Here is a 72,089-nt window from a genome sequence, read left to right on the forward strand (position 1 = left end):
ACTGACTGAATTTGAAGGTTAATTGAGCGTGCGTGTCTCTGGCCGTCAAGCGATTCAATGAGAGCATCCTCTGTCAGACTATTCCCTACTTTATCGACCTGACACCTAAAACATCTTCTCTCGGTTAAATGGACCATATGTCGTTTTGGCTGGTGTTTTTATTATAAAATTGTTGCCACGCCGATAAAAAGGGGCGTTAGTTACGTTTTCCCCAAGAGTTAGCTGGGAATCTTCAAAATGCCCTACATGAAGATAATTTTCGGTCAACATGGCGTCAACACATTGTAACAATCCCCAATATGGTCATGGTGCACTGAATATACGTCATCCGCAGTCAATAGGTATGTTGCAATATACTTAAGGCCGGCACACACTAGCTATAGGGGACATGTTGCGGGGACAAGCAAGCTCCTTCAGGTCAGGGTCTTCTTTTGGGTAATTTTCTTTCCACAATCTTTGTGCCAGTGATCCTCATCACATAGCAGACGGTTATCGTTGTAGGCTTAAATCAGCTTTTTTTGTGGAAGTATCCTCAATAACTTCGTCCCTCGAGGCCACCATCTTGATTGACTACCACCGAAGAGTCATGGGATAGGCAATGACGTGTTTTCATTGGTTCATTTCTATTTTGAAGCGGAGACATTCTTCAGTGCAGTCCACACGATGCAGCATTGAAATTGGGGGGTTATTTTGTCTCCGGTTTTTTAAAGGCCGGCACACAGGGGACATGTTTTGAGGACATGCTCCCTCGTGCTTCCTGACTCGTGCAAAATGATCCCGGAGCATGCTCCTGGAGCAAAACCCCTCGTATGCATAGGCCTGTACACACGTGAGTTTCGCAAATGTGCAGATGTTCCTGAAAGTGACTTTTAGATTTGCTTTTTTCATTCAAAGACTTGTATCTTACTTAGAAAAAATCTCTGCATTTATATTTAAGCATAAAGAACTAGTGAAAGCTGGGTAAAATCTATCTTTCCGGGACGACAGACTAGAGAAAATAATCAAGTCGCATCTTTGGGACGCGTAAACATCGGGAAGCGCTTCCCATTTGACTCAACTTTGTTCACACCGCTTTCCCTTGTAAAGCAAGAGAAAAGCTCAGGAGACGAGGTTGGACTTGACTCCTCATCGTTGTATCTACTTTTGAACGGTTCTGTTTCTTTATAAAGAAAGATCTGTTCCGCGTATTTTGTTTTGCGTACCTTTTAGAGTTTGCAGTAGTTGTATCCGCTCACGGTTTAGGGCTGATTTTATGCAAATGGGAGGCATTGGACTATAATTGATCCATTGGACGTATCGATGTTTTGTACAAATGAGATGACGTCACAACCGGAAAGAGAGTCACGAAAGAGGGTCACGCAATACCGGAAGTGGGTGGAATTGAGCCCAGTCCGGCTCCCGAGCGAAAGATACCAGAATTAAGACTGCCAACAAACGTTTAATGGAAAAAAAAACATATACTTTACAAGCGGGAACTTGGGCGTGTCCTTAGTGGTCACGTGTCCCTTTCTAAAATTCACACAACAGCTCTGCCATTTGCTCATCTTTGCGGGTGTATCTAACATAACCGTACGGGTACGTTTGGAAGGTAGTAGGATCAACCATGCATGCGCTTATTTTACACCAACTGATATTTCTTGACTTGGTGGGTTGTATCGATGACGTACTGTTTGGCGTCACGGACGATGTGATGGGTCTTGGCGACGTTGGTCTGGCGCGTCCCCTCTTCCAAGGGATTGTGGATGTCGTCTAAGACGTTTTGGTGCAGAACCTGATAATTCATTTGACGGGACCCTTCACTGTTGATGGACACTGCGCATTTTACACTCTTCTTTACCTTTGGCGGTGAGATAGCCGTAGTTTTTGGGACGCCCCAAAGCAAATTCAACGATGTAGTCACCATTGCTCAACTCATCTTTGAAGTTCCCGAGGTAATCGCCAAGAAGAGGGTCAGGCAAACCCGGACGATGGATGTAGACAATACTGTCCGTGTCACCATACACTACACGTTCTTTTGACAGATCGAGGGCTTCGTAGACGGGGAGACGCGCCCAGCAGGTCGTAACGCATGCCACGAGGATGTTTAAGTTTGGGAAACAGGATCGTCTTCAACTTGATGGTTGTAATCGATTTCCACCCGTTCCTCTGTCAAAGCACTCACGAACCTAATGTCATGGTGGTTACTTTTGTGAAACTCATGGAAATTGACTGGGTCGACGACTTGGATCTTGTTGGATCTTTGTCCGAACTTGCCCAAGGTGGAGTTGAGCATCATCTTGGCCAGTTGTCGGAGACCAGGGCCTTTGGCAATCTTAGCAGGGCCCAAAGAATCCCTTTCGGGCCTCATAGGCTGCTAGATGTTGTCTAGATCTGCGTTTGGTTTCATCGGTTCCCACATGGGCAGGCCACCCACTGACCTCTTCCTTGATTTTTAACCATGTGTCCACGTAATCTCGGAAGAGGCGGGAGATCTCAGGGAAATGCCAGACCTCGTGGATCTTTCTGCAACTCGGGCGTACACCACGTACCAGTGATCTGGCGCTGTTGCCCAATCAGAAGGCCAGATTTTCAGATCCCATTTCGGCGCCATCTTAGATACCGCTAAGGACTTGGGCCGAGTTAGGGTTAATGTCGCATCGATGTCACGTCAAAGGGGCCTCATCTCTATGTCTTATCGTCCTCTTAGTTGCTGTTTTCTTCTTCCTCTTCCTCTTCCTCTTCCTCTTCTTCTTCCTCTTCTTCTTCTTCTTCTTCTTCTTCTTCTTCTTCTTCTTCTTCTTCTTCTTCTTCTTCTTCTTCTTCTTCATAATCAGGGACCTGAGGCTTCTCGAAAATTCTCTTCAACAAAAATTTCCGTCTATCCACGGCTGCTTCCGCAGCTTCTTTATAATCCATGCATTCCTCATCCATGAAGCGACGTAGGGTGTTCATGACTTCTTGATGTACAGGATCACGCCTGAGATGACGAAACCACTTTAGATAGTATAAAGCCTTCGCAACTTTTGTCTGTGAGCCGACAATAGAATATTCAACGCTTTTGCCTTAGCAACTGCTTTAGATGCACCCAAGCCCAAAACCCGTTCCACTTGTTTCATATAACTTGGATTTAGAGCATCTTTCACTTCTGCCAGCAGATTTTCCCAAGGATCACGGCTGTCAGACTCGGAATCATTGTCCACGGTTTCTTCACCACCTTCGTCATCACTATTCATGCTTTGATCTTTGTCTTCGTCATCTCCATTTTCTTTTTCTTCCTCTTCATCTGTTTCTTCTTCCGGAGAGGCTGCGTTCATTGTTAAACTCTTCTCTTGCTCTTTCTGTAAGTGATTAAAGCAACTTGATGCCCCATACGCTAGGCCATGTGTACTTGACGTTCTCTCAACTCTAAATGAGCATGACCAAGTAAGCCAATTGTTATATGGATGAGTCACTCATCAAAATGCTCCCTGCATTCAACATGAGTGGCGCATAAGCATGATCAATAGTTACTCAGTAGTAACTCATGATCATGAGCGGTTATTACTCTAGAGTAACTCATGAACATGATCAGTAGTTAGTCATGAGCTGGTTCATGGGCATGCGCAGTTACTACTGTTGAGTAACTCATGAGCACGAGCATTAGTTAGTCTTGAGCAAGAGTAACTCATGATCCTGCTCGTGAGTTGCTCATGGTTATGAGCACACATAAAGGTACCTTTTGAGCATGTGCATGCGTTAGTTACTCATGAGCAACAGTAAGTAACTCATAAGCCTGCTCATGCAAAAACAAATGTTATGGCATAAAATATATGTAATCATACTGACAGTTATGCTACTGAGCATATTACAGAAGGAAAACTGGCAAGATTCAACACCTGATGAGATCAACAGGTTGATTGTATTTTAATTGTAGATTTATTTTTTGCCTTGTTAAGGTTGGTACTAACACTGACAGGGGTTGGACTGTGAAGACCCTCTACCATGGTCTTTGGTCATGGGTCATCATGTCCAGCACTAGATTTAGAGCCCTTATGGCCTTGTTACATGTTCTTGATCTAGTGACCGAAACTCCTGATGATAATTTACGTAACGTAGAGTCATTTTTTTAATTATTTCAAATCTAAGGGTCTTAGTTTGTATCAGCCTAAACAACATCTCTCCTTTTATACATACACGGCTGTTTCGACAAAGGCGTACTGAGCGTATGCGACAATGCCTAAAGGTAGTCTGGGAAGTACCCAATAAATTTCAATAAAAGCTCAGAGTCCATATTGCCCGCCATCTCAAGTCTTCACTGTACGGTCGAGGCATTATGGATTCTGAGCTTTTATTGAAATTTATTAGGTATTTTCCAGACTACCTTTCGTCATTGTCGCGTATGCTTTCACGTTTTTTTTTTTTTTGACAACCTTTGACGAAATAGCTGTATGGTTAAATCTAGACACGGGTCTGTTGTACGTCGGTACTTTAAGGATAAACTCACTAAATGGTATATAAAGCAATTATCAACTACAAAAAACTCCTAGAAATCTGATGAACAACAACAACAATTTATTTGAGAAAAAAAAGAAAAAAAAAGCAGAGTGAATGGTTTGTCCCGGAAATTGTTACAAAACTAATCGAGGCGAGACAAGACGAATACAGAAATACTTTAGAAAAACTAAGAAAACTAACAAGAACTTACAAAAATAGACATGCAATAACTTTACGTAGTAACAGATTTAAAGCATTTTAGTCATTCAAGAAACTGTTATTATTTCATTATGGAGCTGATCAAGTTCGTTGCTCCTTGCCTTGATTTGCGAGACAAATTATTATTATAATAATTTGGACGGGCATTGCGGCGTATTTTAGCCCGCTGCTCTGAGCCAGTGACAAATAAGAAACGTAATTTAGGAAATTAAATTGTATGTTGTAGTAAATGATTTACGGTCGTGCAAATAAAGCAACCTGCCGGTTGATATTGTCGCTGTTGTTGTTGAGTCCTGGGGTATTAGATGAGCCATCCAGCTTTGACAATGCATTTATGACCTTATTTGAACTGGCTATCAGAGATGTTATATTAGTTAGTCTGCCTGTTTTAGAATGGCATCACTTGGGGAGTGAAATAAAGTTAACTTGAAATTTCTCTAAGTTCACCGCTTCTCTTTTCCGGTCTAGGATTCTACTGTGTACCAGCTCCATATTTCAATTATGTACACATTTTATGACACTTGCGGTATTTTGAAGACGGTTAGTATGATAGTGGTGCAACGATCTATATGAATCACTTTAGTCAGCATACAAACACCCGTAGCACTGAGACAGATTTTCTGAAAGTACAGAACGATATCCTTTGTGCAATCGATGATAACAAACTTGTGTGCTGCGCTCCTTCTGCTGGATATGTCCAGTGCATTTGACACTGTTGATCACAGACTTCTCCTTAATCGCTTTGGTTTTAAAGGCAGGCAGGCAGGTTTGAATCCTACCCGTCACAACAGAATGCAGTTCGTCAGATGGTTGATGGTGTAAAATCTGATGTCAAAGATCTTCAATTTGGTGTTCCACAGGGGTCGGTCCTTGGACCGATCCTGTACTCACTGTATACTTGATCTCCCCTCCGGGCGACATTATAAGACACCATGGACTCGCGTTTCACCTATACGCCGACGACACCCAACTTTAGCTCGCCTTTAGGCCCTTTACAGCCGAGTAACAGTCATGTTTAGCGTGTATAGAAGCATGTGTGAGTCCTGTCGATTCCTGGTTGGTGGGTAACAAACTGAAGCTAAACAAGGGAAAAACCTAGCTACTTGTTCTAAATGCCAGCCATCGCCCCCGCATGCCCGCCTATTGAGGCCATCCAAGTATCCAGTGAACGAATAATGCCTGTGAGTTCCGCTAGGAACCTCGGAGTCGTCTTTGATCAAAAAATGACTCTTGTCGAACACTACCATATGTAAAACTTGTTTTCTTCATCTTAGGAATATAGCTAAAATAAGAGAAATCTCTCACAAAAAGACACTGAAATCTTATTTCATGCTTTTATTTCCTCGTGCGGGAGGTCGTGGGTTCAAACCCCGGCCGGACCAACACTCAGCGTCTTTAAATAACTGAGGAGAAAGTGCTGCCTTTGTAATGACATCTGCAAATGGTTAGACTTTCTAGTCTTCTCGGATAAGGACGATAAACCGTAGGCCCCGTCTCACAACACTTCAATGTTCATCACCCTGTGGGACGTTAAAGACCCCAGACACTAATCGCAAAGAGTAGGGCATGGAGTTCCCGGTGTGCTGGTCTGGTCTTTGTGCTGTTTCATGATGTCATGGGTTGGGTTGGTAGGATGAGGTCGCTAATGGACATATGCTGATGTAAACCGCATTTGAATATGTGTAAATAGAAAATGCGGCATATAAATGCATTACCATTACCATTAGATAGTTGTAATTCATTACTCATGGCCTTCCTCAAACTCTGATTGATCGTCTGCAAGCTGCGCTGTACAAACTGTGCTGCGCGACTTGTAACTCGTCCTAGGAAACATAACCACATCACGCCTATTCTCAAACAGAAAAATTCGTGCGGAAAATTCTTCCCTGGCTCCTCCACAGCGAGAACACACTGTTTTATTTATCTGGCTCCTTGACAAAGAAACAAATAAACAAATTCTGTATTAACAAGACGCATATGTGCGTGAACTTGGGCTTCTTTCCTGGCATATCCAGCTGTAAACGCCAGAAAGTTGACGTGATAAAATCTCAGTTGTCATTTGTCGATTGTCTTACAGCATAGTACGTATACTATGCATACAGCATAGTAAGTATATTGTAAGCAATGTATATTCCTGGTCTAAATTTGCATCTATCTGGCCAACAGGATTTAGCAAAGCGGGCAGGGATATCTTGTGTAGGCTTCATCCCCCCCCCCCCCCCCCCCGCCCCTCGCAAGAGTTTTTGTTTTTTGAATAAAAGGGAATTCTGATTGAAATTGGTGTTTCGTGGGAATTTCTCTTTGTCAGTATCTTTAACCCATTAATCGATGAAATTTGTCCCGCGTCACATAGGCAAAATTTGATCCGTCTCGAGTGCATGTGTTTGTTTACGCAAGATTACGCAGTTGTCACGTTTTGTCAATTAAACTTGAAAGAAAAACAGACAGAATGCTTTCCTAAAGGAAAAATTTATTCAGAAAAGTCTTTGTTTACGCCTAAGAAAGAAACGCTTATAATTCTAAACGCCAAACGAGAGACGCGAAAGCGATTTGAAGAACTACCAGTCCATTTCGAAGCGAATTTATCAACCCGTGCGTGGCACGTTTTTCAAATTTTCGCAAAAACTGTTCAGAATATAAAGAATCGGTCAATTGGAATAGTATTTCAGTACAAATTCACAATCAAACCTGTAATTTTTCGTTGAATTCCCAGAAGTACTCAAAAATCTCGTAGAAAGTCCGTGGCCCAAATATAGTTAATAAGGATTTGAGATGTCCGCGCTCCGCTAACTCGTCGCCTGGATAAAACAACAATTTGTACTCGAAGCACAGTTTAATTCTTCGCCGTTATTTCTCGGATTGCCGCTATAGAAACTGTTGAGTATTCCTTATTAGTTCTTTTTTCGATGTACCACTTCGAAAAGTTGTGTTTTCCTTCGGAGAACGCGAAAATCGGCGACTAAATAAATGTCCGACCCTTGCAAACCCATGCAGCGGTCATGCAGCGACAAGATTACCTGCGCATGCGTTTTAAGGCCCAGACGGCGATTTGTGACTGAATGTGGAAAAAAAAAAAACGAATAGTCCATGGGCCAGAAAGTGAAACCCTCCCCCCATCTCGGGATTTTTGCAGACATGTATCATTTTAAACCTCTACCCAAGAATATTCCAAAAATCGATGTTTGCACTCGATCGATTGGTGGGTGTGGCCTTACGGCGCCATTCTTTATATTAATCAAAGTGTCACAGGGTACCCATCCCGGAATTTTACCAACAATCTTCTTAAAAGCTATTATCCATGGAATTAACACACAAAACTACGCATACTTACTCTTCTCCATCCCCTCTGTTAGACGATACCCGAACTTTCACTTTTAAGCTTCAAAGTTGACTACTGCGCATGTCACAAAGTTCATTCAGCTTAAACCTATACTGTATAAGATTATGTATACGATCGTGTCGCACAGAAACTCTGCATGATCACTCAAATTTATTAGATGTGGGAATTCGTAAACAACGCGGTATTATTAAGCACCGGAACTGCTTTCCACGATAGTTCGTGGCTATTGGTGTCGAGAATATGCACCCGAGATGATTACTACGCTTTCTAGGGAATGCCAATAAATTTAAACAAAACTACAGTTGTTCAAGGCTTGCGAGGGATTTGGGGGAGATCTGGTATAAAAAAACACCTCGCCCGACAATTTAGTGCCTCAAGTACTTTCCATGCGGCTTCCCAAGATGCATTGTCCCGTTTTTGGCCATCCAATAATTCTTTTAACACTCGGATTTCTAATCAGCCATTTTGGAAAAGCGGACAGGTAAGTTCTTGTTCTCTGATGCTTCTTTCTCTCGTTTGCTAAGATATTTTATGATTGATTAAATATATTACATCTATATAACAATTATATATTATAGCAAATAATCTCACTTCGGTCGATAAATCAGTCCTTTTCAACGTCTTGAAATGCATATGATTTTTTTTTTGGAAAATGTGTTTCTCGAGATCATTTGAATGTCCGAAAAAACTGTCGAGTACGTACAACCGACATGACGTATGAAGTTTCTAACACACTTCAAGGCGTTATTTCCATTATATAATTTTTTATTACCAAACAGAACAATCTAATGCTTCATCTTGCAAGCCTCCAGAAGATGTGCAGCTTGTTCTTCAGTTTCGATCATCCCAACTATGCAAGGTACTCCACGCTCTACCTGGTAATTATGTTAAACCTGGGAAATTCACATCCCGAAGCGGAGGAATTGTTGAAACGCAATGGTTTGACAGCCAGGCCCCAGTTGTTCAAAGAGCGGATAACTTTATCCACTGGATAGTTCGCTATCCGGCAGATGAAATGTGTGCAAAATTTTCCCGATAGCCCTATAATTTGTGAATAGAGTAGAAGCATATGTCAAATTTGAGTATGGGATTGTGTGGAAAACTTGCCAAAAGCGTTAGTAGGAGTACATTTGCTCCGCTGGATAGAGACTTACTCAGTGGATAAAGTTATCCACTCTTTGAACAACTGGCGCCAGGAGGCTACGTCGCACAAGGAGGTGAGAGGATCGCAAATTGTGAAGAGCGAGCAAGACACATGCAGTGTTTTACAGGCCATTAGTAATTTAACCAATCCATTCACCATCGAAGACAAAGATGCGCTATACTGTCTTTCATTCGGCGCTCCTGTGCCCCAAGATGTCGAAAGTGACATACTGATGGCTGATGACATCGGAAAGAAGGCCCATCGGGAGTTTGTCCGGAAAAGACTAGTAGAGAAGAAGATCACCTTTCACTCTCCAGTAAAGAAACAGAATCTCAAAACGTTTGCTACCCAAGCCAAATCATCAATGGTTTGCGGAAAGGAAAGAAGAAGCATAAATAACAGCAGGGAGAAACGTCTTTGGGCAACTGGTGATACTGGCGCTAGAGCATCAAGCTAGCTTGGAAAACGTGCTGCGTTATCCGTTGGGCCAGGTCCCTTGGGCACTGGCTACTGCAGATGGTGCTCTGATAAAGACGGACAAGTCGAAGTTGATGCATTCCTCAGAAGAGAAATCGCTCTTGGTACAGAGACCCACCGTGGCATTTGTTTGCTACATCATAGACGGGAATGCGGTTCAGCAGGCAATGGTTTCTCTTTCAAGCACCTTTGGAGAGCTAGCTAAATATGTTTTTGATCAGCTCCCACGGGCACAGCATGTTGACTTTGTGACGGACTCCTATCATCCCTGTTCAATTAAAGGAGTAGAACGATCTCGAAGAGGTTCTGCTAAGGCACACAAAGTGAAAGGACCGTCTACCAAAGTTCCTCGTGACTGGAAGAGGTTTTTGTGCAACGAAGTAAACAAGCAACGGGTGACAGGCGACGTCTCTTGAATATCCATGCAGTTGCAAGAGATCTCGGAGTTGATGTCAATCTTGGCCTCACAGCCCTGCACGCATTTACTGGTTGCGATACTGCCAGCGCATTCGTACGAAATGGGAAAGTGACGCCCCTGAAACTCCTTAAAAAGCATCCCGAGTTTCTTCCCACATTCAATGCTTTGGGAACATCTGTTGACCTAGCAAACATGCAGCGTATTTGAAGATCTGGAGAAGTTTACGTGCCTAATGTATGGCAACAAGTCGGCTGAAATCAGCTACCTAAGACATGAGAAGTTTATTGAGAGGTTCAGTACGAAGCCATGAATGGTGCTGACAAGCTACGACGGAGTGAATATAAGTCTTCTTCCTCCTTGTCGCGAGAGCCTACGAATGCATATCCAAAGAGCTACCTATCAAACTCTTATATGGAAGAAAAGCAGACGACCCAACACCAAGTGTCCCCCCGGCCGGACCTGATGGGCATGGATGAACCATTTATATTAACGGACAGCTTGAAATCTTCTGGACTGCCGGCAATCTGATGCCTCAAGAACTGGCAGATATAATAGCCAGCCCCTTGGTCACGCCCGAAAGTGAACATGACAGCAGTCTCGATTACGGCAACATGTCTTATGCTGTATTTGAAAGCGCGGATCTGTTCTTAAATTTATCATGGAGAAACTGGGTGACAAACATTAATCACTTTTACTACTTGTAGTACAATGGTCTGCTGACGATCGTGACGCGTAACCAGTCGACCCCATCACCTGATGAAGACTAACAGTAAGAAGTCAATACGTTGCGGACCACAGCCAGTGACTTCATTGTGAGACAAGCAAATCATACTGATTGTTTCCAGTGAATCTGAAGAGGTTGCAGTCTACTAAATCTCGTAAAGATGCGTAACTGCTCTATTTTATTTACAGCAAAGAAATATGAGTAATTCGTATGCATCGCTTCACATATACCCCTTGCACAGGCTAAATGAACTTTGTGACATGCGCAGTAGTCAACTTTGAAGCTTAAAAGTGAAAGTTCGGGTATCATCTAACAGAGGGGATGGAGAAGAGTAAGTATGCGCAGTTTTGTGTGTTAATTCCATGGATAATAGCTTTTAAAAAGATTGTTGGTAAAAATCCGGGATGGGTACCCTGTGACACTTTGATTAAAATAAAGAATGGCGCCGTAAGGCCACACCCACCAATCGATCAAGTGCAAACATCAATTTTTGGAATACCCTTGGGTAGAGGTTTAAAATGATACGTGTCTGCAAAAATCCCGAGATGGGGGGAGGGTTTCACTTTCTGGCCCATGGACTAGAAGGGCAATTTTCAACTTGGTCTCCCTGTGGGAAGCCCAAGTAATTATAACTGGACTTGTCGGCAAGTCTAAAAAGAAGCCGAGAGTATCAATGAGCGCGAACGCCAGAAAGAACCCATTGCGTCAGTTTTACTGTTTAAAAACTATAAAAAGATCGTGACTAAAACACCACATGAGTACCACGAGTGGCATATGACCTTGCATATGTGTAACACGGGCACATGACAGTACATACTGATACTTAATAACAGCTTTACTTTATTGAAACCTCCTCTAGTAATCGATAATAATAATAAATTAAAATCAGCGATTTTACAAAAATGTAAAGGATATATGAATAAAAGGTTTAAAAATAGTTATGACGATTAATACATAGCCGAGGTGAACCTTGCTGCCGGCTTTTTGTACTGTATGGGGGACGAGTACAGTTTACCACGGAAACATGTAGACCCTATTAGAAAACGTATGTTACGCGTTGAATTTGATGTTCTATTCTCTTCGAATGCCTCACCCAGTACACCTCAAAGCCACTCGATTGAACGTCGCCGTCTTAGGCGTTTTTCCTTGCCCATATCGAGGGCCCAAATACTGTCTCAGCAAAGCCTCGTTCCCATTCGTCCTTGGTGTGCGGCCGAAAGTCACGGCCCCAAACCCGGCTATTTGGCCTTGGTAGCTAGTGTTTTGTGGAGAAGAGGTGATATCGGACTGCGTGGGAGTCTACTGCCATACAGAGCCGGCTCTGTACAGAGTAAAATGGGAAAATGATGTAACGTATGACTCTGCATTTTTCTTCAGTATAAAAATGGAGGAAAACTGGACACGAGTTAAAAATCTCTTTCCCAAGGGGTGAGGGGAGCGTGGATGAAAATGATGCTCATAGAAAGCTCATGGAATGCTCTTCCTCCCTGTGCCTACCCTAGAGCAAAGCAGAGTACGTAGCAGAGTGTTGACAGCCCATAACTCGTGAGTTCGCTCATCCCGGGCTAGATTACACCATTTGCATTGAGCGCTGGTGTCCGCGGTGCATAAGAGAAATCTTGCAGAGAATCTGCTATGTCTACGTTAATTGTTCTATCGATTTTTCTCCTTTTTAATGCCGATTCAACGTTATCGCTACCTAAAAGCGGGATTCGCGAGTTGATCGGTTTAGATTCAAAGGTGAATCGTTTCCCTTGGCCGGGAGTCGGCAATGGTACAATTCCGAATGTTTTCCCAAACATTTCCAAAGCCTGTAAGATGGCCTTCTCTGAACTTCTGAATTCGTCTTTAGCACTAGCAGCGTGTAAGTACGATTTTGTTTATTTATGCATGTCATGATATTCCAATAGTTATAATTTTGTACATCTTCTGTAGCAATCACGAATATTATCATTGCGTAAAGCGAAGAACTTTGTAGCTGGTTGTCTCACGTATGGCCACGCTTGTATTCAGTTTTATTTTACTTTATCTCAATATCTTGAGATGTAGTTCAATTTCACGCCAGATTTTGTCATATTGTTTAGAAAGTGTAACTTTTTTCTGATTAAAGTAATAAGTGATTTACATGTAAAAAGTTCACTCTCTTCCGGCCGTGCGGAGAGTCTGATTTAGGATATGACGTCAAACGTAAATGTAGTTAAGTTCCAGTTTCACTCGATAAAAATCTGTATCCATCAATTGATTTTTACCGGTTGATAACGGAAGTCGGTGACAATCGATAAACTAATTTGGTGTGTCAAATCGATATTGTCGATTTTCCATGATTTTATCGATTTATTTTGGAAATCCAACATTGCTGCTATTTCGCATGAATAAATGGGAATTCAGGGAAAAATCAACAAATGAAGTATTTTAATTTACCGATGAGAGAAACTGAAACAAAATCCGACATTCAAAAGAAAAACTGATCTATAAATAAGAAAAATGAGAAATGTGAGAACTTTTTCACACAAACACTCTACAACCCTTTATTTTAGCAGTAACAACACTGGCTCTGTTCAACTCCATTCAGTTCCAGTAAAAAACATCATGAAAATATAACTCTACTGCTAGATTGGGAGAAAATAAATGAGAAAGTGTGAACATATCGTGAATACGGAACTTTGGTATTAGTGGTTTAAGATTTTGTAAGCTTATGTTATTTTGCCCAGCTAATGTCCCCTTCGTAAAAATATAGTCAAGGGCTGAATTGCCAGCCCCCTCCGCCCCCCTTACCGTGCTCCCCTAAGACACCCAGTCCTGACAAGGTGATGGCCTATAGTCCAATTCTGCCTGTTATTCGTGGCATTTCTGCCCAAACATAACGTAATAGGTATTATCATGCAGTTTCAAAAATTTGTCTTGTTTTCTCTAAATGAAAACAAACAAGTTGGAAACAAAAAACAGAAAAACAGGACTAGTAAAACATAGTAACTTTATAGCCATAAGAGTTGAAAACCTAGGAAGCAATAACTCGCTAAGCTGGTTTCAAATCAACAAAAGAAGCAAACAGACAAACAGTACACCGTAGAAACAAAGTTTGTCATTTTATTAAGAAATTTCCAGTATTTTTACTCCTAAAGCTGGTCGTAAATATTTCCATACAAAGTCTTCAGTATAATTATTTGCGCAAGATGATCATCACTCACAGATTGTAAAAATCAAGTTATTATAATGACAAACGAAATGAGTGTGTCATCAATAATTGATCGATACAATCGATATAAATCAAATCAAATTTACCAAATTTTATTGATTTATTGATAGATAAATCAATAGAGATTTGTATCGATTGACTACGCCAGGTTTTCAAGGGCCGTTTCAAATGAAAACAAATGGTTTCGACATTTGCTTCAACATGCGTTCAACACTTTGTTGAACCAAATGTCAGAGGTGAGTTTGAAGAGGTCGTTAAACATTGTTGAAAGCGTAAAAAATAAAATCTCGTACCCAAACCTGCTTGTTGGTCAGTGGTTGGGCACCGGGAGAGACTTTAGAGTACTGGAATTTTATTACCACAGGATTTCTGCGGTAAAACAATGCAATCTGTTATGAGGCAGCCAATCAAAAAATTTAAATTTTTTTGAATTACCCAGAGTCTCTCCTGGCGACCAACCGCTGGCCAAAGAGCCTGAGGACTCTTAGTACGAGATTGTAAAAAAAATGTTGAAAGCTGGTTGAATCAAATTTAAAATGGTTTAAACTTTCATTCAACATTCATAATATTATTACATGGGGCTCTTGAAAGACAATTTCTAGAATAAACAAGGCCAACTGATGAAATTACTTTTGTAATTAATATTTCTAGATGCTGATGCTTCAGGAAAACCAGAAAGTGGAATTTTGTCTGGAAATCTTGTTTGGCTTGGGTCCTATGCTCAGTGTCAGAATATTCCTTCTGCACATTATTGTGTTGCTCCTAGTGTCAACATACACTTCCCTGGTCAGGTAAATTATCTTATTATTGGAGTTTAACACTTACGTTGATGGGATTCAGGGTATACTTAAAATTAAGTCAACTTAAATTGGTCTATTAATTTAAATCTTAGTGTGTGAAAGGAAACTTATTTGTGATACAGGTAATGCAAGTTTCCAAATGAAGGAGGAGTACAGAGATATTGTATAATGTGTTGGAGAACGTATAAGTTAATTTAGTTTCCAGAAATTACTGATTAATTTCATACATGTACAGAACAGAATGTTTAGAAAGACATAAATTCTCTTAAATGGTACAGCATTTATGGTTAGAAATCTGATTGATGTAATAACATGTAAGGCGTCTCATTATGGTTTCTATCACTTCTCCTCCCTTATAATTTGATTGATGATTAAGTACTAGCTACCACTCTTCTTTTTAGTGGATACTACAATGATAGTATCAAACAATGCAAATGCCAAAACGTTGGTTAACCAGGTATGGTCATTTTTTTTTTTAACTTTATAGGTTACCATAGCAGCAACAGGGGCTTACTTCAGATTGATTCAGCAATGCCAGTGGGGCATGCAAACTCAAAAATGAGCTTGATGATCCCAATTTGTATTTGATTTGTTAATATCGCTTATTTTTGAGTTCTAAAATTAGGGATCTTACTAACAAGTTATATTGTTGCTACAATAACCTATAAGTCAAGACAACTACCATAATTTGCTCACCAATGATTAGGCATTTGTCTGAGGCCACCATTGTTGTGTCAACTGATGAAGATTGCTAGCAAAGATCCAGCATTTGAAGTGTATTAAGTGCTGGAACTCAATGCACCAGCCACCATCAACAAAGTGCTATTGATCAATGAAATGTAAAAGCCCTTTATAAAGTATATAAATTTAATTATCATTACCCTTGAAAAAGGAGGCCACAGAGCAAAAGTTGTAATATTATGATTATGACAAGGGCAATTAAAAAGTTGTGTGTACACTCCAGTTGGATTACTGTTTTTATACTGATGGGCAAGTGTATTGAGCAAGTGGCATGTAATTTTCTAAACAGATGACAGAGTACTGACTGAGTGTAGCAGTATTCAAGAACATCTCAGGTTGTTAGGAATTAGCCCTCACATTTTTTTTTATGTTATTTGCTGTATTCAGGCTCAACCAGTTCCCTTAGAGTGGGGTGTATGTGTACCGGCCGTCTGTTCTGAAAGGGATGTGGCATTTGCATTCACGGACATTATTCAACATTATGATCGTATGTATACCTCCTTTTTTAAAGTCTCTTGAAAGATTAATGTTGAATGTGCATCATTCTACAAATTTGCAACATAATTATATTTTCTGATTTTTAATTGCTTAATTCAAACTTAGTTTTATCACAGGAGCTACACAAGGTTATATACAACTATATACACAAGAACTTTAGTCTGCCAGACATTTTTGCTTACAAACCTGGCCAAGATTTTCCTGTTCACTGTGCTCATCGATCCAAGTGGACTACCGGCCCCATCATGACACTGTAAGTTGTTTTCAAATGTAAGACTTGATGCAATTAGCATAGCCCTTAGATCCACAGTAAGATCCTAAAAGATCCTCATGGAGATCTTCAAGGATCTTTGAAGATCTTAGTACAAAGATTTTCACCAAGCAAGTTACTTTGTTGATAACACTCGAAGGGAGTCTTGACCGGTGTATAATTTATAAACAGTTAGAGGTCAATTATACTGATTACTTGTAAATGCTGTTACAACTTGATTCTATTAATGATTATGCAGTTGAATTTTCTAGAAAGTGACATATGTCAGGTTCTGGGTCGATCTTGATGACCATCAACTACCACCACTATTTTGATATCCAGATGAAAGAGTATGTGCTAATTGAGTCAAATTAGGCCTTTCTTTCTGTTCGGTTTTAAAAGTGACTTTTGAAAGTGCACTCTTGAGTCAAGAATCCTGAAATCCAAGCAAGTATAAAATTATTATGGCAAATTTCCCATCTCCTGCCCTCCCTACATAAGCCACACACTGTTAAAAACAATGGGTTCAGCTCACCGGTATCTTTAAATATAAATTGACCAGTGTTTGTAGTTAATGTTTAATTATGATCACAATAATGTTCGTATATATAATGTTTTTGTTATTGCTGTTGTTGTTCCTGTTGTAGTGTCATCTGCATCATCATAGCAGGCTTGTGTCTTGCTGGGACGTTTATTGATCTCTGTGTGGTTCAGGGGTCATGGGTGTTTTGGGTTGTGTCAGAATCCCAACAAGAAAGACATCCTCCATCAGAAGAAAGAGACCTATTGAATGGAGAGTCTTCACCATTAATTCAGAGAAATGGTTTCAATACTAGCTCAAGTTCATCTTCTCAAGTTCAGTTCAAACAGCCCAGTCTGGAAGAGAGAGGTACAGTGTCATAACTGTACAGTCATTTGTTAAGTGAATTGTATCCCTGTACATAGTGGGTAATTAATTGTTAGGGAGAACTCCAGTGACTAAAACGAGTCAGGCAAGGTTATACCTGTCAACTATTTCTGTCAGTCAAATGTGCAAGATTCTGGATTTCTGAAGAAGTTTTGAATATATTCCGGTGATTTCTTAACAGTTGCCAGACAGAGAAGCTAAGTTACATTTTGCACTTGAAAAACTAATTCCCTGATTAATGCCTTTCTAGAACAAGTGCCACATAGAAAGGGAAGAATACTAATGAGACCGCTCCCATAAAAGTGATGCATCCGTCAGTAACAAAGTGTACCCTACTGTACTCGATCTGGATTTGCTTTTGACTTTTCGATGTGTTGGCAAGAAGGGAAATGATTCATGTTGTTGTGATAAGTTTTTGGGGAAAAATTTCTAAGTGGTCATGTCTTTAAAGTGCTACTACGACGAAATTCGCGTCTTTCTAATCTGAGCCATTTTAAAACTTAAACGAGTAGTCTGTACGTGCAGGAGAATGCTATTTACTATTTTCAAATATCTCTTTTTGTTCCCGAGATATTCAAGTTTTTAAAATATGCAAAATTATTAGCCAATTGATGACGTCATTAACTCAACCGAATTTTGATCAAATATTATGAAAAAAGATATCTCAGCCAATTTGTATCAGAAATGCTTGTTTCTTTGCAGTTATACATTGTTCCGAGTGCGCTTCATAATATGAGCTTATCAGTTTTGTTACCATGGCAACATACTGGGTTCCAGTCCTCCCTGATACTTAATGCTTTGCTGGCCACCTTTGGCGTTCTATTTTGATATTTCCCAATGGTGCCTCATCTGCATGATCCAGCAAGCGTATAAATTTGTAAGGTCGGGTTCGTGGCCTTGTTAAATGGTTTTCAAGCTGAAAGTCACTGAAATATTGAAATCAGGTTGGAGGGGACTGGAAAAAAGTGAGTTGCCATGGGAACCGAATTTTTTATAGCCGTAAGTGTATTGCCTTTAGAACTATTAGCCTGCCAGGTTTCAATGGTCTCTGCTGTAAATTGACTGAGATAGCTCTATTTATATACTTGATGTTATATTGAGTTGAGAATATGACGTCATCAGTCATCTCATTTACATATTTTATACATTTTTCAAACTTAAATATCTCCGGAACCAATGCAGATATTTAGAAAGGGTAAACAGCGTTTTTAATCTTTTGTAGAATTCTATGTGATAAACCTTAAAATTCGAGAGGTAAAAATTTGATCAAAGTAGCACATTAAATTCAAAATGCTGCTCATTCATGACATCCAGGAGGTGTTTGTGAGTGCCTACCCCAAATAAACATCACACCAGGCATAGCACCTAATGTAAAAGTTTTGGTTACATGTAAATGGCACCACTAACAGTTTCTTTCTTGGTATCAGTGGCCTAATAAATTAATACTTTTTGAACTGACTATAAAAGTTCATACCTAAATGTACATTTATTTTACTAATAATAATATTGTTCAGTGCTCTTGTTTTTTAATTCTTTTACTGAATACTTGTTACAGGTTTTCTGGTCAGATTTTTGGCCTGCTTTTCAATTGTTCGCAACACCAGTAGGATCATGGACTGCTTTGTTCCGCCTGGTGCGATCACCTCTTTGTATGGAGTGCGGGTACTCAGTATGTGGTGGGTGATTCTGGGCCACACTTATCTCTGGCTTTTGATGTACCGATTTATCAGTAAGTTTGACAGTGCAGCAGTCGTACCTGTAGTTTAGTTTTGCATGCTGATATCACTGGTATTGACACATCTGCTATACATGCATGTACGGTGGAATCCCATTAATATGGTCACTAATATAGGGTAAAATTGAATGGTTGGGCTCTTTCCAGTGATGTCATAAAATTATGACACTTCTAAACAACTGTTATTAAACATTAAGAATGCAGATCCAGTTTAATTGAAACGGAACTACCGTTTGTAGTGTTCTATAACGCTCTAATTCGTTCTCCACTTAAAAAAGGTATGAGAAAAATATTGACCAGGACTACCCCAGCCTAACTGTCTTTACCATTTCTATAGGATGTATCCCTGGCTATGCTCTTGTATGCCCTTCTCTTTATCCATTTAAGACAATTATTATCATTAACCACTGAGAATTCTTACCCCAAAACTCAAGAGACTAGGAAAGGTGATAGTAGAAGAAAGTATATTTATTGTATAATAGTCTTGGAGTTTTCTCTTTTCTACATAATTATGTCGATATCCTGCCAAGGAAGAGTACCGTCTGAAATCTGACTTGATGCCAGTCTTTCCGAAGCACCCGATGGATTTAGATTTTTGGATTTAGCTGCTGGCAGTAGAGATGGGTAGCTTGACGTCGGTTCCACCCGACGTGATCCATAATTTCAGAACGTTATGCTCTCGTAAGGGCAAGAGTGACTGCGCAACCAGATCTGAAACCATGGGGCGCGTCTCCCTATGTTTTCAAGCGGGCTTCGGTAGTGGTAGAGGTGAAAGGCCAATCCTGGATGCCCTTAATTTTTGGGTGTCGTTAATCGAAAGAGATACTGTAACCAAGAGTGAGGTCAATATTCAGTGGCCGTACAACATCCACGTACTGTTCAATACCCTTAATAGGACAGATAGTGGTGCGCTGGTTTCGTCTGTTGCCAAAAGCGTTCTGATCTCCGTCTCGCAAGTTTTACCCTAACGCTATTGAAGAGAAACCCGTCATCGTTGGGGAAGCAAAAATCTATGGGACTTTGACCCACTCTAGGTCCGGCTGCCGGTCTGTCGCCGATTAAGAAGACCGTCTTAAAGTGTGCCGTACCCCAGGCGAAAAAGAAACTGTGGTGATGTACTGTGTCGGTGGAGAGCTAAAAAACGAATGTTTGGTTTTATCAACATAGTTAATCACTCAAGTTAATTTATTTGACCACCGTAAAGACATTCGAGTGCTGACGTTTCGAAGGTTAGCCCTTCGCAAAATTCGCTCTGACGAAGAGTTAAGGCTCGAAATGTCAGCACTCGATCTCCTTGTGGTGGTCAAAGTACCTTGTTAACTCTTTTGATAAAACCAAGCGCTTGTATAACTGTAGTCCAGTGGCTAAGCTAGTAACAGTTCTTGACCTGATTGGTGTTTTTAATATTTTTGTTTCACAGGTGACTTTGCTATAGTCATTAAGATTGCCCACAGGTTTTCTTTTGAGGCTGTGAACAGTGCCTTCTTCTCCGTGGATAGCTTCTTCTTCTTAAGGTACTGCATCCAATATGTTTATCATTCAGTCTTTGTAACTACAGCTGTATTTACACCAAAAGTCAGCATGGTTATTTCTATCAGAGGTCTCCTAATATTTCTTTTAGTACAACATAAGATTCATTCATCAGGTTTAAAATTATACCATCACTTTTATTTCATTTGCCAGACATTGATATTCCAATCCTAGCAGTATGCGGGATGGTAGTCCTATGAACCTAGTTTAATGGCCTTAGCTCCCACGAGTCTCCTGTAGCTCAGTGGTAGAGCATCTGAACTAGTAATCGGAAGGTCTTAGGTTCAACATCCTGATAGGAGCACTCGGAATTTCGTTTTGTCGAGTGTCAGTGTCAGTGTCGGTGTCAGTGACCGAGTAGTACATCATTTTCAGCATGTAGACCAGTTGTAAAATAATTGTCTCAAAAACTAGTTGATACGGTAGTTATACGCTGTATTCCTAACTACTTTCCTTTAGCTGCGCTCGGTTCATTATCACCAAGCAGTAATTGACAGGCCGACTTGGGACATAACCAACTTACAGTGCTGTTCAGATCGGTTTTTTTTTTGTTGTTGTTTATGCTCTTATTGTCTGGACGTTTTATACGTGGCCTTCGATTCCTTCAGGAAACGTTTCCCCGATGTTTTATCCGCTGCTTTGCGCTTCGTTTTGTGATATGAGATATCTTAAGAGGCGCACTTTGATGTATTTTTGTCACAACTACCCAAATAACTCAAATATTTGACTTATAACGTCTTCTCCTGTACAACCTTTGGAGGGGGGAGATATGAAATGAATTCTCTGAGCAAGAAAGCAACCATAAAGAGGTTTTCGCCATCTTACCAAGATACATACGAAGAATTTGCCCCAAGCACTTCAATTACTGTTCGTTGAGCTGCCGTAATATTGCCATTTTTGCATTTTTCATCTGGAAGAATATTTTAGTTGCGGGACATATTTTAACATAAATGTACATATTTGGTAAGAAAAACGGAGTTAGACAGAGTACCAGGTATAAGCGCTGTGTTCATTATAGCGTCGGTGTTTTGTTTTCTTTTTCCATGTATGCCTCCAATTGTTCTATAGTTGTGTATACCACTGATGGCTACTATTCTGATTACTGAAGCTCAAATCTGTAAGCAAGTTGGTGAACGTTTCCCCCTTTTGCTCAATCTCGTTTTACAATTGATATTACAAATATGAGCTGACTAAAACGAGACCTAGTTGACAACGAGTTACCCGAAGCTAAATATTGGGTTAGCCTTTCTAGATAACTGCGTTTTTTTTTTGCCGTTTCTTGAAGTGGATAAATAAATATCAATACTGGCAAACAAACTGTGTGATTTCAAAATGGGTGTAATAAAGTGGTAATTGAACTTCGTGTCGTGTAATTTTGGTCTGAAATCATACTCGTGATTTCAATGCGCGCTCGTTCGATTTTGAAATCACGCGTATGACTTCAGACCAAATGGCACTCCACTCAGTTCAATCACCATTATTTATTTTTCGCAGTGGTTTACTTGTGGCTTACCTCGGCTTCCGTCGCATGGAAAAGAATGATGGCAAACTACCTTTGGCCCAGTTCTACTTTCATCGATTTTGGAGGTACTTTAAGTGCTGTAAACTTGCATTAATAGCTATTTATAAAATGCCCTTTAATGATAAATGCTTTCTGCTTTGCAGGTTGACCCCAAGTTACATGTTCGTCATCTTGTTTTACTCCAATTTGTTCGCATTTCTTGGTGATGGGCCTCTTTGGTTTGGCAACCAGTTGCGCACCCCTTGCGATCAGTATTGGTGGACAAATCTGCTATATATTAATAATTTTCACCCTAATCAGTTGATCAAGGAGGTGAGGACAACATTTGCTTTGAGGCGCTCACTGGATTATAGACATAGTTACCTCCCATTATCATGGACCTGGTTTCCATCACTTTCCTGTATTTATATCTTGACGGATCAATACTACCACTCTTTAGACCGGTTTCCAATTGAGTGTCGTAAAACCAATGCCAAAGTAGTTACTTTGGCCAATCGCAACAGGTGTAAACAACACAAGGAGCCAATCAGAATTCGAAGCAAATACATGAAACTTGCGCCAAGCGCGGGAAAATGCGTGCGGCGAAAACACGATTGGTTTTGGTTTGGATTCCCATTGGTTGAGAAAGTGACGCGAGTTTTGTTAACCAATCGCAGAGCGTAGCTTAGGTGATACAACAATGATATGATCAATATCAAAGATATCAAAGATAGGCCTTTACATTGGTGAACAAGTTATGGTCATTTTCTCGACATAACAGGTAACCCTAGCAACAGTATATAACCTGTTAAAACCACCCCCTGATTTTAACGTTTGTTGAATATAACTCAGAAAAGCGCTCGGTGACCCCCATTTCCTATTATGGAACTGTAGTCCAAATGTTCAGATACAACTTTCTGCAACGTTTAAAAATAAGTTCTCTGAAAGTGGTGCATAGCCACCTTGATTGTCAAAAATTTGTGGTGGCTTGTTGTTGGCCATTATTGTTGTGTCAACCGATAAAGATTGGTTGTATTGATCCCTCGAAGTGTAAGTGCTGGGAAGTGAAGGAAACCGGTGCCAGCCACCTTAAGTAACTTGAATTCAAAGGAACAAATTCCGTAGGAAAGGAAGTTAACGTGAAAGGAAAGGCAAGATTTCCAAATGAAGGAAATAAACACGAATGTGTGCCGTTACATTTTGTCAAGAAAGATACGCTGTAAAGGCCTAATTTCTTAAATGGAATGGCCAATAATGGCAGTAAAACAGTCAAATAACCAAATACAGTACACAGGGGGCCCTCTGGTTGAAATTTCGAAAATTTGAAAAATTTTTGAGAATTTTTTCTTTTAGAGTAATATCTACTAAATCTATTTAGATTTGGAATATGCTTTTGATTTTTACATAAATTCTCTTGCGGAGTAAAAAACGCAGTTGTTTTGAAGTTTGTTTTCCGTTGCCATGGTAACCTATTGTAAACAATAGCTTTTTCCCCAATCTTCTAGTCTTAAAATGTAAAAGCAACACTCAATCCCATAGTCCTGAGGTCCCCTACATCCTGTAGTTCATTCCAGATTCCTGGATGTCATTTTGGAGGCCTGGATGCAAAGCACTAGCAATCTCAAACAAGGTCGCCATTTTCCGCTCGCGTGTGTCAGTTTACAGTTTATATACAGTATTTTAATTTTATGTCGTTCAAAACAAGGTAAATTATGCCGAAGCTAGGGAAAAAACAGTCTGTTTTGAAGAAAGGTAAACCAAAGAGGCGAAAAGGATTTAAAGGTGTTCAAAAACAAGCAAAAACAGCGAGAAACGCTACGAGAGAGCGAAATGTGAACATCACGTTTGTTGGTGAAGATGATGTGGTGAGCGAAATGATTCCACCACCAACAGTGCCGGCTTCTTCTCTAAAACTTGGCGCTTGTGTAGCTGATGCCTCTTCCTCGGATGAAAGTATACTGGAGGACTTAGAAACTGCTCAAGGATATCGCCTGGTATCGATGGAAAGTTTAAGAAAATTTGTGAAGAGAATTCACACTCATACACCATGTGCCTCAGGTGAGCTTGTAGAAATTTCTACATAATGTTATAGTTAGGAAGCAAAACGTGAAAATGAATTTGTAATCCACTAATTATGAAGGTTTAAACAAGAAAATGATAAATTATCTCCTTTAATTTACCTTGTAGGTGAAATTGAAGTATTAGATAGCACAGTGAACAGAATGGGGATGAGCAACTCAATCTTTGTCTAGTGTGACTGTGGCATGACAGAGTTCCTCGGCACTGGTGATCATCCCTCCAACGACACCATCCCAAGGACAATTCAAGGCAAAGATTTGAATAGGCGGATAGTTTATGGTGCTTTTGAGATGGGAGTTGGAAAAGAAGGTATTTCTAAACTGTGTGAAATGCTCAACATGCCATTCAGTATGTCACTTTCAACCTGGTATGACCATGAAGAGGCACTAAGCAAGGCTCAAGAGGAGGTAGTACAGGAACAATTAGCGCTAAACAAAGCTGAGGCAAGAAAGTAGGCAATAGAAGAAGAAGGCATCACTGATGCTGATGACCAAACAGTAATTAGTATTCCAGTAAGTTTTGATGGCTCATGGTCAAAACGAGGTTACACTGCCAATCATTGTGTTGGATTTGTTATTTCGGCTGCAACTGGCAAGGTACTTGACCTGGAAGTTATTTCCAAAACCTGTGGCTTGTGTGTACAAAAGAAAGCAAGTTTGACTGAAGAGCAATTTGAAGATTGGTTCCAGACCCATCAGTGTAAAGGCTCTTACAAAGGATCCAGCCCAAGTATGGAGATGGAATGTGCGAAAAGGCTGTGGGGAAGAAGTGAGTGTGATTTCATCAGATACACATGGATGATTTCAGATGGAGACTCAAAGGCCTATAATGCAGTTTGGAGCATTTATGGTGCCTGTGACACTTGCCACCATTATGAAAACCTCCAAAGTACTGACAAAGAATATGTCAACTGGAAAAGTTCAGAGAATTTCAAGAAGTGGGAAGAGGATCATCTGGCTGGAACTGCAGGTTGTGACAGGGTCATGAAACTTGACTGTATTGGCCATGTCCAAAAGAGGCTTGGAAAAGCTCTGTATGAGTTTCAAAAATCCTCAGTCAAATTAGATGATGGAAAGCCAATGAAGGGGAGGAATGGAAGACTGACGAAGGCTGCCATAGAAAAACTGAAAAAGTATTATGGCAAGGCAATTCGCAACAATGTAAAGAAAGACATCACAACTACTGAAGAGAGGGACCAGGCTGTGCAACTTATGAAGACTGCAATTCTTGCAGGATTGTTTCACTGCCTAAAACTGCCAGATAAAGAAAGACACAAGTATTGTCCATCAAATTCATGGTGTAAATACAAGAAAGGGCTACCTTGCCCCGACAAGCCATACCATCTTGACAGCGTGTTCAAGGAACATCTCATCAAGATTTATGACCGGCTTACAGATTCTGCTCTGCTTGCCAGATGTTTGCCTGGATATACCCAGAATGCTAATGAGTCCATCAACTCACTGGTCTGGAACAAATGTCCAAAACACAAGTGGCATGGGAATAGGAGAGTGCAGTTGGCTGCTTCTTCAGCTGCCTTACATTTCAGTGGTGGTGCCTCCGCAAAGCATGCTATCATGGGCAAGGTTGGGCTAAGTGTGGGTGAGAGTGCCAAGAAAGAAGCAAGGAGAAGGGATTCAGAGAGAGTTAAGCAGGCAGAGAAGAGAGTGCAAGATTTGCACAAGAAATACAGAGTTGCTCGGAGACAAGCCAAACAGCGTGATGAAGACCTAAGGATCCATCGCGAGGATGTTACGTATGCAGCTGGGGCTTTCAATGAACTTGGACCCTGCAATGAACCCAAAAGGAAGAAAAAGGCAAAGTAGAACAAGACAAGACTTTGAACATATCCATTTGAACACATTTTTGCCAACATATTGTGTTATGTTGTGGAAAACTAACTTGAAGTCATGTTTCTAGGCATTAATTACTTTAAATTGCATTTTCTGAAAATATGCATTTTTCGTGCATTTTTGGCTGCCCCCTTAAATTTTTCAAGTTGTATTTGTGCAGACATCACCAAATTTGGCACAAATATTTTTGACATGACATACTATAAACCTATTGAGCCAAATTCCATTTCACTAAAAATAACTGGAGATTTGACAAGTTGATTTTTATTTCAAGTGCTTTGGTTGCCATGGTGACACAAATAGTCGAAACCCGATTTCGCTCAATAGGTTTGTAGTGTTTCTTAATTAGATCAATGAGGCTTAAAACCAGCTCAATTAGATGTATTTTGTTCTTTTTATTTGAGGAGGCAGAAGACAGCTTGAAAATTGATATAATCTTTGTTGTTGTTAATAATTAACTAAGAATACACAAATATGGTCAAGTTCACTCACAAGTTGGTACATAGAGTCAAACACTTGCTTCATACCAAATTTCAGCAGTCTACCACAAATGGGGGGGATGCTATGACTATTTTAGTAATGACCTATTTTATTGATGGTTTTCAACCAGAGGGCCCCCTTAAATAACGTTTCCTCAAATTGTCATAATTTGGTATCCTTTTTCAGTGCCTTGGGTGGTCCTGGTATCTTGCTAATGACATGCAGTTTTATGTTATCAGCCCTCTACTGCTTTTCGCCATTTACAGGTAAGACGTCTCAAATTATAGTTGCCTTTAAATTGCTTCCTTTGATCTTTGGTGGTAAAACTTGAACGAGACAGATCTTTAGAACCGTTTTCAATTGAGTGTCGTAAAACCCAATCCAAAGTAATTACTTTGGCGAATCGCAACAGATGTAAACGACACAACCAGCCAATCGGAATTCGAAGCAAATGTGTGAAACTGGCGCCAAGTGCGGGAAAACGCGGGAAACAGTAAAAGTTCAATGCAGTTGCTGGGAACCACAATCCCTCAACTATCCTCTGACGAAAATACGAGATTAGTCCGTGAAATCATAGTCCTTAATTTTCCCGTAACTAACAAAGCCCTGAGGGCAGAACTCTTACGTACTTGGGCGCAGGGGCGAGCAAGTGGCAGGAGTAGGGGAACGAAGGGGATGTGGGCAGGGGAGAGCATTGTTACTCTAGTTATAATGCTCCTCAGTTCCTCAGTTGCTACATGCTACTGCAACCTCTCGGGAGGGGTTATCACCCGCAGGGAGGTTGGGGGTGGTGTATTAGGCGCCACTGAAGTGGGGTGCCTTTATCACCTCACAGGGTAGTGACTCAACAATTGGAAAAACTCCTAACTGTGAAGTCAAACTCTGATTTAAAGGGTGTCCGTGTCGATCAGTGTCATACAAGTATAACAAAGTTTAGCAAAACCTAGCAGACGTTATGGGTCAAATTGCAAGAAAAAGATACGCGTGATTAGTCCTGATGTTAGTAGCATATTCTTTTAGGTATACGAAAGGGTTACAATTTTGGTTTCATGTATTTGAAAGGTGTATCATTTCGGTAAAAGTATGGACATGTACAAATGAAGTGGAAGGGTGAGGTGTTGAAACCTTCAGGTGAAGCCTTACCGTATGACAGTTTATCCACTACTGCCCTCCCGCCGGACTGCTGGTGGTGACATCCCCTTAATATCTCTAATTGTATACGAGCTAAATACATACCTCTTACTAACCGAGTTCGAGGTTCGTTCTTGTAAGTTACGGACCGAGTTTTTTGCTCGCTAATTCGCGCTTGGGCAATATATCAACGGGAAAAAAGCGAGGATGTGTAACTTACTGTACGGACCGAGGAAGCGAGGTTAGTAAGATATTTAATGTATCTTTGAGGTTAATCGGACGCGCGGGAAAGGAACAACTTTTTAAAGCAAGGCTCACAGTGAAATACGGCCCCCAAAATTGACCAATCGCACTTCGCTTACTGACTGAGAGATATAATAAAAGTGTTTATTGGTTTGATTTGTATTAATCATCAGATTCAAGTGGAAAGGACTCGCTATAGGTGTCGGCGGCCTTCTTCAAATTTCACTTGTTGTCACTGGCGTAATAATTGGTGTTTACAACACAGATGTACTTGAAGCTGAAGCAATTGAAACCGGGTGAGTTCACTTATTCCTTTGTACTTAAGTCGACCCGTCGCAAGCTGGAGTTTAATACGGCCTGAAGCGAAGGTCGTTCCTTTATGAATCAAGGTCAGTTTACAAGGACATGCTAATTTTATTTCTTAAAGCGGCCTTCACGCAGTAGGGTGACCGCCGTTTCAAGAAATTGCTTTTTTTTTTTTAATCGTCACGGTCTCTCACCCCAGACGTCCGGTTGTCGCTCGATCAATTACTGCTGTAGTTTGAGTCTCGGCCATGGCGGAGAGAAATTTCCTTTTTTCTGAGGAATAAAAGGTAATAGTTTACTATGCGATAACATGTACGTGAGATTGATGTATAGACTTTGCACGTTTTTATTTTGGTGAGAAGGGAGCCGTGTTGATAGGCTCTAGGTTGTTATCGAAGTTGCCAGGGATTTCACACAAAATAGAAGGGGGAAATACGATGGAGAAACGTTTGAGGGTGTTTAGAGCTCGTTCGCCTGTTTTTTATTTGGGGTGCTACGAAGAAAAATCACCAATCAAATGCAACGTAGTACGCTATCAAGTCCTGGACCCTCCTCCACTAGAAATCACGTGTTCTGGAAGAAGTAATCGCTGACAGCGTTGTTTTAATACTAGCTTAGTGGGTTTACGTGGAAGGAAGAGGATGGCAAATTGTGCTTGTGTGACCAGCGTGACACCTAAGTCTACACGATTTCTGACCTGTAACTGCCCAATTTTCGTTATTTTCATGTCGTAAACGATGACAGAACGACACTTTAAGGCGCAGATCGTGTCAAAATGTGCTCATAGTCAAGTGTCACGTTGGCCACACAAGTGTAGTTTGCCGCCCTCTTTCCTCAGTCGTCCTTATGCGCAAGTTCACGAATTGTAAAGAAAACTTCTGTCGAGTCATTTAGACGGTCAGCTATAATTAGCGGGCATGGCTTCCATCTTGCTGTCATTGCTAATTGCCATTTCGCCCGAAGCGAACGCTTCATAGAGTTGTGAGTTAATTAACTGACAGTTTAGAAATCTCGTCTCAGGTTTAAACAAGATCCTAACCGAGGCAGCTATACCGACCTGGTGTATATCAAGCCGTATTGCCGCATCGCTCCGTATCTCGTGGGTATAGCTCTTGGTTATGTGATCCACGTTGAAAACACTGCACCTGGCAAAAGCCTATTGGTGAGTAGATGTGAAAAAACGGTTTTGAGAAACGGATTTATTCTTGTTTTCATTTTTATTTGAAATTGGGCCCGGGATAAAAGTTTTCCATCCACAAATGAATCGTGGATAGAAAACAAATGAATCCACGGCGGACGAATGCGTTCAGCTTGTTCTTCGTAGTCTGGTCACAAACCTTCTGCTCTGTATTCTCATAACATCGGCATGATTATGGACGGTGCCTCCTTATACAGAACAATTTTTTGGACAGTTTATGACTATGCGGGAAAAAGTAGATCTTAGTATGGGTTACTTGAATCCAGTTAGAAAATTGGGGGTAGCGGGGCGTTTTTTAAGGGATAATCAAACAACAGTTATTCTAAAAAGCGGAAACTTTATTATCTCTGAAAAAATGCCTGGTTACCCTCAATTTTCTTTTTGGATATCAAGAGCATTTGCTAAGTTCAGCTTTCTCTGCATAGTTTTAAACGGGGCAAAATATCTCTGAATTAGTAGGCATCACCCATAGTAAATCCGGGTATCTCGAGGTGCGCATAACGTATGCGCAGTGACAAAAGAAGGCACCGTCCTTACATGTAAGAGGGCTAAGAGTGGGAACTAAGGTAGTTTTTTTTTTTTTTGCCCTCTGCCCTCGTGTCTCACTCGCTGCGCTGTAAAAAAGTAATAGCGACAATAGATGAGTGAACGAATAAATGAACGAAAAGTAATGCTGTGGACAGCCCAACTTTTCTTTTTCTATATATAAACGCGTAAAAACGCTGCTTTATAGTGACTTGCAGCTACTTGCTATGAAGTTGTCCAGCCATCGTTATATGAAACCTCCGTTTCGGTCATTTTTTGCTGTACCGGTTCGTTTTTACGTTGCGTGTAGAGCAAGATAAAACTGCATCAAATCTACACCACCTAACATTCTGTTTGACATTACTGATCCAGCATGCAATTTGCTGTCGTATGTCTCTCCTAGTAAATACCACGAAGCCACCACCGGTCACCCAGTAGATCAGCATGGCTGCGATTTCCTTCGGGGGGCGCAGAATTTTTCTTAGTGCTCATACGAAACCGAATTAGATTGCCTACTAACATTTAAGTTTTGCATTTTTCCCAGAGAAGAATACCAAGACAGATCGTTTGTGTGGTGGGCTGGTTTGTAGCCACTGGTCTGGCTGTCACTATCGTGTATGGTATTTACACAGTCACTAAAGAAGGCGGCAGACCGTTTAACAAGGCCGAGAACATCATGTACGGCACCTTCTCTCGCTTTGTTTGGGGTCTGGCGCTTGCTTGGGTCATCTATGCTTGCAACAAAGGATATGGAAGTGAGTGAATACATTTTTGTTTATTGGTTTTTGAATGGAATGGCGAAAAAATAAAATCACATTTGCTGTGGGAATAATGTGATGGAATATTTTATGCCTGGTGAATAAATGAGAATGATGCATTAATCAGTAAATGGCACAGGCATACTCCGGGAAAAAAAATCCGAGTGCTTCTTTCAGGACTCGAACCTAAGACCTTCCGATTACTATTTTTTTCCGAGTATGCCTGTGTTATTTACTGATTAATACATCATTCTCCCATTTGCTATGTTTTTGCTTCACTTTGCTTTGTATCAGTATAAGAACTTAATATGCATCTTTGATGTTTGTGTTATAGGTCTGGTGAACAAGTTTCTATCTGCGTCTTACTGGATTCCTCTAAGCCGTTTGACGTACAGTGCTTATCTAGTACACCCGCTGGTTCTTTCCGTTTTCTTTGGATCCTTCCACCACACCGTAGAGTATACCGACAATCTTTTTGTAAGTTCATTTACGTCTGTTAATAGTAAAATATGGAGGCGGATAGTGGTAGACATTTACTACCAAACCAAACGATAACCAGGCCCTATTAGTCACTTTATTTTTGACAAATTGGCAGGAAAATTTGCGCGGGAAATCCAGAACAATGCTGGGAGGTGAACAACAAAATACTGTCCGGAGTTTGAGCAGCCAGTCAGAGCTCGCGAAAAACAGAGTCCACTGATTTATTGTTTACTGACGAGTAATCATAGTTGATGTCGTCTTACAGTCGCACATTACCTGGCTCAAGTCTTGTTTAGAGCTGTGGCTTAGACATTTTTTGTCGTTGTGATTAGTTCTTTCACCGCTTTAATGCTGGTGCTTCCGTTTTCACTACAGAGTAAAGGCTTTTATCCTTGCGTTAATTAATATGCCAAAGGAGTGGATAATGTTTTACACTCGCGCTAATTGGTATCTCAACACTCTGGATATTATTTGCTGTTGATCACGGCGTTGCCTACATTTCGCGCGCTAGCTTTTCTCCATTTTTTTTTCGAAATAAAGTGACTAATTGGAGCTGGGTAACTATTCACGTCAATGTCGGCGAATCGTTGTGGACATCCACCTATACGCAATTCCACTTCGATTAACGGTTAATTAAACAACTAAGAACGACGTACTTATCAGTACGTTTCTATCTCTTTGGTTGCTCTTAACCAGGTGAGGTATCTCTTACATCTTAGACTTTGTAGATGTTGTCACAATCGGCGTATGAAAGGTGATTCTTCATGCAGGCATTTTTTTTTTTTTTTATTGAGCTTTGCCTTGAAAGAGATACACAGAAGATATTCAGACAGGGGAGCCACTTCAGCAAGAGCCAATTACAGGGGTCCCCTTACATTTAAAATAATACATAACTCGAATGGTGTCAAATGGTGTATGGACCCGTCCGACGGAAAAGGCTTTTTAGTAAATCGATTATCCAGTGAATGTCGAATACTTATTACTATTCTCGTCTCTTATTATTTGTAGTGTTTCTACTTCGTGTCGGCGGTGGCGATGTCCTATGCAGCTGCGTTTGTGCTGGCAGTCTGCGTGGAGTTTCCTATGATGCAGCTAGAAAATGTGTTGTTCTTCAGAAAGAAGAGGTCGGGGATTTAACAGTGTTATGACTATTGACTCTTTTATGCGTTACATTGACCAACCGTAGGGCTGTTTCATACGCATACATAAAAAGCTACCGTAGAGCAAGCTTAATCGCTTGGCTAAGTATAACTACCATTGTTTTAACCATTTAACTTTTAATATCAAAAAACAAATTCTCCTTTCTTGTCCCCATACTTTTCTTGTAAATGTACTGGGTAGAAGTGATTAAAATATCATAAAATTCAACTTGGGTGATCATATCCCTAATTCTCATGACCGTAGAGGATGAATAAGCATTGATATTACAAGGAGAAATTTGATACTGATCACTATAAGGGTAAGGTTTGTTATAATACTCGCACCAACCCCTTCCCTGCATCGTGCCATCCTTGGCGTAGAAAGGATCGATTTTGTTTTGTTGTTCTTTTAACCAAATGAAGGCACATATTTGAAATGAACCAAGTGGTACTACAGTCAAACCTCCCGTACGCGACCACCCAAAATGTCCAGCCTAGGTGGCCACTTACGGGAGGTGGTCGCTTACGAGATCACAGATCACAGATCACATGGGGACTAAATTTCAGTCATTATTAATTACCATATCAATATTAGCCTCTTACGGATCATATGAGCTGTCCGCATATTTAACTGCTAGTTTAAGCCTAAAAATCACCATACCAAGCTGCGACAGTTCAATGAGACTGAAGATATCTCTTAGTTTATGGCTATGTGTTTAAATATACGAACTAGCGCCCGTCATGAGATGGGGTCTTCTGCAGGTGGTCGCTTACGGGAGGTTAACAACAATAGAAAGTTAACTAAAACAGTCCAAAAGTGGTCGCGGTCGCTTACGAGAGGTGGTCGGTTATAAGAGGTTCCAACTATAGTAAATTGACCGGGAAAACTTTGTGTTTTTGGATAAGTGGTCGCTTACGGGAGGTGGTCGCACAGGGAGGTTCGACTGTAATAACAGCGAAAAACACAAAAGGAACACCGTATTCGTGACATGAAAATTTTGTGCGAGGTTTATGTGGTAATTTAGTGGGTATCTTGTGTTTTAAATTTAGAAACGGTGAGGTTTTCGTTGGGAACAATTGTCTGCGATGGCGAGCAAGTTGAGCCAAAGTTTTGAAACTGTTGTAAATATCCAACGAAACTAAAAGACATGATTCAATGAGTAATCATGTGAAATATGCGGTACTTTGTGCGTGGTGAGTTTTGGCTTTAGTAGTCTTGTTTTCTAAGGAATTAAGGCGTTTTAGTTAGCTCTACTCAAGCCCTTGTATCTAATAGTAATACTGGGAAATTTAGTTGGAAAGTATATCTTTGTGGACAAAAAAATTGCGGAAGGATATTCTCGAAGGAATTTGATTTTGTAAATCACGAAAACACTTGCAAAAAATCGGAGAACTCGCAGCAATTTCTTTGCAAGTATCTAGTATTTGACAAAGTTTCTAGAACGTTTATAGATGGAGCTGAAACGATGCATTTGGTATATTTTGACCTCAAGGCTGTAGTTATGAACCGCTTGTATAACAAACAGTAACAAACTCAACAAAAGTCCTTTGGTGCATCAATTAACAGGGCGCGCAGGCCAAATTTAGAGGCTCGGGCATAAACATGAGTTCTAGTGTTAAACGGTTTTGTCTGCAAGGAAGTGATTTTAATGGAGCAAATAAGTTATGATCGTGGTAATGATTATTTATGATGATTCTATGTACATTAAGGTCGATGATTCTTTAGTCGTTGTGTTTAGTAATAAGAAATTCAGTAACTGCAGTTTTCAATTTATTATCGAAGAAATTCGCACTTGCTTTGGATTGGCTTGGCGATGCCCTGTGATTGGTCAGCAAAATGTGTGCCACTTTTTCAACCAATAGCCCCTTATCACTCGGCGGCCATGTTGAGTCTCGGGGGAATAAAAAAAGTTTGATTTTGCATGACAAGCCTCGGCCAGACACGAATTCAGTGCTCGGCTTGCCGGGCAAAAACAAAGCTTTTTTTCTCCTGAGACTCAACTGGCCGCCGTGTGATAAAGGTCCATGAGATTCAAAACCAAAACCAATCGTGACCTGTTCGCACGTGTTTCCCGCGCTTGGCGCCAGTTACTTTTGTTTGTGTCTAGCTTTGATTGGTTCATTGCGCTGTTTGCATTTCTCGAATGACTGGTTTGGTTTCGCGGCGCTCAAGTGAAAACGCTCTATTCTGAGGTAACCTAGTTGTTAATTTTAATTACTCATGAAAGATACTTTGAAAGGCTAGATAGTTGATTTAACATAAATCTCAATACTTCAGCTCAGTTAAGGTGGCTGAACACAGTTTTCTAGTATACAGGTGTTGGTAAACATTATTCGAAAACTACGCACTTCTGAGAACCCGAAATTAGCATGGTGCAAGATTAACAAAGAAGGAATAAATTTTGATACTTCTTGTTGAGCAAGGTGCCGTTGCCATGGCAACGCAGCAAGCTATTAACCGTCCACAAATAATGGTTTTCCTTAATTTTTAGAAAATTCACTCGTTAGATTTTTTCCATTTTTTGTATCCAGATAAACTCACAAAATACTGACAGTGAAGTTGTTTTCATGTTATTTTAACAGACAGATCTCCTGTAAATGTTGGTTTTGCACTTTAGTGTTTTTTGAAGTAACCCTCTGTTAGATTTTGTTTTTGGTTTGTAGGCGAGTTACGCTTTAAGTAAACTACTGTTTTGTCAAATTTCACAAAATTCTAACGAGCGGTTCCTTAGAAAACAGTTCATTTCCATTAAAACAACCAGTCACAATTTTTTGCTCAAATGCGCATGCGTGGCTTTTAATTTGGTTTTTTCAGCAAAGATGAAAAGCGTACAAAAAGGCTTAGCTCATTGCGAACTCACTTTCTTTGCTCGGCGATAAATGAAGAAGGATTCACAAACGAGAAACTGAGTTATTTTAAGAGCAAAACTTACCTTTGTGATCCATTTGGTAAAAAATCGAGGGATCGATAGTTTTTGCTTACCACAACCCTAGCGCGCGCTTAATAGCATCACTAACAGAATCTGTAAAGTGCGCGCAAACTGTGTTCGGCCACCTTAAATCATTGGATCTCTTTTTATATTAGTTAATAATTAATATGTTATTATTAATTTTGATTATAATTTTAGTTTTAATTAATTTTGAAATTTTATTCACAACGTTACATTATAACAGTAAAAGTAAACTGCCGAAGGAACGTTAGTGTTGCGTATTGTTTATAATAATAATAATAGATGGAATATATAGTCTGTTTGATAAGTTTATTAAAGAAATTACTTATTATAGACATTTTTGGATGGAAACATTAGGAATAAAAGGCATATCCGACAGGTCATCCCTTGCAACTTGAAGGCGAGGTTTTTATAGAAACAAAAAGGAAGAAGACCGTCTTTGTTGTGCTCTCTCTCTTCCTTTCTATCTGTTGCGTAACTTTCTTTCTACTTCACATGGGTTTTCTTCAACTCTAGTTTGTGCGTCTTGTCATCTCTTTACTATTACCTCTAGCTCACAGGATATTTAGAGCATTGAAGCAAGAACAGTACAGCCTGAAGGTACCGTACTCACTTCCACTAGAAAGTTTCCCGCTTCTTCAGTTAACGTGGTTTTCTAAGCAGCAAGTCGCTGGGGTTTATCTGAGCCTAACGCTAAGTCAGTGAGAACTGTGAGCATCCGTGCCCCTCCCATCAGTCTCTGCGCTCCTGCTTTACCGCTCTTTTTGCGAAATGCGCTAGGTAGCTTAATTATTGATTCACGTGTCTTTCTTTGCAGTTTCGTAGGCAGATTCCAACTCCTTCAGGGTCACCCAATGTTCGTTTCACCTCAGAAATTCGGATTAAATAGGACATTTTAACTATGCATGGCGTCATTTGACTACACCTACCAGAATCCTTCAGTTTTTTGTTCTATCATGCTTATTAGAGCTACTGTCCTTTGCTCTTTACTTGCATTACAAAATTTGAATTTGAAAAGGAAAAGTAGTCAAATAACGCCATCAAGAGAATGGTCCACTGTGAGGAGAAATAGGCGTTTTCTTTAGCGAAAGGTCACCTCAAACTCTCGCAACATTGAAAAACTAATCCCTTTATTTTAGGGCTTGAGAGGTTTAATTTGGGAAAGCTTATGTTCGTAAGGGCTACTCTGAGGTGAATAATTGCTGTTGTGTTTATGAAACAAGTGGGATAGCCAGCCCCAGTCAGGCGCGCATTTATGACAACTCCAGAGCAATGCCGGGAGGTGAACAGCAAATACTATCCGGAGTTTGCCGAGTAGCCAATTGAGAACACGGGAAGACCCATGTCCGTCTGGTTTGGTATACGCGAGAAGACCGCAAGGTGACATGGCTAGCTTACCCAACTGAACTTTGGCTCTTCCCCACAGTTTGTTAGGGTTTCTTACCCTTTGCCCGATGCCTTATCTCTTCAAGGATCTTGTCCCATAAGACACATCCCTGTATTGCAGGCTGGCTTTTGCAGCGTCGGTCCTTGGTCCAGGAAAATGCCAAGTTGACACGATATATTTAGTGTTACAAAAAGTACGATGAAGATAGACTGTTGATTCTGTGCACGGCGCCGGGATCCCCTGATGTAAGGCCTTTCAAATAAAAAAATAACTTGAAGTATAAAGAGGAATAGTTACTGAAGAAACCGGAAGTCGTCGGTGAAGAAGTAAAAACGAATGTTTTTGGTTTGATAAGGTAAATTGGCCACCTTAAGGAGATACAATTTTAAAAGCTGACGTTTCGAGCGGTAGCCCCACACCAGAGGTTATCCAACGATTGAAACGTCAGCTTTTGTATTTTGTTACGTAGCAAAAATTGTTTCTTTTACCAAACTATCGAGAAGTTCATTTCTATCAAGCCTATCTAGATCAGAGTTGAGGGTTATATCATTGACGGTTTGTGAATTTCGTCTCAGTTGTTCATGCATACATTAAGACATAAAATGTGTCTACGTTCGTACAGCCGGATTACAAATTAAAATGTTAAAGGATCCAAACCCAGGAATGACTATATCGCCATCCTCTTTAGTAATACTCCCAGGTTTCTCATGCTGTGTGGTGGGGACAGGTCGCGAAGCGCATGCAAGACTGATAGCCTTTGTTTTATAGTGGCCAACCTAAAGCCAGGACTCAATTAAGTGCGAGGCTAAGGGCGTGAGAAAGTCGTGCAAAATTGCGAAATTATAGATTAGTATGATTCACCGAGAAGGTCTCTTTTGCAAAAAGCTCGCGTCCCGAAGCCTATAAAACATCTTGTGGACAACTTCGATCGGATTTGAGATGCCATTGTTAGTGATTCAACCCATTGCTTAGTGGTAGCGTTCAAATCTCTTTGGAGATTTTATGGTATATGCTCGCTATTTCCCTTGAAATTGTATATTCTATCTCGTCCCATTTTGCTTCATTTAAGAAAATTTGATTCTTGGCCAAAAATAGGCAGCCAAACAAACGTTTCGCAACACTGTATCGTTGGCATAAACTACTGACAAGTTTTTCTCGCATACATTTCCAATTTTAGCATTTATTTCTGACAATCTTGACAGGGGACAAACACAAATACTTAAAACAGTAGGATATTAAGCAGCAAAGATTAAGATGTGTGAGTATTTTCCCCTGAAATCATTTTCAAAGAACGTCAAAACCGAATGAAAAATTAAAGTGTGATTTCATTTTCACCAAAATAAAGCTTACGCAAAACATTCATTCACTTGTTTTCTTTTTTGTGAATTTTTCAAAGATCGTTGTTTAGTTTATTTCTGTACTGATTGCTATGAATTATCACAGTTTTTTCCCATTTACTACTCAATGATATTTTTGAAGTCTGTTTAAAGGTTAGTGTAGCCGTTTTCTGTGATACTTTCTTGATAAGCAAGTTTACTAGACAGTGGCAGTGCTACGTAGCGCGCGCTGACTGTTCACAAACCGGTTCGCCTCAATCATCTTAAAAACTAAAAAGAGAATAATAAAAACAGAAAAAATAAATATCATTTGGAATAAACACTCATTCTAGGCGCAATCAAACCAACAAATTATTATTATTTTTTTCATAGCGTAAAAAAACAAACAAAACCGACGAGATGAGTTACAATTATACACATGTAATTAAGAGGGAATACATGTCAAGTTTAATTCAGGAGCAAACTAACAACGATAAAACTTAATGTTTGGCATCAATTATTTGTTCACCTGCGCTGTGAAGCTTCCTACCGCTTGGAAATCACACGAACATAAATCGATTAAAATAGCAAACGGTGGATCCAAAGAACGAACTTGCAGAGGAATTCCTTCCACTGAGTTTGACCTGCTCCTTCCTTCCATTATAAGGACACTTTTATGCTCGATTATCGCTCGTTGTAAGAAGAAGTAGCGAGCTAAAAGCAGTTGGTCGTCATGATCGATTTCAGTTTTATAACCAAACAAAATAAAATCAATCTGATCCAAGTTTTTAGCTTTTGGCACAAATACTCCTTTGCTGTTTCTTGTAAGAGACACAAAAATTAACCTTTAGAAATTTACTTTCTAGCTGCAGCACTTGATTTTCATGTATTTTTGGTACAAACAACTCGGCTTAAAGAGTTGAATTCCAAAGAACCTCAAAAAACTCGTTGTTCTGGGACAAAAATGAAAAACCAACGAAATATAAAAATACTAATCAGGAGCGAGTATTTTCGCCGCTCAACCAATCAGGAGTAAGTAATTTTGCTCCCGGTGAAAGGAAAATTACGTAAAAAGACCCTCTGTTACAACAAATAAGCATTTAGCATTCATTTTGCCCTCAGTGGGACATTGCTTTTTTTTTTATCAACAGTTTGCTGCATATGTATTACAAATTATATTAATGAATGGATGAGTAACGCCGATGAGGTTATTACCTTCATACAACAAGCAGACTTCTGTAAACGTTATTAATTATAAAAAATAGGAACTGTGGAGCTCCGATTTTAGGCTCGGCTATATATTATTGAATTTTGTACATGTTACGAGTCTAGTAGGGCTAATAATCGTGAAAACATTTCTCGACCGCCATTTATAAAAAGGTCTATAGGCTGCCTGAACTTATGTTCCATCTGGTCATCGAATTTAACGTTAACATGTCAACGTTCATCATTGCGCGTTTGGGTGTGTAGGTATAGGTAAACACAAGTTTGAAACACACATAAGAATATTAAATAAATAAATAAGAAGAAGAAGAAGAAGAAGAAGAAGAAGAAGAAGAAATCAATATTGAGAGAAACCAAAGATTAAACGAAGTTTAGGAAAAGCATTGTCAAACATTTAAGCCGGTTTGGTTTAACTGCGTGCCAGTTTAGTTCACCATAAACCTAGGAATCTCTTGGTGTCGTTAAACTGAGCTATTGCGGATCAGCTATAATAATGCTTTGGCACACGTTTTTAAAAGTTTTTGAAACTTTTACATCATCGGCTAGTGTTTGAGATCGCAACACCAAGAAAATCCTGTAAACTTAGTAAAAGCTATCATACTGCAACAGCAACGCTGTGCTTTGTGGTCAGACCTCCCCTTTGATAGAACTCTCATAGAATGCATTTGAACCGAAATATATTTTGGCGTATTTTTACAAGAATGCTGTCAGAAATTCTCAGCTCCAATGATTTAAAATAAGTGGGGTAAAAATTAACGATTTTACAGACAAGAAACTTTGCGTTACTTTGCCATTGAGAGGTTGGTTGAGGTTTGTTGCGAGTTTCCAAAAAGCGACGAATGGTTCCGATTGTTTTCGTTCTTCTTACCGATTCCGTTAAACGGGCAAAATAACCTCGAAGTGTGGCGACTGAAATTCGTTATTTGTCCCTCACGTTCCTTTGGATAGCCGAGTTAGCGGAGAAAAGTGTTTAGAAGAAAACGATGAAGATTGCAATGCAGGTTGCGGCACATTATTTTGCTCCAGCTGCAGAGGGCAAAAGCTGCAACGAAAACTGAATGCGTTCGAGTACTTGCATTTAATGAAGATGGTGCCTTCGTGTACGAAGCTAAGAGGCTTCAGAACTACTCTAAACTAGGGCTTGCCATCTGTTCGCCGATGCACTAAAGTTCGCGTCACGAGAATGAATTGCCACTTCAATTCTACGTGATTGTTTTAGAAGCACGTTACGAAAGAATAGTGGAAGTCATTTTTTTTTATTAGTAATGATTGGAAATAGGATACACTCGCGCTCGTGTTTCAGTGATATATTTTAAATAGACGTATGAAGTAGGTTTGTTAATTACAATGTTTGGGGCGGAATGAAAGAAACCCAGTCTTAACCAATCCCCTAAAAAAATGGAAAGGCGTTAAAGTATTTGATCAATATATAATACAATGACAAGTTCGACGTATCAATTACAGCAATATTTATTTCCGCACTACCATATATACATAATATGACGTATCTCAAGACAATCTTACATTTTACATTTTTTAACGTTAAGAAGAACTGCCTCCAACAGCCTGTTTAGCTCTATACTACGTAAGCTTGTTGTAAATGATTCAGTTATGTCAGTTTTTACATGGAAGGTATTTCAGGTTACTCTTGTCATGGGTCTATGACGAGTGAGACGGAGCAGGGATGCTTCGCAAGCAAAAGCCAATTGGAGTGTTTGATGGATAAATAAATGCACTAATGGGCGAGGTGTCTATATATACTGTCTATTAATGGGCGAAGTTTCTATACATACTGCCTATTAATGGGCGCAGTGTCTAAATATAGTGTCTATCTCTTAAATAGCTAAATAAATGCATTATTGGGCTAAGTGTCTATATAAAGTGTCCATCTCTTAGATGTATAAATGAATGCATAAATGGGCGAAGTGTTTATATACAGTGTCTATCTCCTAAATAGATAAATAAATGCATTAATGGGAGAAGTGTCCGACTCTTCCGCTTTGCTGAGAGTCAGATCATCCTTGAACACAATGGAAACTTTAGCAGTTTTGGCTCAGATATTTCCTTTTTTGGATTTCATGCTATGTATCAGCAAATCTTTATCGAAAAGAATTTTCTGTGTCCTGGTATTGAAAAGTTGTTTCTATCCAACCAGAACAAATGAATTAATTTCAGCAAACCTCCCGACTAGTTTTTGCAGTTTTTAAACTGTGGCGCATTATAGTATGGGCGTCTATACCAATACGTACAAGGAGATTGTAATCATGGCTAAAAATATGTCTTTTTCCTAACAGCACTAGGCTTTTGCACATTATGCTTTTGATTCCCCACTAAAAGGCACTAACTTAATGCTCTACTTTTTTTTCAACTGCAATACTCGGTCTACCCCAAAACAATCACTAAAATGCTCGTGTTACGAGACATTATAAACCTGCTTATTTTGTTACAAGTTCAAAAACTCATTCATAATTCATAAGCCCATTGACCTATCAAATGGTCGATAAAACATCACGTGCCGTTATTTAAAACTCGATCAGTATGCGGTGTTTAATGTTTTTCTCGTATGCTAATTTCCAACGTTCACAAAAGCATCATTGTTATGAACTCTCTTGATACACGCTTTTCCAGGAACATTTTTGAAGCCGTTTTGAAAACTACTGCTCAAACAGAGTGTTAACTGACATCCTTCAACAATAAATCAATGATTTATATAACAAATACAATGTACACCACAAAAATATATGTAAAGTCATCTTGTATTCATCCTGGCTTTAGTACTTGACTGCTTTCCGTTTGATTTAGGAAAAATGTATACCGAGTTTCATTTTTAAAAACATTTTATTTTTTCTCCTAAAAATATGTTTATTTTTGGAAAAATGCCACTAAAACGCTGGAATAATGCTTAATGCTTTTGCCTCACTATGATCGAAAAATGTTAGCATAATGTGCAAAAGCCTTAACAACACTAACCAAGATAAAAAGATTTTCAATTTTTGCAACACTTGTTATGTGCCCATACTGAATAATTAGCAGTCGATTATTCTTTAAGGCATGTGTAGTACGATTCATAACGGAGTGTCGTATCTTTCCTGCTCGTGAACGGTGGCCTTAGCGAGGATTGAAGCGCTTCTCTTAGTAAAATTTTCAAAGTTGGTTGACACACTGCTATGATCGTTTTCCTCCTCTGGGCTGGTCTCATTATCTTCGAGAGAAATGTCAGCTGCTCCGCTGTCTATAAATGTTCCAGACATCGTCGGCTTTCCAGTTTCACCAGTTCGTAATTGCTGCCTTAGAACATTTTTCCCAGCCATTCCAAGCATTTCGCTCTGCAAACTAGTAAGAGGCAGTACCAAGGCCAGACAACAAGACAAGGACCACTGTGGATTTTGGCGCCATTTTTTGACAAAGCTGTAAATGTGGATAATGTACTGAACTGTAGAAGAAGAAAGAAATAGTATGTTGTTAATCGTTAACTTACTCCCGTTTGCAAATACGTATCATTTGTTTAGATTACGATTTTTTTTCCTTTTTTGTTACATGGCATGATATGTCAAATCACTCAATATGTGTTTACCGAAAGTACTTTCCGGCGGAATATATGCTTTGTTTGTTTCTTTGACAAGTTTCAACGCTATCTTATTATCCTCTTCGTGTTATTGGACTGCAGCCCAATTAATTCATTTTATGGTTTCAGTTTGCAAATTTTTAACACTAAAATCGCTGCTGGTAGATACGATGATTGGAAACGGTTGCTGACATACTTTTTCTTTTTATGAAGTTTGGATAGGCTATGCCTGTGGTGATGATCTAAACCTGGCCAGTATGCATATAACGCTGCTTAGCTGGAAGCCATGTCTGTTGGGTCGACAATGAGACAAATTTAGTTCAGATTTCGAATTCATAAAGGTGAAATCAATACTCTAGTTAAGTCATTTCTGTTCGCATAATCCATTTAGTAACTAACTGCCATTTGGCCTTGCATCTGTTTAGGATTTAGAGCCACGTTTTAGGTCTCACATTTTGATGTCGTCTGTCTGTAGACAATGGTCTTAACAGCGATCTGTAAGTGAACAACATTTTGACAGCCTGGGTTTTTAATTTTCGATTATTACCTTTTGAAGTAATGTCACGGTTTTTACATTATTCTGGCTTTTCATTGTTGCTTTTATTTTCAAATCAATTTATGACACCTTTTGAGAAGTGGTGACGTAATTCTACCCCATTTTATCCATTAGAAACAGGTTTGGACGAAATTTACACCCACTTTTTAGCATCGTCATTAAGCTTCAATGTTACCGTTGTATATGTAAGCCCAGGAACTCAAAGAAAGGCCATGTTTGGGGAGCTAAGCTATTATCCGTGCCTGGATTCAAATCAGGATTCGAGCAAGGGTTCGAGCCAGGATTGGGAGTGGAGCCAGGATTCACATGCCGTCTTGACGTCTTGCTTGTTTGCCTCTTGCCTAGGATAGTTTCTCAGCTAGCTACCCGTCTTCTTGGCAGGAGAGCCTTAAGTTAAGCAATGGATTGGAGCTTGACTCGCGATTGCATAACTCACAATGAACGATTTTTAAGAATTATCGCGAATTTATTCAGAAACCACAAATGTAATTTAAGTCCCAGTTTCGATGTTGTCGTCGTCGTTGACTCTGCCTAAGGTCCCTAATGCTGTCACAAGGACGAAGAAACGTTTTTTTGTAATACCGCAAATTTTCTTTTTCAATGAAGTATTTCTCTAAAACTTCTCTTACTAGAATGAGCATAAATAAATATAAGGTAATGTTACTATGGCAAAGCCCTTGATTATCATCTTCCAAGCTTGACGGTGATGCTTGACTGAGCATTTATGGTTATGTGATCCTCAAGTAAAAAAAAAAAGTGAGTAACATCTGACCGATCCTCTACCGACCCCGTTGAGTTCGAATCCTGGCTTGAGTCCTTGCACGATTCCTTGGCTTGATATTTAGGTACCACATGTTTGGGTTACGTAAGAACTGTCAATAACTTGAATTTACTCTTTACTCTTGGAAGGAGTTCTGCCTGAACGCTATGAGGTCAGTGGGAAATTGACTATGTTTCTGTCCACGATGCAGCAAAATGGTCTGGAATTCAAAACGTGGGAACCCAAACATGGACAACCGGCGCTAGTGAAAACCACGAAAAGCAGTCATCCATTAATTCGTTTTTTCTGTACTTGTTGGTGGTCAACACCATTCAAAGCATGCTAAGTATCTTTGTAAACATTTCGTTCTCTTTTTTAGGTTTTTGAATCACAAGTTAAGGCCGACCAAAATATACCAAACAATTACGAAACAAATTGATTTTTACACTCCTTAAGTGATTTCGTTAACCTCAAGACGAAGACGTGCTTTTACGTATTCAGTCTCCCTCAGACGGGAAAAATCATTTGCGTCAAGCCCTACAGCGACGTAAACAGAATGAGACTTTTAAGCCTTGCTAACCTGACTCATCATTCTTGTACAGCTCAGAAATCGAATTTTTTTTTACTTGTACGTGCAATGGATGACCAGAAGTAGGAGGCAAAGTTTTATTCTGCACTTGCTACGTTTAGTACTGTTCTTTATTATATGGCGAGGTAGTCTTGAGGTAGATCCGCTCGTTCTGATTGGTTCTTTCTTGGTCGGGATTTTATCATACGGACCATTTCCGTGGTCATAAGCCGCGTATTTTTGTTTACGACCGCAGCGGCAAATTTGAAAATTTGCAGCTAAAACATAGAAAAGAAAACCTGAAAATACTTTTTTTGTTCGCAAAGAAACTACCCAAAAGACTGATTCCAACATGGACGAAGAAGAATATCATTTACAAAGCAAATTTTACCATTCCGAAGGTCTAGAGACCTCTGAAGCAGGCATCAGCGAAAGCCAGGAAGCCATTGGCGATTTCATAAACAAACAGAAAAGTGAAAATACAAAAGGGATACTGATATGAACACTCTACTCCGTTTTATTGGAGCTAATGGCTTGAATAGTCAAACAATTGAAAGCCTACCTGCGTCCGAGCTTGACCACCTTTTGTCAATTTTTTTCACTTATGTCCAGAAATGCATCTAACCCTGATTTTGGGTACTTTATATAAGACAGACCTTTTTGTCGTTTTCATATGACTTCATGTTTGACAGAATTATTTGTGTTAATAATAATAATGTTTATTTCTTATATTGCGCAGTCTAACATGCTAGATATGATCGAGTGCGCATTACAAAATCTTAATATAAAGTAATGAATAGCTAATCTAAATAATAACAACAATAATAATAATTTACAATCTCCGGAAAAAACAATAAAATTAAAATATGAGTTAATAAGAGAACTAATAAAAAGCTAATTTAAAAAGATGTGTCTTCAGTAAAACTTTAAAAGTATTCAATGATTGGCATTGTCTGATTTCCAAAGGGAGTCGGTTCCATACTTTGGGCGCGACATTTTCAAACGCCCTATCCCCTAGTGTCTTTTTTGTTCTATAGGTATTATCCATTAGAAGTATGCCCCGGTGTGATCTCAACTGGTACCGCGAGCTGTCATTGATTTTTATCAAGTCTAAAAGATACTGTGGTGCGACGCCATAGATACATTTGTGAACTAACATTGCTATCTTGAATTCTATTCTGTGGGTAACCGGAAGCCAGTGCAGGTTGATCAGTGATGGTGTGATATGATCATACCTGGATACAGTACATACCAGCCGAGCTGCCGCGTTCTGTAGGCGTTGCAGCTTACCAAGATGAACAGCGGGCGTACCATATAATAGACCGTTACAATAGTCTATTCGTGACAATATAATAGCCTGTACAATGGACTTCCTATTGTCATATGATAAGTACTTTCTAATGCGCCGGATGTTGTGTAGATGGTAATAAATAGACTGACATATGCTGTTAATATGTGTGGTCATATTCATGTTTGCATCAAACCAAGCACCAAGATTTCTAACAGAGTGGACAGCAGAAACCTTTACCTCACCTACTTGCAAGTCATTTATCGTAACCTTGTTTAACTGTGTACGTGTACCTATAATAAGAAACTCGGTCTTAGCATCGTTCAGCTGAAGTTTGTCCTGGACCATCCAAGTTCTTGTGTCCCTGATGCAAGCTTGTAAAGCGTCAACAGCATCCGTCTCAGTAGCAGAACCATCTAGCTTAAATGAGATGTAGAGCTGCGTATCATCAGCATATGCGTGAACATTAGGGAGATGGGGTTCAACAACATCGAAGAGCTTACTTGCATACAGCATGAAAAGTAAGGGACCTAGACATGAACCTTGAGGTACCCCTTGTGGCAGATCAAAGTCAGTCGAATAGCTCCCGTTAATCAGGATTCGCTGTTTCCTGTCTGATAAATACGAGTGAAACCATTTGAGAGCGGTACCTGTAATTCCATACGTCACGTACAGGCGATTCAGCAACACTTGGTGGTCAATCGTGTCGAATGCTGCACTCAGATCTAACAATACCAAGAGAGTAACTCGTTGATTGTCCATTGCAGTTAGTATGTCGTTCTGTATCTTCAGTAGGGCAGTCTCTGTGCTGTGACCCAGCCGATAGGCTGACTGAAGGGTGGGATACAAGCCCGACTGAGTAACGTGATCGGTTGTCTGATCATAAACTGCCCTTTCAACCAGTTTAGAGAGGTATTGTAGATTACTCACAGGTCTTAAATTGGATAAGGAAGTCCCTTTCTTGGTATTCTTCAGTCTTGGATCCACGAGGGCCGTTTTCCAACCAGATGGAAAGTGTCCCAAGAAGAGAGAAGAATTCACGACATTAGTGATGATAGGGAGAAGCGTATCGGACATGCCGACTACTAAATTGGTCGGCATAGGATCGAGTTGACAGCTTTTCTTCGATGATCTACTGACCAGCTTCCTCATATCTTCCACAGAGTACGTATTGAAATGATCAAGTTTCCTATCGCCTGTAAACACTTTATCCTCAGCCACCGCCCCAGGGTGAAGAGTGCACGCATCAAGCTCCGCCCGAATCTTTGCAATCTTGCGGTCGAAAAACCTCCCGATATCGTTGGCTAAGATTGAGTTGACCGTGTATTCTGGAAAACACAACTCGTTCCTCGGAAGTAACAATGATCGAGTGGCCCTGAATAGCTTTCCTTGGTCTTCACTATTGTCGTTCACAAAGTCTGAGTAGAAAGCACGCTTAGCCCGTGTACTTATATAAGTAACGTGGTTCTTGAGTTTCTTGAAGGCCAACAAATCTTCCTGTGATCGTGTTCCTCTCCATCTCCGTTCTGCTTTCCGGCGTCGCCTTTTTGCCTCAGCTATTTCACTGGTATACCAGGGTACCTTGGGCCTGGCCCGCACAGTTTTGGTTTTTAAAGGTGCATGACGGTCAAGAACTTGAGAGAGTGTGGTCGTGTAATCCTCTACAAGTACATCCAAGTCCAGTGGGGTGATGGGTTCGCCATTGCCTCGATCACATAGCCCTGTAAGTACTACATCATTCGATAGGCTCTCAGCGGCCAGGGATTTAGTTTTTCTAAACCTTATCATCCTAGTCTGAAATGAAGGCTTACTGATGGCAACATCACAACGTACAGCTGCATGATCGGAGAAATAACGACAGGCGCGTGGCGGTCTCGCGAAAATATCCTCAATCTTTCTTGTCATAACAAGATCCAGGGTGTGACCATGTATGTGCGTTGGCTCTGTCACATGCTGCTCCAAACCAAGAGACTCAAGCAGATCTAAAAACTTAAGTGCATCAGTGTCATTAGGAACATCCACATGTATGTTGTAATCACCAACGACCATCAAAGGCTCTTTAGATAGAATAGTGGACTCCATCAGGTCAGAAAACTCCATCAGAAAAGTGTTAATGGGAACCCTGTGGTGGTCATCAGAATTCTGTGGACGGTAGACGATCACAAGCCGTATCTTGCGGGAAGATGACGTTTGGACCAACAACTCGCAAAATTCAAGCGACTGTTGTATTCCGTCTCGAGTCTTGCTGACACGAAGTGAATCTTTATACAGTAGTCCAATGCCTCCACCTATCCGTTCTTGTCGTGGGAAGTCAATAAACTTGTAACCAGGAGGACACAGTTCAGTTCTTAGCGCATCATCATGGGGCTGGAGCCACGTCTCAGTAATCGCAACCAAATCATATTTACGTTCACAGACGTAATCTACAAAATCGGCTGTCTTGTTGCGCACCGACTGAGCGTTCATGTGACAAAATGACAAAAAGACCCCATTCACATAGTTGGCAGACAAACAATGCACTTTAGTGAGGTTTGAGACATTCCTAGTTGTAGATTTAAACAATGAAGAACGCGATTGAGGCGCGCGTAAAGTTCCACTATTTTGATGACGTGGTTTCACAATGTGTTTTAGTACGAATTTACGGTAGGGGACACTTTGTGAAGTTTATCATACAGTTCATGCATCTCATTAGTGTGCATTTCTGGACATATCTCATTTTTTTTTTTTTATGAACGTACGCAGGAAAAATAGTGAATACGAGCCAGCAACATTTTCCAGTTTTCAGCGCAATATACAGCGATACTTATCTGAGAAGAAACATCCATTTAACATACTCAAAGATAATGAGTTCGAAAAATCAAGAAGAGTCCTAGCTGCGAAGAACAAGTCACTAGTTCACGAGCACGAAAGAAGAAACAAGCTGCAAGCTACTCAGGCGATAGACGAAAACGAAGAAGATGCTCTTTTTAAGGCGGGAGAATTCTGCGACTCCATCCAGTTGCACTTTAAAGAACTGTGTGGTGGTTTTTATTCCTACACTTGGGTTTCCGAGCCAGGGATAACAGCGATGAGGACGATTAACTTAATGCTGCTTCTCTTAAAGTTGAATATGATTTTCACAGCAACCTTTTCTTGATTCGTACTTTGTGATGCGCTAATAACTTTTCTGGGATCGACGAAACCCTTTTGTAAGTTTCAGGAAAACAAACCGCTGCTGTTAAGATTTTCGTCAAATTCCGCTACAAATCGTTCTTAAAGTCTTTTCTATAATCAACATGATTACATGTAAACGTTCAGTAAATTTGTTTTCAAACTCGTGGTACGGAGCTTGTTCTTTCTGGGTTGCTCGCGTCATCAAAAACACGTCACGACAGAAACCCTTTGAATTCAAGTGACCGGAAGTGCGTTTTAATAAATAAACAAGTTTCCTCCCAGTGCCATATAATAAACTACTAACTAACCTAGCTTGCTCGAGCCGTACTGGGAAATATTGGTCCCCGGTCGTTTTTATACGGACCTCGCTGCGCTCGGTCCGTACTGCCACGACCTCGGGCCATATATTCCCCAGTACGGCCCTCGCGCTCAGTTAGTAAGAGGTTAGTAATCGGCCGACGATCAAAATAGAAATCCTGGAGGAACGCAGTAAACTCTCAACAAGAATAAGCATAACTTAAATATTAGAGTTTAAGATAATAAAGCAAAATCAATTGTAATAAGCTCACCTACGAGAAGACCAATGACTAAAGAGTTAGCTCCAAACACCAGTGCTTCAAAGACGACGCGGTCCACATATTTGTCAGTTCGAGAAGAGACATTCTCTTTTGGAATTCTGCTTACAGCTCCTAACACCAGGTTGACAAAGGTGACCGTAAGAGATGACAACATTAACTGGTTTTCGAACGCATCCACCATTGGCTTCTTATAGGCGAAGAAAACTGCATAGATACCTGATATGATACAGGCTAGACCAATGTAAGATCTGCTCTCACTTTCCACAAGGATCAACCCAGATGTTAAAACCACCTTTCGAACTGTTTCTATCAGTTCCCAGTACCACGAACGATCATTGTAATTCTCATACATAAATGTCAGTCCTCTGAAGATCTCTGAGTTGTGAGCTTCAACATTGCTTGTTTCTTTGTCGGGCTCTTTTTCGATTCTGCGAAGTGCTCTTCGTTGCTTATAAATGGCCACCAGTGATGCGGTCGGCAGAAAGATAATATAAAAGGCTGCGCAGAGTGTAACGATGTCCCTTCCGTTAAATCCACCCTCGCATTTAATAGTGTAGTCAGCCTTCAGGAACTGGTCACAAATTTTCTCTGCTTCGTCATAACAAATTCTGTGGCAGGTAAGGGGAAGCACGCTAACTGTCTTTGAGCACGTGCTCAGGTATGTTACGAAAAGAAAGAAAAATAAGTTTCGATAAATCAACTCTTTCGTATACGACGTTTTCTTCAATTTCTTTTCCTGGCTATAAGGTTTCCTTGCTACTATTAACTTGCTGAGACCGTAACAAGCAAATGCCACGATTATAGCAGCAACATTCACAACAAGTATGGCATAAAGGCTTGCAAATGCATTATACGCATCGCGCTTTAACTCTGGAAAGACGCACTGTACAGGGGCGATCTGAAGAACGTTTAGCTGTAGCATCTCGGAAAGCTTTCCAATGTTGGCGAGAGCGTCCGGCCATTTAATGTACGAGAAGGCTTTAAGAATTCCAGAGGTGACTTGATAAAAGCCAATTACAATTTTCAACCTCCCAAGAATAATATCCACTGACGACCGCCCCTTACCCTTTTTGTTTTTCTTCCAGCTTGTCCAAATTACGACAAGAACGATTGCAAGAATTACTACTGCTATAATTGAAAACTGGGCGGCCATCCAGTTCTCAGAGGGACACTTCTCGCATGATTTTAGCCATTTGTAATGTTCTGCACTGCACACTTCGCATAATGGACCTTCATAACCAACGTCACAAGAAGAATTTAATCCTCCCATACAAGAATCTTGTCTGGGACATTTATGTGGTCGGGGAAGTTTGAATGGGTAGTGAAAGAGGAAAAAATCAGGTGATGTATAGTTGATGTGTAGTTTTGGACTGAACGAAGCATCTTCAAGGATTCTGGTAAAATTGCTATAAAGTTCTTTGTGCGTTGGACTTTCCTCTGGCCACTGCCACCAATAACCTTTTTTCAAAGCAGCGTAGTCATTCTTACATTCCAGTCCATCTGCGACACATTGTGTGCATTTCTCGAATAGATGATAACGATGGAATCCATTCAAACATTTACAGGCACGAAATTCTGCAAATGCGCTACTGTCTGTACCTGCGCAAAATAGAAAATCGTCACTATTAAACATATTAGGTAGCTATATAAATGCTGGTAGACATTAAAACTTGATTATGTATTTACGGGGGAAGTTTCCTTTTCAAATTGGTTAACATGCTCGACCTGATCGACCACTGAAGCTGAAGTGCCTTTAAATTAAAAGTGTTCTGAATACTACCACATAGTAAGACTTCAAGGTAATTTATTTCATGAAGCATTAATTGTCGAGGCAATCAATAAAGAAATTAAAATCTATCTGTCTAAAAATGTTGCAGTTAAAGGGACACCCACAGTCACCTTTGTGACCGCGCTGACCTGGACACTAGTTTTGTCAATTTTGAAAAACGTCCACCGTAACCCGAAATCAAAAGTACGCGTCCAATACATCTAGAAATCCGCTTCAATCTTCCCAGTGTTTTATTGGATTTTCAATCTTTTACTGAAAACCTTTTTCTGAGTATGCTTTTGCTCATCCTATGGTATTAGTTTATCATATTTGGTTAAAAACAGTATGGATCGCGTCTCCAACGGTACATGAAAAGAAGAGGTGGGAAACGTGAAGGCGCCGGGCGGAAGAAATCGCCCGTGTTGACCAATATAACGAGAGAAATCAATCGAAAACACTGGAGAATAAATCTCCATTATATATATTTGGAAAATCGCATTTTCTCAACCTGGCGAAAGCTTCGTCCGGAGGGAATCTTCGTAAACGATTCGAACTTCGCGTCATAGCTGCTTGGTTTGGAGCTCAGACGAAGATAAGCTTCCGTACACAGTCGATTATCTCCTCGACAAGGAAAACCTCTATTAGAACCTTGTTTTCTACGGGTCGAGCAAGCGTTCTTGTAATGACATGGGTTTGGCTCCTAAATTTAGATAACGGAGAAGTTTTAGAAACGAAATTATAATAAACGCAAAATATATCATTGAAAGCAGAAATAAAGCTTATCGGTAGTTTCGCTACAAAGTCGTTTCGCCACACTGCAGCTCAGGCGATTCGCTAATATTTGAACTCAATTTGCTCTTATGCAAACACTGTGAAACGTAGAAACAGATAAGATAATTTTTCACAAGACCGGATACCGAAATAAACAATTAAATGATTCTTCGACTTCAGAGGTACTCGTTGACGTTTGGCTTTCCCTGGACAAGTCCATCAGTAAATTTTCCATGGTATCAAGAAAATGAGTTTATTTCATACATACTAAGATTTACAGGTAGAATTGATCTGTTGAAAACCCGGTTCGGAAATTCTCGCAGCTAATGGCAACATCGAAACGACTTTCTCACACGTGGGAAATCCGTTTCGTCCAATCAGAAAGCGGCTGCCAAAACGCATCAACATTTTCAATGAATGAATGAACGCGGTAGCTTTGGCGTATCTTTGTCGATTGCGAACTTTTCTACGGCTCAGTCTACGGCTCTAAATTTCTTGCTTGCCGGGATTTTGGCATTTTCGCAGGACATTTCTAGACGAGTTTAAAACATCCTGATAAACAACTACTGATGGCTGAATGTTCTGGCACTGGTGGCTGAATGTTCTGACAGTAGGTTCAAATCTTTGGATAAACCCATCCGGCGGAGAATATAAGCTTATTACCGACCAAGAAAACAAATCACTCGAGCAAAAACGCAGCGGGATGTGAAGCTACTTACTGCATTTCTGCTGGAGAAAAACGAACAAAGAAGAATTGAAGAAATTTAATCAGAAGAGCTCAAAGGTTACGCTAGTGAATTCATTGTTTGTGTGAAAAGAAAAGATGGCCAAGACTATGAACCATCAAGCCTTCGAGGGTTGTTTTCAAGTTTCAACCGGTATTTAAAAGAACGCAAGTACTCAGCGAGTATTATCGAAGACATTGCGTTTGATCAAGCAAGAAAATGCCTTTACGAAAAGAATTTACTCGGAATCTCAAATGTCGAAGCTTTGCTAAACACAGTGTGGCTTTTCAATTCGGTCCATTTTGGCTTGAGAGACTGTGAAGAACATCGGAAGATGACTTGGGGCGACGTGCAACTTCACATGGAAGCTGACGAAACTGAATACTTAGAGTATTCTGAACGGCAAACGAAAACTAGAACAGGAGCTGAACCTCGTAATGTCAGGAGCTGTTAAACCAAAGGTTTTCGTACCATCAAACGGTCCACCCGAAAGACATCCAGTTGCCGTTTACAAGATTTATTCCGAAAAGCGACCTGACGCGATGAATAAACCTGATGTGCCATACTATCTCGAAATAAATTCCACAAAAAGACCTTCCTAAAAAAAAAAAAACACTGTGGTTTATATCAAGTGCAAATGGGTCAGAACAAATTGAACAGTTTGATGAAAACCATGGCGGAAAAAGGAGGCCTTTCAAGTAAACGTCTGACAAGCACAGCACTCGAAAACGCACTTTTGAAATACATGATATTTTCGTGTACTTTCATTATAACAATAAAAACACTTGGGAGCTATGTGTACATGTTTACCAAACCTGTTCAGCACGGAAAAATCTCAGTATGTATAAAATAGTGCTTTGTACGGTGTTTACGCACTCGTTGTTTTGTATTAGAAATCTCACTCGTTCGCTGCGCTCACTCGTTCGATTTCTGATACGTCAACAGCTCGTGCGTAAACACCGTACGCGCGCACTTTCCATGAAGTAATCTATATGTTCTAATATGACATTAGGTCTATAATCACTATAATAATTTTGACTGGCAAACACTTCGACTCGACAAGGTTTGTTTAGATTTTTCAAAGGATGCGCCTCTCAGTGCGAGACTTGCGGATGAAGTGTGATATGCAAATCAGCTAAGAAATGGTATCTGCACCAGGTGACTGTGTCCCTTTAATGTCACTTTTTTCCCAGCTAAACCAATGACCACTGCAACCCATGGTGGTTATAAGGACGTCCCTGTTATGCGCCTAAATCGTTTACTCACATACGGTCCACGGAGAAAAGACTCAGTACCAAACAGATATCTCAATTACATAGTTGTATCTAATTCATGGCCTGTCTGACGTGTGCATGTTTCCTCTCAAAAAAGGAATTCCATCGTCTGTCCATTGGTGCAAAGATAGAAAGGGAATCTTAGAAGAGAGCCCAACCTCTAATTTGGAAGCCGTTTAATCATTATTTCTAGATATTTCAGTTAATGCAACACCCATCTTCTGTGTCCTAATAATTCCGACGTATCACCGCTCACCAATTTTTTATTATGTCTTAATAATATCTGTCATAGACAACTTGTTGTTGTTGAAATTCAACAAGGCACATCCAATATTGATGGATTGACAGGAAGACTGATTTCACGATGACCGTTAAGATGTTGAGTGTCCCGGTAGAGGTGTTGTTTATCTTTTGACAACATTTACCTTGTGGACAAGCCTTGCAGTCTCTTGCACTAGTTCCAGGAGCTATGTCATAGGGAACGAAAGTTCCATTGGGGCACATTTTGCAGCTGTCATTGACATAACCTTCAGTGTCCGAGTAGAACCCACCTGTAACAAGCAGTGTGAAAACTATGGCTATAAACTTGTCATTACCAATACAGTTAACTGGCAAATGACACGTTGACGTTGTTCGTATATATTAGCCCTATCTAGACCGTAATGTTTTAGTTATATTCTGCAGCAAAGTTGGGGTGAAAGAGAGGGGCGGTTTTCTGTCACCATCCGGCCTCTGAAAAGCTTAATTACTAATAATGAAACTTTAAGGGTGAAGATGGGCCGGGTTACTTTCTTTTTCATTTGCGACATTTAGTTGGAGTTAGGTCGTGATTTCCAGACGGCGACCCACTTGGATCCGTCAAGGTCATCTTTGGTTTCTAGGTCTTCCGAGGACTTAAGGAAACCGCCAAATTCATAGTCGTAACGTTTGTGTTTTTAGCTCATATTAATGTTCCTTTTTATTTGTTTTGGTTACTTTTCGTTCAACTTTGGCGCTTTCCTGAAGTTTTGGGAAAATCTAGAAATCCAAGATGGCCGCCATTTGACAACCATGACTTAATTACCACGCCATATGACGTCACTACTTCGCGATGCTGACCTCAAAGGAGATATCGTTGGGCCTACTTTCTATCCTAAAAGTTCCACGGTCATGGCTTATGTAGTTGTGAAGTGATGAGGGGGTGGGTGGGGGGCACAATCAGCCCTTCCGTCCCCAGAAGACAAAAAGAAGGCCCGGTCTATGTAGGGTTTACAGATTAGAGCATTTTTAATTTCTCCCGACAAAGTCAATTCTTTTCAACCATCCGGTCTGCAATAATTGTCTTTTCTACGGGAACTCGTCTCGTCAGGGTAATAAAATATTTCTTTTTTGGCGTTAAAATGCTTTCACAGCTATGTAATTATTTTAATAGCGTCGAATACACTCTAGCTCGAAGAGAAGGAAAGTTTATATAATCAATGGGGTAGACTTTCTCTTCTATTCAATGTATAAGGTAGTAACCCTACAGAAAAGCTGCGGGTTTATGACATGAGGGGTGGCACAATTCCTTTCCAAAAAATATATTTTTTGTTACAACAGATGGGCTTCCGTATAGCCCCCGCTTACGATATAGCATATATTATCTGCCACCCAGAATTAACCCTATCTAGACCGGGGATTGATTTGTTTTCTTTGAAGTCCGTAACGAGGAGTGATGACGTCATATGACGTGGTAATAACTTCATGATTGCCAAATGCCTGCCATCTCGGATCAGCCATTTTGAGTTTCTGGAATTCCACAAATCTTCAGGAAAGCGTTGAAATTTAAACGAAGAGTAATCAAACCAATACTAAAAGTACTGGTATTTTCCTTTATTTTATACCCTATATACCCCGCGACCGGTTTAGCTGGGTTAAGCAATTTCGCTCTAAGTTTCGACATTTGATGCCACATAGAAAGGAAGAACTTACCAGCTGGACACTCAAGGCACTTAAGGCCATTAGCATCTGTGACAGATTTATTTACAAATGTTCCCAACGGACACGGAAGCAAACGGTCTTTACTGGTAGTAAGAGCGCGGGCAAATCCAGCTCGAATAAACAGCTCACTTAAGAATTCCTTTACACCCTTTTGTACATTCGAAATGTCAATGAACTCAGAATCATTCTGCCCTAAGCCGCTAAAAAAACAAACAAACAAACAAACAAAAGTAAATAAAACGCAGATAAGGTGAATCACTAAAAACATAACTTCCGTTTTCCGAAAGCGATTGACTGTAAATACGTAAAGCACTTACAGGTGGACTGTGCAAGTATGATGCGAATTTGTAAATCTCATTATTCCGATTTTTTCTTTATCCAAAGTTCTATGAGAGAGAAATAATTTCAATGTAAGTACTTTAAGAAGATGTACAAAAATTATATACTCTGGGACATTTGAACACTTTGATATTCTATACGTATTTTTGCTGATTCTGCGGTAATGCCGTTCAGTCGTTTTCTTTCATGAGTGCTATGTGCAAGTAGAATCTATCAAAACTTGTGAATTATTTAAAATTGATTGGTCCCAATATAACAAGGCATTCAAGCATTGTTTCTGGAATTTGAAGTCAAAATAGCTACCATACTTTGACAAGGCTTTCTTTTCATGAGTTATTTTTTCTTAATTTAAAATCTCTCGGTTTCAAATTAATTTTTTTCCAAGTTAACAAATACCAATGTGGTTGTTTTCCTCGATAAACTCCCACTTCTATCAACGCTTTAATTTACAAAAAATCGTCCCAAGCAAAGGACATTTTGTGGAATGATACTCACATACTTATTGTAAGGTTGTGAACGTTGTCGAATGACTCAGCGCTGACTTGATTTAATTCTGTTCTTATCATGTATCTAAGGAAAAAAAAACACGGTTCATCATCAATTTCATAACAAAAAAAGAAAACGTTGGATTGGAATAAACATGCAGTCTATTATTGTAAGCTGTGTCATTGATTTAAATTATACCCTAAACATGTTCCGTAAGCAAGCATTATGATGGAATTTTTTTCCTTTCAATAATGCACTTTTATGTCTTTTTCTTAGTACAGCGGTTCAATTATGCCATCTTAATGTTACCCGACCGCGACTTTGTCACTGCACGCTCATTCACTTTTTTGTCCAACATGTCCACACAACAGGTTGCTAATGCGCCATTTGAGATCAGAGAAGAACGTAGATACACGTGTAACCGATTATTTAGAAGCCAAGACTGGTTCAGTAAGTCACACTTTATATCTGAGCTGATTTTCAAAAAGGATGCTATAGAAATTAAACAAATTTTGAGACTTTCTAGGCTGAAGGAATATGCTAGTCATTAACAAGACTTCCGTTACGGTTCATCACAAGAAAGTAAGATCAAAGAATAGTATGGAAGAGAAAAAGACGCTTTTCTTTGGAATTGCACATGACAGTGACATTTTCATAAAATGAAACATGACCTGTGATTCCACAAAACAAGTGCAACATTTGGCAAGTCTACCTTTCTACAACAGAATCAGCTTATTCAGAGCAAGACAGCGTTCTAAATTGATTTTTCATCTTCATACTAGATTCATGCAGCACGCAAATCACGGCGATCGAACGTCTGGAAATGATTAATGACATTTTTAAGCGGAAATCCCACGCAAAATGACACTTCAGAAGTAATCGATCACTAGGCTAACATCTCTACAGTTACAAGGGCGAAAAAGTAATCGAATTGCTTTTTAAACTAATGCTTTTTGAAGAGAAAATCCTTGTCAAGTCTTGCTCTTCCTCGCCATTTTTCTTTAAGTCCCGGATGTTGAAAACGAGTGAAATCATAGCACCGTTTGCAACAAGAAAAACATATTATTAAGTATTTGGTCGAGTCAAAAATTCCCCATAATTTCACCCTTCCCGACTAGAAATCATCCCTAAGACCTACTTTCTACGGCCAAAGGCTGTTACCTCCTAAAGAGAAGCTGAATGAAGAACCGGTTTAGGTCAACACGAAAATAAAAAAAAAATACCGCAGGAAGGATATAAGACGAGGAAGGAGCTGGACTTGTAGGACGTTTTCCCTCACTAGACTTAGTGATGTCCTCAGGAAAACTTTCTTCAGGAAGACAAACGAAAACTAAACCTAAGCGCGCCGAATTCAAAGCGAAATCGTTGTGCCTTTGTTCTTGAAAAGGTTGAACGGTGTTGAGGCCGTTTGGACACTCCGTTCAACATTTGTCCAACGTTTGCCCAACATCCGTTCACCTTTTGTTGACGAACGTTGGTCAAATGTCAAATGAAGATATTGCTTACATTGATAAGTCTCCGTTTTGAGCGGTGAAGGCCTGTGATCCAATAGTCTTGATAGGGTTATCTGAAAGCAGTCTAGAGGTAATGGAACAAAATCAGATACGAGTAATTGAAACATTTGGACAAATATCACAATTCCCCTAGACGTGCACTTTACTGTTTCTTCTCTTTTGTTGGGGCTACATTCGAATATTGTAGTTTGTATACATCCCTCGTGTGGACGATTACGTCGGTGTTGCAACTCTCTTTATTGCCTGTTTACTTGCCACTCGTCAACATTCATCGCTGCTGATAGAGTAACAGACTGGTGTGTGGAGAACGAACCGGGATGGACTCCTGTCAGATACCCGGATTTTTTGTTTGTAGTCAGTAGTATAATTATTAAGAGTCATCGTGTAACTCTCTTTAAGTGTATTTATCTCTATACCTTCTTTTAATTCATAAATCTGACCTTTTGTTGAAACATACAAACCTAGTCACCAGCTAGTAACTTACTTCCAGGTTTGACTCAGTTGCACAACATGCACGCACCCTTGAACTTGCTGGTAGGCTTCCAACCTTAATTGGTCAAATTTGGGACGGAATGTTTTGATAACGTCTCTGTCTTTCGTTATTCTCATTCTTGAAATAGGGTGTTAATACAGCATGCCAGTTATGTGTATATGAGATATGGGAAAAGGCATTAGGAAAATATTCCTTCAGTTACTTAAACGTACATTCTTTCAAGTTTCCTTAAATTCTTGAAAGCATGATGAGGGATTTTCTGGATGTGGTTCTCACTGAGCAATCTAAAACAAACAAACAAATTAAACTGAGTTTAACTTAACGTGGCGACACATAACGGGCGAAATTAATACGGCAATATGCTAAAATACTCCTGTTTCTCCGAAAGCAATTTTCGCTAATTGTCACTGTATGATATGTTAGCGGTTTGCGAGAAATCACGGACATTCACCCGTTCCACTATTGAAACCCAAAGCAACCAAAGATCGACACATGCGATCGATAACGCCACAAAGAGCATATTCAGATAAAATCACCTAGATTTGAAGATATGCATACGTGTGCATATCGTCAGAAAGATAGAAAGGCATACAGAAAATAACAGACGGATAGTTAGACGGACAGAAAAACCATTTAACCAATATGATAGTAATCTGCATGAAAAGTATCCAGGAAGCCTCTGTACTTATTAAACTAAATATTTACTGATAATTTAAGTTTCTATAAACCAATGGTATAAATTTTTTTCTAATACCGAGATTAAAGGTATGGCTAAAAATCGATACAAAGATTGCGAAATCTCTATTTGTTGTTAGAGGTCTCAAGAGAGTGATCACATTTTAGTCCTCGGCCTAATTAGCATACATCAGCTGCATCCGATCAAGTCATTGCATTCTGTAAACATAGTGGAACTGAAGACTGTCTTTCCTAGCAAACTGCATTAACACGCGATCAAATTGTTCTCATTCGCGTGACACACCTAATAGAATCCATATAAGCATTTAAAGTGGTGATTTAAACATGCAGCCTTAGCCATGGAGATAGCTGTTGCCATCTCTTTAAATTAACTACTTACATCATCTTAAGATTCGTCAGATTCTGAAAAGAATGCTCGTGGATTTCACGGAGATGGTTGTCACTGAGCACTCTGCAATTGAGAAGTTACAAATTAGCAGATATTCATTTAAGCTAACCATATCTAGACGGGACATTGTTTCGTCTTCTCAAGGTGGGGAGAATCCTTCTCCCTCCAGCCCGATAACTCTTCGACTATAAAAGCTTTTGGAATGAACGTTAGAGTATAAATTGCAGGTTCAAACAGGTTTTAAAATCTGCGGAAGTCCTGTCATCGCATTTCGTGATAATTGCGTCATGATTGCCAAAAATTCATGAAAGTGCAACATTCAAGAAGCAGTAATAAAAAAAAAAATAAAAAGGCGGTATTACAGGTCTCCCAAAAGGTAATGTAAGTTGACGCGGTATGACGTCTTGGATAGACTAAATTTGGAATGTAATGGGATTAAAAGAGATATTCACACACAATGTGCATACTTTGTCTTATATTTAAAGGGATGATGAAAAATACCCACTTGGCAAAAATTGGCATTTTATCACAATTCAAAGGATATTTGGTGATATTTTTATGCTCTCGTGACTTCATACAAACTTGTTAACATTTGTATTAGTTCTTACCGGTGTAGAACTAGCTGAGGCTCAATAACAAGACTTTTGGTGTGGAGTCGTGAAAACGTAAAACTACCAAGCTTCCATCCGAAAATTTGCGAAAATATACCAACATTTAACGAGTGGAATATTTTCATCCTTTGGCTTAGGACTTTATTACGTTATTAGTTCTGTGCAGCCGCGTCATCTTACATAAACTGTCTTTACCGCAGACAAATCAAATTCACTGAAAACTAATCATAGAATGCTAAGGTAGTATAGAAATGTAAAAACAAGGACGATGCACTTGACATTTTCGAGAAATATCCAAAATTTAAATTTTCAAAAGCCACCCTTTCTTGTCACCATGGAAACGTCATGTGAACAATAAAATGTCAAGCAGGATTTTGGCAGTTTGGTGCAATTCGCTTTGCTACTAAAAATTAAGATCAAAATTAGATCTCCTCGCCCTCACAGCCAAAATAGTGTTAATCGAGCAACAGAGCTCGGCGCATGGGATAAACTATCGGGAATAGAGACTTTTTTAAAGTAGCCTCAAATTCGTGACAAAAGATACTCACAAAAATTCAATGCTCTTAAGTTCATCAAATAATGTATCGGGTAGAGAAGTAATATTGTTGTTCTGCAAAACTCTGAAACAAAAACATGAACAACAAACGTTGATCAAATAGTGTTTAACTCGTTTAAGGTAAGTCCCTTTCGTTAAATCTTCCATGTTGTAGAAAACTGGTCACAACTGTAGACAACACTCGTGCTTAAAAAATATAACAAAGTACAGGACGAGTTTTTGGGAAGACGTCAATTTGTTGGGTTTTGCTGGCGAATTTCATTGAGGTATTAAGTTTCTGCATTCTTGCATGGAAATCGTGCTTAATATGTCATCTTATAAGTAGATACGTACATTGGATTCCGTACTTACAAGTATTTGAGTTTTCCGAGATTAGCAAATGCATCATTTGGAATGGAGGAAATTAAGTTGTTTTGCAGCAGTCTGAAGTTGAATAGAAAATTGATTAGTTTGTCATTAGTTTTGCTCAAAGGCCGCGCCCTTGTTCTCCCAAATCACTAACACAGAAAGTTTACAGCAGCGACAGGGATAACAGGAGGTGTAATTACATTAAGGTACCCGACCATGTTTTATTCCTGCAGTATCTTTGCGAATTGAAATATGAGGATACCTTTGTAACAGACAAAATAACATGGCAAGCTTGGAACTTGGGTGTGTATGTGTGTTTGTGGAGGTGGTGGAGAAGGAGGCGGGGGGTGCGGGAGAGGGGGCTACATACAGCGACGCTCCACCGAGAGGCTCAACCCCTTACAATTTTACATACCAACTTTACTTAAGTGGCGCCCTTTTTACACCCATTAAAATTTCTTTCTTTCTTTTTTTTCAAAGATGTGGTGGGGACTGAAGTATATCCCCAACTCAAAAGTAACAACACACACGGGCCTGGCAGGAGGAAGTCGTTGAAGATTGTGGTGGTAACTACGACAAAGTCTTGTGTGGCTCTGGCCCTATATCTTAACTAGGGCTAACGCTAAGTTGAAAATTCGTAGTTTCACTTTAAAACATTAACATACAATGTAGAGTTAATTGTCTAATTAATTATTTCAGTGTCACAATTCTGAAACAGTTCAACATTTATAGGTAGATTAATGTGATTTTCACACTGTGTGAAGAATGAATCAAATATGCATCCATTCTTGTGGCTCCCTGGTCGTGAAAAACTAAACAGGCTTACCATTCTCAAAGAATACTTACAAAGCTTCGAGCTTCGCAAGTCCAGCGAATGATTCATTTGTTATAAACGCGATTTTGTTGTTCTGCAAGAACCTAAAAAACAACAACAAAAACAACCAACACAACATCACCATAACAAAAGAAATTAAGAATCGACTTTAAGTAATTATTGCAAGCCAACATAAATTCAAAAATCCAAATAGCAGTGGGCCTTTTTAGAAAGCGCGTATACGGTTATGAACCTAGTAAAATTGCCCTAGACAGAGACCCTCCTCTACTCCTTCCCAATAATCCCCGTAGCTCATTAGGCAGTCCCCAGGGGGAGAATCCTGAAGCCCTCCTAAGTTAAGATGTATCCTATTTTTTTTCTCTGTTATTCTGTAAGAAAATCCAAGATGGCGGATCCAAGATGCCTGCTGACTATAGACAACAACATATGGCGTCATAAGTCTACTTTGCGCACAAAGTACTACTCCACTGCACTCCGCACCCCAAGTTTCACACCTAAGCTGAAAAGGGGTTAACGTGCTTCCTGTAGTTGATGTATGAACTTGTGCAACACTAGTGATGAGGTTGATTAACTACTTGGAAAAACAGCTAATGCAAGCTTACAAATGTTCTGCTAGACTTTTTTTGTGTGGAAAGTCTTTTTAAGGTGACTATTGGACTTTGGTTCTTTTTTTGGGGGGATGGACGTTATGTTGTATTTAGTAATAAAAAAATTCTTTTTTCGGGGGGGGGGGGGGGGGTGGGTGGGTATATTGGGGAGGAGGTGAGGGAATAACAACTTGCATCTCACTGTTGCTTATATAGCTGAACACCTTTCCCATGTCGTAATATACATTTTCTTGTTTTTCTTGTTGATAAAATGAAGATAAGGACCATAGCCTATGTGATAAACAAGGGAGCATAGTCTACACAGAGAAAACAAGAGAAAACTTAAATTGATAAATTTTTTAGTTAAAAAAGGAAAAAAACAAAGTTGTGATAAAAAACATGAAAAACGCAAGGCTTCAACGGAATTCGTTAGAACTTGCATCTTCCTGTTACTAATAGAGCTGGGAACCCTTCTTATGTCGTAACGCTCAGGTTCTTGTTTTTCTTGTTGATCGAAGGAAGATGAAAACCGTAGTCTATGTGATAAACAAGGCAGCATCGACTAGAAAGTGGCAGAGGTATAGCATCTGCTGGTTTATCATATAATCTTCTTGAAATAGGCGAAAGAATATTGTGTCAAACATACAACGTGTACAGTTCCAAAAGACTTGAAAATACACCAGGAAGTAGACTTTCAATTTTGTTCCCAGACAAGTTCCTGCAGAATAATTAATAATAATATTAGAGACAATGGAAAGTACAAAGTGACCATTGCCTTAATAAAAGATTAATCAAACAATCAATCAATCAATCAATCAATCCATCCATCCATCAGTTAACCAATAAATAAAAACATAGCTGTTTGATATAGTATTAAAAACCATATGATTCCGTTTCCAATATAAAATATTAATCTTTCAAAAACAACTATTTTCGTTCAGACTGGGAGCTAAGGCATGAAACAGAATAAGGGAAACCGGAGAGACGGAATGAGTTCAGGAGCCTACCAGAGAGATATGCATAAGTGGGCGCTGTCAACCTGAAAACTATAAGAAATAAACTTCAGGACAGTATATCTACCTTTAGCCCTTTTATGGTTTTAAACGCTTTACGGAAACATTAAGCCTACCTGACGACAAGCTGCAATATGGTTGGTATAACTTTCTAATTTCGAATAATGTCACAGACATAAGGAAGTCGTTGGAGATTGTGCTAGTAACTACGACAATGTCTTGTGTGGCTCTGTCCCCATATCCTAACTAGGGCTAACGTACAGTTTAAAATTCGTAGGTTCACTTTAGGACTTTAACATACAATGAAGAGTTAATTTGTCTGATCAATTATTTCAGTGTCAATGTTCTGAAACAGTTCCACATTTATAGGTAAATTAAACTGATTTTCACACTGTGCAAGGATTGAATCAAAACTAACTGAAAGAATGCATCCATTCATGTGGCACCCTGGTCGTGAAAAACTAAACAGGCTTTTCATTCCCAAAGAATACTTACAAACCGCCGAGCTTCGCAAGTTCAACAAATGATTCATTTGTTATAAACGCAATTTTGTTGTTCTGCAATAACCTGAAATACACCAACCAAAACAAGCAACACAACATCACCATAACAAAAGAAATTAAGTACCGACTTAAAGTAATTCTTGCATGCGAATATAGATTTGATATTCCAAATAGCGGTGGGCCTTTTAAGAAAGCGCGTATACGGTTATGAACGTGGTAAAATTGCCCTAGAGAGAGACCCTCCTCTACCCCTTCCCAATAATTCCCTTAGCTTATTAGACAGACCCCAGGGGGAGACTCCCAAAGACCTCTTAAGTTAAGATGTATCCTAATTTTTTTCTCTGCTATTCTGTCTGTAAAAAAATCCAAGATGGCGGATCCAAGATGCCGGCTGGTTGTAGAGAACAAGATATGGCGTCATAAGTCTACTTTGCGCACAAAGTACTACTCCACTTCACCCTGCACCCCCAAGTTTCACATCTAAGCTTAAAAGGGGTTAATATGCTTGCTGTAGTTGATGTATAAACTTTTGCAACACTAGTGATAAGATTGATTAACTACTTGGGGAAGTAGCAAATGCAAGCTTAAAAATGTTCTGCTATTATTGTATTGGACTTTGGTTCTTTTTTGGGGGGATGGAGGTTACGTTATATTAAGAAATAAAAAGTTCTTTTTCAGGGGGATGGTGGTGGGAAGGATGTGAGGGAATAACAACTTGCATGTCACTGTTGCTTATATAGCTAAACACCTTTCCCATGTCGTGATATACATGTTCTAGTTTTTTTTTTTTTTTTTTGATAAAATAAAGATAAGGACCATGGCATATGTGATAAACAAGGGGGCATCGTCTACACAGAGAAAACAAGAGAAAAACTTAAATTGATAATTTTTTTTGGTTAAAAAAGGAAAAAAACAGAGTTGTGATAAGAAACAGGAGAATAGTAAGGCTTCAACGCAATTCGTTAGAACTTGCATCTCCCTGTTACTAATATAGCTGGGAAGCGTTCTACGTCATAATGCTCAGGTTCTTGTTTTTTTTGTTGATCGAAGGAAGATGAAGACCATAGTCTATGTGATAAACAAGGCGGCATCGACTAGAAAGTGGCAAAGGAATAGCATCTGCTGGTTTATCATATAATCTTCTTGAAATAAGCGAAAGAATATTGTGTCAAACATACAACATGTCTAGTTCCAAAAGACTTGAAAATACACCAGGAGGTAGACTTTGAATTTTGTTCCCAGACAAGTTCCTGCAGGATAATTAATAATAATATTAGGGACAATAGAAAGTACAAAATATCCATTGCCTTAATAAAAGATTAATCAGTCAATCAATCAATCAATCAATCAATCAATCAATCAATCAATCAATCAATCAATCAATCAGTCAATTAATCCATTAGTTAAAAAATGAATGAAAATCAGCTGCTTGATATTGTATGAAAAACCATTCCGTTTCCAATAAAAAAGCAGATTCAAAAACAACTGTTTTCGTTCAGATTGGGAGCTAGGGCATGAAACAGAATAAAGGGAAGCTGGGGAGTAGGAGTGACATCTGGAGACTACCAGAGAGATAAATATTAGTGAGCGCTGTCAACCTGACAACTGTAAGAAATAAACTGCAGGACACTATATCTGCCTATAGCCATTTTACGGTTATAAGCGCTTTAAGGAAATATTAAGCCCAACTGACGACAAGTTGCAATATGGTTGGTATAACTTTTTAATTTCGAATAATGTCACAGACAGGAGGAAGTCGTTGGAGATTGTGGTGGTAACTACGACAATGTCTTGTGTGGCTCTGGCCCCATATCTTAACTACGGCTAAGGTACAGTTGAAAATTCGTAGGTTCACTTTAGGACTTTAGCATACAATAAAGGGTTAATTTGTCTGATCAATTATTTCAGCGTCAATGTTCTGAAACAGTTCCACATTTATAGGTAAATTAGTCTGATTTTCACACAGTGCGAGGATTGAATCAAAACTAACTGAAAGAATGCATCCATTCATGTGGCAACCTGGTCGTGAAAAACTAAACAGGCTTTTCATTCCCAAAGGATACTTACAAAACGCCGAGCTTCGCAAGTTCAACAAATGATTCATTTGTTATAAACGCAATTTTGTTGTTCTGCAATAACCTGTAATACACCAAACAAAACAACCAACACATCATCACCATAACAAAAGAAATTAAGTACCGACTTAAAGTAATTCTTGCATGCGAATATAGATTTGATATTCCAAATAGCGGTGGGCTTTTTTAGAAAGCGCGTATACGGTTATGAACCTAGTAAAATTGCCCTAGAGAGAGACCCTCCTCTACCCCTTCCCAATAATTCCCTTAGCTTATTAGGCAGACCCCAGGGGGAGACTCCCAAAGCCCGTCCTAAGTTAAGATGTATCCTAATTTTTTTCTCTGTTATTTTGTAAAAAAATCCAAGATGGCGGATCCAAGATGCCGGCTGGCTGTAGAGAACAAGATATGGCGTCATAAGTCTACTTTGCGGACAAAGTACTACTCCACTTCCCCATGCACCCCCAAGTTTCACATCTAAGCTGAAAATGGATTAACGTGCTTCTTGTAGTTGATGTATAAACTTGTGAAACACTAGCGATAAGATTTATTAACTTCTTGGGAAATAGCAAATGCAAGCTTAAAATTGTTCTGCTAGACTTTTTTGTGTGGAAAGTTTTTTCAGGAGACTATTGGACTTTGGTTCTTTTTTGGGGGGACGGCGGTTACGTTGCATTAAGAAATAGAAAATTCTTTTTTTTTTTGGGGGGGGGGGGATGGTAGTGGGAAGGATGAGAGGGAATAACAACTTGCATCTCACTGTTGCTTATATAGCTGAACAACTTTCCCATGTCGTAATATATATGTTTTTGTTTTTCTTGTTGATTAAATAAAGATAAAGACCATAGCATATGTGATAAACAAGGGGGTTTTGGTTAAAAAAAGAAAAAAAACAGAGTTGTGATAAGAAACACGAAAATAGTAAGGCTTCAACGGAATTCGTTAGAACTTGCATCTCCCTGTTACTAATATAGCTGGGAGCCCTTCTTATGTCGTAATGCTCAGGTTCTTGTTTTTCTTGTTGATCGAAGGAAGATGAAGACTATACTGGTCTATGTGATAAACAAGGCGGCATCGACTAGAAAGTGGCAAAGGAATAGCATCTGCTGGTTTATAATATAATCTTCTTGAAATAAGCGAAAGAATATTGTGTCAAACATACAACATGTCCAGTTCCAAAAGACTTGAAAATACACCAGGAGGTAGACTTTGAATTTTGTTCCCAGACAAGTTCCTGCAGGATAATTAATAATAATATTAGGGACAATAGAAAGTACAAAGTAACCATTGCTTTAATAAAAGATCAATCAATCAATCAATCAATCAATCAATCAATCAATCAATCCATCAGTTAATAAATGAATGAAAAATATTTGTTGATATTGTATGAAAAACCATTCCGTTTCCAATATAAAACAGGTTCAAAAACAACTACTTTCGTTAATAGTGGGAGCTCGTGTATAAAACAGAATAAGGGAAGCCGGAGAGACGGAATGAGTTTAGGAGGCTACCAGAGAAATAAACTAAGGGTGCGTTCGATTGATCCTATTGTGGAATAAGAATACATTCTGGATTATTCCAGAATAGCCATTCCATCCTTTTGTCAATAAAACGATTATTCCGTTTCTGGAATAATGCCCGCGACATAACACGCAGACAGCGGTTTTCCGAAGGAAAATACAAATTTCCGTAACATCGTGAACAGCAACATGGCAGCCACATTGAAGGTCATTGTTGCAGGTTTTTCAACTTTTGTTGAAGAATTTCTCGAGAGGGACTCTTAACAAGAGAAAGAAGATGTCTTAGAAGTGTTTCTGCCTCTGTTTTATGCAAATAACTTGTTGTCGGAGCGGCGTAAAGCGGTTCGCATCGAAGGTTATGCGGAAACTGTTGTTCCCAATTATAATTTGTCAGAGTTTCGCAGCCATTTTCGCATTTCGGCGACACATTTGAGCAGCTTGTTGTAGAACTTAGAAACTGTCCAGAGCTTCCTACTGGCCTGCAGCACGGAGGTAGAGAGCCGATAAGTGTTGAGCCGCGAAGCATGACGTCATTATTCCGGATTTTTTCAAGTATTCTGCTCTCTGGAGCAGAATGTTTGGAATACATTCCATGTATTCCGGAATTGGAATAGCGTCTCAATCGAGTGGTTGTTCGGGTTTATTCCTATTATTCTTATTCCGGAATAGTGTCAATCGAACGCACCCTAAGTGAGCGCGGTCAACCTGACAACTATGAGAAATAAACTGCAGGACAGTATATCTACATTTGGTATACCTCAGTGACCGACTATCGCGTAACGCGCAATCTTATTGGCTACATGCACAGGCGCCGTCTATAGATCGATAGACGGCAGTTTGTCAGACCGCGCGCGATTTAGCATGCATCATTGCACAAATATATATCAAAATTTATGATAAAAAAAGATTTTTTTGCTTCATATGTCGATCACTCAGGTATGCTAAAACAATTAGACGGCTCGCTCTCGGTTTCTATCGCCTTTGATAGTTGGCTCGGGACATCCGATAGAAACCTCGAGCTCGCCGTCTTATTGTTAAATAGCCATTTTACGGTTTTAAGCGCTTTAAGGAAACATTAAGCCGAACTGACGACAAGTTGCAATATGGTTGGTATAACTTTCTAATTTCAAATAATGTCACAGACAGGAGGAAGTCGAACGACAATGTCTTGTGTGGCTCTGGCCCCATATCCTAACTAGGGCTAACGTACAGTTGAAAATTCGTAGGTTCACTTTAGGACTTTAACATACAATAAAGAGTTAACTTGTCGGATCAATTATTTCAGTGTCAATATTCTGAAACAGTTCCACATTTATAGGTAAATTAATCTGATTTTCACACAGTGCGAGGATTGAATCAAAACTAACTGAAAGAATACATCCATTCATGTGGCACCCTGGTCGTGAAAAACTAAACAGGCTTTTCTTTCTCAAAGAATACTTACAAAACGCTGAGCTTCGCAAGGTCAACGAATGATTCATTTGTTATAAACGCAATTTTGTTGTTCTGCAATAACCTGAAATACACCAACAAAAACAACCAACACAACATCACCAAAACAAAAGAAGCAAGACGCTGTGGGGGCGTTTACTTGGGTGCCGTTGTATTAGGAGTATTTGAGCATGCACGTTAGTTCAGTCTTTGGTGACAGGTGAACGATAAACGATTCGCTGAGAGTCTAAGGCATCATATTTGCGATAAACGTGATGTAGTTCGACCGAAAATGTCACGCAAACAAAATAAAACATTTCTCTCTTTAATACTAAACACGTCGGATTTTGTAACCATGAGGTGCATCTAAGATAATGATGGATTTTGGCGACAAAGGAGTATTTGCGGTTCCATTGGTAATGATGAATTTTGGCGACAGAGGGGTATTTGTGCGAATACCTTTCCACCCTGATACCCTTTTTTTCTGGGCTTTTTATGAGAGATGTTCCATCTTTTTCACTGGTAACAGCGCACGATCGCAAAATGTCACGCAGAACGTGCAATATGACACGCGTGCGTAAAGGCATGCGTTCTATATGGGACGCGTGCTGGTGAGAGTAAAAGCGGAAAGAGTTTGCAGAATGGTATGTGGCATGGCGTGCAAAATGGTATAATTATGGGAAATACGATTTACGCGGGGAATAAATTAACTGAAGAGCCCATCCTGTTTTCGCGCCAATTTTATAAGAGCAGCAGTTTTTTCGATGTTGCGGACTATCAAACAACCAAACAACAGATCGAGGATTAGAAAATATACGCCTGGGATAGAACATGTCTGATCGCTGGTTAGGAAGTGAGAGTGAATAACTCGATGAAGTTTCGCATTCAAGGAACTAAGAATGCATTAAATTTCGAGTTGACAAAGAGAACGTGGCAGCGGTTAGCCTAGACAAAAAGCAACACCAGACTGGAGAAATAACATCAGTCCAAGGCCAAAACTATTATGTGAGAAATTTTAAATTTAAACTCGGTCATTTTATCAGACTCTTTGACGGTTACAATTTGTACAACTCATGGGAGAATTATGTTCTACTTTTTCTCACCTTACATTTTCGTCGAGCGACGAGTACGCAAGCCACTTTTGAGCTGCTAAGCTAGCTACCTAGCTATTCAATGCGGTGATTCAGGTAGCTATAGTTCAGTTACGCGTTATCGAACTTAACATATCCGTCTTTAATTAAGGTCTTTCAGTGCCAGACGTCCCAACCTTCAATGAGATTTAAAAGCGAAAAAGCCTTAGAGCAAAAGAAGCAGATGACAAGTATGGTGTCTAATTATCGACACTGGTTGTGTGAAAGGTTGTGAAACTATTCTCATCACAAATGCATTTTGGTTAAATTGTTGTTCATTTTCCCGCTCATGATAAATGAATCATCGAGCATACAGGGTACGAGAATTGATCTTTTACCGAGGGTTTAAAAAAGAATGAAAAAAAAAATGTTTATTATTTGCCTAGCTCGTTAAAGGATCAATCTTTGTCCTGAGAAGACTTCACCCTGCCACGTTATTTTTGTCAACCGAAGTCACATGGAGTAAAGTGAACATGTAATTTAATTTACTACGGATTCTGACTCATACTTCCTTGCATGCGAAAACTATAAACAGATTTCATCGCTTTCTTTACCCTCACTTCTTCCAAATCAGCAATCAGACGATCAAATCCTCGAATTGTTGTTAATATTTAGCAAGAGTCCGCAGCATCAAAAAAGCTGCCGCTCTTATAAAATTGGCGCGAAAACAGGATGCGCTCTTCAGTTAATTTATTCCCCGCGTAAATCGTATTTCGCATAATTATGCCATTCTGCACGCCATGCCACATACCATTCCACAAACTAATTCCTCCTTTTACCCTCACCGACCTTACAGAACATCCGATTTACAGAAAGTTAACTCAACGAATCTATTTGATGATCACTGGGATAGGACAGAACTTTAATGACAAAATCAAAGCGCCCTGAGAGTGACCAAAGAATGAACTATTTCAAATTATGTCTATAGTTATTTGTTTATTAAACACGCAAAAAAGAAAATAAACTTCACTCGCACTGGAAGGCGACGCAAAGGTCGAAGTGTACGTTCATTCTTTTAGTAGTTTTGCGTGATTGCCAATGGACAAAATATCATGACACAAAAGAGAGTGTTTCCAGGATTTAAAAGTGCTTTAAATGAAAGAAGCTGGGTTTATAAAGTGGAAAGACACTGCAGCTCCCGTGGCGATTGAATAACAAGCAGAAACCGTCCAGTTTTCCTTCCAAGAACCGCCGAAAATATTTTCTTTCTGAATGCTGCGTCGCCGGATGAAACTTGATACACGTGAACGATTTTGGTTGTCTAGCACGTGACCGATTTCTTCCCGGTGTTTTCAGCGTGGCAATTCCTTTGTGCATCCAAACGACGGCTTCTTTCAACGTTTTGTAACATCGGAAGGGGCTTTCAGTTTTGCTAAAGCCCGGGTGCTAAAGTTGCTATTTTGGCTTTATCCAACGTAAAAATAAAAATGCGTTTAGCGTTGCGGTACTCAGTTGTTGTTGGTATGAATATGCAAATTTTCGGCGTTTACGTTTGTTCCAATGAATCGATCTTATCGATAACACTCGACTCCGAAGGAAAGATTTTTTTTTCAGATTCTACGTTTAGCGTGTCAATTTGGCGTGCCAGTGCGTTCACCTT

General features: G+C 39.6%; 4 protein-coding genes across 4 annotated transcripts in view; 3 read left to right on the forward strand and 1 right to left on the reverse strand.

The window, feature by feature from the left end:
* The first annotated feature begins 12,322 nt into the window (after window positions 1-12,322).
* Window positions 12,323-32,350, forward strand: LOC146460868 (nose resistant to fluoxetine protein 6-like). Its single transcript, XM_085087576.1, has 15 exons — window positions 12,323-12,638; window positions 14,622-14,761; window positions 15,899-15,998; window positions 16,115-16,262; window positions 16,907-17,148; window positions 18,722-18,895; window positions 20,322-20,415; window positions 21,926-22,018; window positions 22,097-22,265; window positions 26,528-26,607; window positions 27,889-28,011; window positions 29,042-29,183; window positions 30,289-30,499; window positions 30,837-30,979; window positions 31,991-32,350. Exons 1-15 carry the CDS (start codon window positions 12,410-12,412, stop codon window positions 32,117-32,119), a joined length of 2,217 nt encoding a protein of 738 aa, XP_084943702.1. The 5' UTR covers window positions 12,323-12,409; the 3' UTR covers window positions 32,120-32,350.
* On the forward strand, window positions 23,645-24,113 carry LOC146460869 (uncharacterized). Its single transcript, XM_085087672.1, has one exon. It carries the CDS (start codon window positions 23,645-23,647, stop codon window positions 24,014-24,016), a length of 372 nt encoding a protein of 123 aa, XP_084943798.1. The 3' UTR covers window positions 24,017-24,113.
* On the forward strand, window positions 23,858-26,486 carry LOC146460870 (uncharacterized). The gene is made up of 2 exons (XM_085087670.1): window positions 23,858-23,990; window positions 24,120-26,486. Exon 2 carries the CDS (start codon window positions 24,743-24,745, stop codon window positions 25,832-25,834), a length of 1,092 nt encoding a protein of 363 aa, XP_084943796.1. The 5' UTR covers window positions 23,858-23,990; window positions 24,120-24,742; the 3' UTR covers window positions 25,835-26,486.
* An 8,103-nt stretch (window positions 32,351-40,453) lies between the features above and the next one.
* The window catches only part of LOC146460871 (uncharacterized), an 85,433-nt gene continuing 53,797 nt past the window's right edge, over window positions 40,454-72,089 (reverse strand). Inside the window, exons 16-33 of the mRNA XM_085087780.1 lie at window positions 69,373-69,444; window positions 67,571-67,642; window positions 66,401-66,472; window positions 65,512-65,583; window positions 64,326-64,397; window positions 63,464-63,535; window positions 62,242-62,313; window positions 61,399-61,470; window positions 61,040-61,111; window positions 59,872-59,943; window positions 59,009-59,080; window positions 58,296-58,367; window positions 56,799-56,873; window positions 56,282-56,350; window positions 55,956-56,164; window positions 54,431-54,556; window positions 49,459-51,066; window positions 40,454-42,432 (exon numbers count right to left, since the gene is read on the reverse strand). Of these exons, the coding sequence (XP_084943906.1) occupies window positions 42,065-42,432; window positions 49,459-51,066; window positions 54,431-54,556; window positions 55,956-56,164; window positions 56,282-56,350; window positions 56,799-56,873; window positions 58,296-58,367; window positions 59,009-59,080; window positions 59,872-59,943; window positions 61,040-61,111; window positions 61,399-61,470; window positions 62,242-62,313; window positions 63,464-63,535; window positions 64,326-64,397; window positions 65,512-65,583; window positions 66,401-66,472; window positions 67,571-67,575 (3,180 nt within the window). The 5' untranslated portion in view covers window positions 67,576-67,642; window positions 69,373-69,444 and the 3' untranslated portion in view covers window positions 40,454-42,064. The remainder of the gene's footprint in view (window positions 42,433-49,458; window positions 51,067-54,430; window positions 54,557-55,955; window positions 56,165-56,281; window positions 56,351-56,798; window positions 56,874-58,295; window positions 58,368-59,008; window positions 59,081-59,871; window positions 59,944-61,039; window positions 61,112-61,398; window positions 61,471-62,241; window positions 62,314-63,463; window positions 63,536-64,325; window positions 64,398-65,511; window positions 65,584-66,400; window positions 66,473-67,570; window positions 67,643-69,372; window positions 69,445-72,089) is intronic.

Source organism: Pavona decussata, unplaced genomic scaffold (assembly GCF_977016875.1).
Source record: "Pavona decussata unplaced genomic scaffold, jaPavDecu1.1 SCAFFOLD_207, whole genome shotgun sequence".
NCBI classification, from domain to species: Eukaryota; Metazoa; Cnidaria; class Anthozoa; order Scleractinia; family Agariciidae; genus Pavona; species Pavona decussata.

Bases quoted from the DNA above. Each gene is read 5' to 3' on its own strand.
- LOC146460868 (XM_085087576.1), top strand. From the start codon at position 12,410: ATGTCTACGTTAATTGTTCTATCGATTTTTCTCCTTTTTAATGCCGAT. The intron at 16,263-16,906 runs GTAAGTTGTTTT...TTCCTGTTGTAG, and splicing joins ACCGGCCCCATCATGACACT to TGTCATCTGCATCATCATAG. The intron at 20,416-21,925 runs GTACTGCATCCA...TATTTTTCGCAG, and splicing joins GATAGCTTCTTCTTCTTAAG to TGGTTTACTTGTGGCTTACC.
- LOC146460869 (XM_085087672.1), top strand. From the start codon at position 23,645: ATGCCGAAGCTAGGGAAAAAACAGTCTGTTTTGAAGAAAGGTAAACCA.
- LOC146460870 (XM_085087670.1), top strand. From the start codon at position 24,743: ATGGAGATGGAATGTGCGAAAAGGCTGTGGGGAAGAAGTGAGTGTGAT.